We start from the raw sequence: 69,251 nt of genomic DNA, 5'->3' as shown, positions 1-69,251 counted from the left end.
CTAACCGAGTGTTAAGGCCACAACAGTTCCTTCTATGTGAGACACTGCGCCATTGCCCCAATATATATTCTGACGGTAGCACCACCCTCGTTCGTACTAAGCGAGCGTTCGTTATATCTGCGGCCGTTATAAGTGGGCTCGACTGTAATTGATTTTCTACAGGAAATCTACCGAGATAATGAATTTGAAATTACATGGGAAGGGAAAATAAGTACCACAACTGTGGGGGTGCACAAAGGATTAGAGCAAGGTTGTCCTCTATCACCGCTGCTCTTCATGCTTTACGTGATGAATATGAAAAAAAGGCTACAAGAAAGTAATCTAGGCTATAATCTGTCGTACAGATTAGGCGAAAATGTAGTTGAGCAGAGACTCCCGGGTTTAATGTATGCGGATGATATTGTACTGTTAGCAGATAGCCAGGAAGATTTACAAACTTTGGTTAATTGCTGTGGAGACGAAGGAGACGCTCTAGGATTCAATTTTAGCGCAACTAAATCAGGTCTGATGATTTTTAACAATACAACTGACCAGGTGCTTACAATACTAGGCCACGAAATAACCAAAGTTGCCGAATGCAAATACCTCGGGATATGGCTAAACGAAGGGCAGATATACACGGAAAAGCACGAACAGGCTCTTAGGGCAAAAGGACGAAGAGACGCCGTGATAATGAAACATAGGACATTATGGGGGTACAACAAATATGAAGTACTAGGAGGTATTTGGAAAGGAATAATGGTGCCAGGACTTACTTTCGGCAATGCGGTTCTGTGCTTAAGGGCAGAAGTTCAGTCGAGATTAGACGTAAATCAGAGAGCTGTCGGAAGATTAGCACTAGGTGCCTACGGCAAAACGACAAACGAGGTAGTAAAAGGGGATATGGGCTGGGCATCGTTCGAAGCACGGGAAGCTAAGAGTAAAATAGTATATGAAGAACGCCTGAGGAAATTGGACGATAACAGGTGGGCAGCCAAGGCATTTAAATATTTATACAGAAAGATCGTTGACTCACAGTGGCAGGAAAGAACTAGAAAACTAACCAGTAAGTATGCAGGCCGTGAGGACGGAGAAAGAAAGAGCATTAAACGACAGGTTAAAAACGCGGAAGTTAAAAATTGGATGAATTCAATGGAAAAGATACATAGCGTAGAACTATATCGATACTGGAAAAGGCAGATCAGGAAAGAATTTTTCTATGATAACTCAAGACGCAGTGCCCTACTTTTTGAAGCTAGGTCAGGGTGTCTTAGAACGCGCAGCTACAAAAAGAAATTTAACGAAGAAGATGACACATGTGCCGTGTGTGGTAGATCTGTAGAAACAATTGAACACTTCATAATCAAATGTTATGGTAACCATCCGGATGTCGATGCAGGCGCAGTCACTCTTCCTGAGGCTCTAGAGTTTAAAGATAACAATGGTCATGTAAATAAATTTGCAGTGGAAGTTAGGAAAAAGCGATTGGAGGATTGGTGGCTGAAAAGCAGGGATGTGGCATAAGGTTAGAATTGTAGGAAACTGTAGGTAAAGATGATGGCGATTCTTAATGAGAATTGCCAACACAGTTAACAAAAAAATAATAAAGAAAGAAAAGCTGAGCATGCTGGCAATTGCCACCACCCCGTTTCCAAGAGCCGCTGCTATCTATTCATCCATCGATCCATCCTAAACGGAACCGGAAACCGCCAGGTCGAACCATGAAGCGCTTAAAAGCGACCTTCGTCGGGTGCCAGCCCTCATTGCTGGGGACGGTCCGGGCACGCACGGATCGGCAGCACCTGATAACTACTTGCAACTTTCAGAATCCCTGGACTGGCATCAACCCACACATGCTGCTGTCATCGAAAGCCAGGGAGCGTTGACGAACCGGTTCTAACCGGAACCGGAAACCGCGAGTTCGAACCACGAAGCGCTTAAAAGCGACCTTTGTCGGGTGTCAGCGCTCATTGCTGAGAACGGTCCGGACACGCACGGATCGGCAGCACCTGATAACTACTTGCAACTTTCAGAATCCCTGGACTGGCATCAACCCACACGTGCTGCTGTCATCGCAAGCCAGGGGGCGTTGACGAACCGGTTCTAAACGGAACCGGAAACCGCCAGGTCGAACCACGAATCGCTTAAAAGCGACCTTCGTCGGGTGCCAGCCCTCATTGCTGGGGACGGTCCGGGCACGCAGGGATCGGCAGCACCTGATAACTACTTGCAACTTTCAGAATCCTTGGACAGGCATCAACCCACAAGTGCTGCTGTCATCGCAATCCAGGGGCGTTGACGAACCGGTTCTAAACGGAACCCGCAACCGCCAGGTCGAACAACGAAGCGCTTAAAAGCGACCTCCGTCGGGTGCCAGCCCTCATTGCTGGGGACGGTCCGGGCACGCACGGATCGGCAGCACCTGATAACTACTTGCAACTTTCAGGTGTGTAATTCATCTATTCCTTAATTAGTGCTTCCGCAACTGGTGCCTGGCCCGTCCTGCAGCAATGTCGTGTAGCGATAGCCAATCAGAGTGTGACCAAAGAGATGCTGAAGAACAGTTCACGAAAGTTCCATCCACAATGAAGGAAGTGGCTGCTCGTCTTGTAAAGGTTTACAGCAAGGTCTTAACAATGGACAAAACTGTAAGAAAGAAAGAAACTACGCTCAGCGAATCTGTTAGTTTCATGAGCAATCGATTTGACGAATTCAAAAACACGCTGAAAAGAATCAAAGAATTTCAAGCGCTACAGGCCAACCAAAATAGTCGGAAAATTGAGAGCAAAGCTCTTAAAACTGATCTGAAAATTGTGCGGTCCGAGCTAACCGAATTGCAACTGTACAGCCACAGCATGAATTTTGAGCTGAAAGGTGTCCCTGAATCACGTGATGAATCTTTGATCAAGATTGTCCTTGATATCGGCGCAAAGGTGGGCGTCTCAGTGGCGGAAACGAATATTGATGCAGTTCATAGTGTCCCTTCGAAAGATTAGTCGCCACGTGTCGTTTTGAATTTTACTTTTTGCAGCATTCAGGACAGCATGCCGGCATCTGCTAAAAAGAAGCGTATCGTGGCCTCTGATCTTGGACTGCCTGGTAAAACGCCCTTATATGTTAATTAACATTTGCGCCGAGTAAACAGGTTACTTCTGGCTAGGGCCATTGCAACAAGAAGGAGGTACAACTGGCAATTTTCATGGGTGTCACAAGGAAGGATTATGATGAAGAAAAATGAAGGCTCAGATGGGATCCGAATTACGTGTGAGGATGATCTTGAACAGATAACCTAGTCTTTGTTGAATGCAGACAACGCGCAATGTCGATAGCTTTTTTTAGCGCCATAACCCTCGGTCTTTTTTGATCTGCAATGTAAGAAGCTGGTTGGTTGGTTTATGGGGTTTAACGTCCCAAAGCGACTAAGGCTATGAGAGACGCCGTAGTGGAGGGCTCCGGAAATTTCGACCACCTGGGGTTCTTTAACGTGCACTGACATCGTACAGTACACGGGCCTCGAATTTCTCCTCCAAAGAAATTCAACCGCCGCGGCCGGGATCGAACCCGCGTCTTGCGGGCCAGCAGCCGAGCACCATAGCCACTGAGCCACCGCGGCGGCATCACAATGTAAGAAGCATCCACAAAAACTTTGATGCATTACGCTCTTTTTTTGCTCAACACCACTGTCATTACGATGTTATGGTTGTAACAGAAACATGTTTACTGACTAATGAATCTTATAACATAGCTGATTACACTTTGCTGTCTCACTCTCACTGTACTAACACAAGAGGAGGTGGCGTTGGTTTGAACATACGGAGTGCGATTCCATACAAACAATTTACTGGAATCATAAATTCACTATTTCTGTTCGCTGATCTTCGTGAGGTTATTATAGGGGTTATTTACCGTGCCCCTCATGGTGAGTGTAGCGTTTTTCTACATGGACTAGAGACAACACTTCTTCCCTTTTCTATTACTTCTAAACATGCTATAGTAACTGGAGACATGAATATCGATATGTTAGGTAGTACCCATAGTGAGTATTCTGATCCTATCTCCTCATACGGCTTCAAAAATTACGTTTCATGTCCTACACATGTCACAAGTACTACCGCAACCTGTCTTGATCTTGTAGTATGTAATTTTGAGCCTTTTAATTATATAGTTAGTGTCTTTGAGAGCTTTTGCTGACCACTATCGTATTGCTTTATTCTATTCTCTTGAGGCTAAACCGAGGGACTCAGACTTCAAATGTAAATGAAGAAAAAAAATTCACTATACGACGCTTTCAAGACTAATTACTGAAATAAATTTCACCCAATTCGGATCCTTGGATGCAAATGCGCACTGTAATCTCTTAATTGGAAAGTTACAGTTGTTGATCAAAGAATGTAGCGGAACTGCAAGAAAAAAAAGAGTACTATATGAAGCCTATTTGTCCTTTGATGACACCTGCTATACTAATTGTCATAGAGCAACGTGATCATTGGTTCCTAAACTGAAGCAGAATAGGGGTAATGAATATTAGAGCATGCAGTACCGCACAAAGAGAGATAAAGCTGTGAGCATGATGAGGTTGCAGAAGAAGCTGTATCAATGTGGTGAAATAAATAAGTGGGCTAATAACTCTAAAAAGATCTGCAATATTATCAATTCAGTTATTCAGCTGTCCGTCAGTAAAAGACTACTGCGTTGTATTGTGTTTTATGGCACATAGCCGACTAAGGCCATCATGCGCCAAACGCAAGTAAAAGAGTACTGCCCACATACGACGACTCTCCACAAACAATTACCATTGTGTCGTGTCCGGTCGCTGTGTTGAATGCAGCGAAAGACGCACACGGTACTTTAAGACTTCGTTTATTTAAAGCTGATGAGGGTGCGACCAGCGTCGACCGAGGCAGGAGCCGAACTGGTCGCCCGAAGAAAGGAGGGAGCGGAGAAGCGTCCACGGGAGGGAGTGGCTTCCCAAAACAGGAGGAGGATGCGGGGCCGCACCATGGGGGGCATCTGGCGACAGCGTGCGACGAGGGGCAAGTGGTCGTTAGGACGGAGCACTGCACTGGTAACACACAAGAGGGGGGTGCGACGAGGGGCAAGTGGTCGTTCGGACGGGACACTGCAGGGGTAACACACACACAAAAGCAATAAGGGGACACAACACTTCCTTCCCCCTTAGAAACTTGCCTGGTATCGTGCAGGGGGTCGGCGCTCACGCGTGGAGGCGCGCTGGCTTTGTGCGCTCGGGGGAGAAACACTTGTAGGCTGGCTGTTGTTCGCTGTGTCTCCTAGGTCTGTCCTGGGCGAAGTCTCTTCTTCCGGGGAGAGGTGCCAGGCTATGTGGGAAGATGGTGCACGTGTTCGCTCCGCTGGCGGACAGCTCTCAGACGGCGTCGTAAATCTACGCAGCTGGTTGAGATGTCGGCGTGCTACTGTGCCATGTATGTTGACGAGCCAAGAGCGCAGGCCTATGCGTCTGACAATTGTAGCTTCCTCCCAGCGTTGCTTTTTCAGAAACTGTCGGGCGAGGACGCGCTGCCCCTCATTAAGCGTGCCGCAGCGCGGAATTGCTTTTTCTTTCCGGAACGTCTCTGCCTTTGGCTCGGGGAGGATGGCTGTGAGCTGGGTTCACATTTCACGCTCGAACATCATTTTCGAGGGGGTCTCGCCTGTTGTGCTCTGAACCGTCGTGTGCTGCTTGAAGAGAAAGCGCGCAAGGCGGCGCTGCAGCGAGCCTGTCTGATCTCTTTCAAGGGCGCGTTTTAGCTCGGCTACGTAGCGCTCGGCTTGTCCGTTTGTCGCTGGGTGGTAGGGGGCCGATGTAACTGAGGAGATCCCGTTGTCGCGATAAAACTTGAGAATCTCCGCAGACACAAACGGTGTTCCGTTGTCCGCTACTACCTTGCGTGGCAGGCCGAACGTTGGAAACAGTGATCGGAAGTTGTCAATGACTGCTGCCGAAGTCGTCTGTCCCATTTGCCTTATCTCAAGCCACTTTGTGTAGGCGTCTACGACCACAAGGAAAGTGCAGCCCTCAATTGGTCCTGCAAAATCAATGTGCAATGTGTGCCAGGGTGTGTCTGGCTTTTCCCATTCTGGGACAGGAGCTTTCGGCGGGGCGCTCCGGCTGCTCTGGCAAGGCTTGTATTCTCGCACCACTGTTTCGATGTCGTTGTCAATGCCAGGCCACCACTTGTAGCTTCTGGCACACTTTTTCATTGCAACGATGCCCCGATGTCCGGCGTGGATGAGAGACATAGCTTGTGCGCGTAGTTCTCTCGGAATCACAACCCGGTACCCAAATATGATACAGCCGCGATGGGTGCTCAACTCTGTAGCTCGCCTGCGGTAAGCGTCGAAGTTGTCCCCTTTGAGTTTGTGCGCGTTGCCTTGTTGAACAGCTGTGTAAACTAGCCGGAGGGCTGCGCACTTCTGCGTAGATGCTGCAACTGTGCCTGCTGTAAGCGGAGGTTCTGGCAGTGCTTCGAACATCAGAACGTCTCCTGGTGGAAATGGTTCGTCAACAGTTGCGTCTAGTGGCAGACGGCTTAGCGCATCGGCGTTTTGATGTTTACTCCCATTGCGGTAGACCAGAGCGTAGTCGTACGCTGAGAGTTTGATGCACCAACGTGTCATTCGCGGAGACAAAGTTGGTGGCATAGGCCTTTGTGGTCCCAAAATGCCCAATAGCGGTCGGTGATCGGTTATAAAGGTCACCTTTCGGCCGACAATGTACTGGTGAAAATGTATCGCCGCGTAGACGATGGCTAGCCCTTCTTTGTTAAGTTGCGCGTAGTTGCGTTCTGCTTGCGACAACGTACGTGAGGCGAAGGCGATGGGAGCTTCCCTTCCTTGCTCGTCAGTTTGCGATAGAACCGCGCCGACTCCGTACGGTGATGCGTCGCAAGCCAAAAGCAGAGGCTTCCTTTCGTCGTAGTGGCGGAGGACTGTACATCTTCGAATCAGGTCTTTCAGGGCATCGAATGACTGCTGATGGCGTGGCGACCATGTCCATGTCACATCTTTCCGAAGGAGTTGGTATAAGTCGTTGGCCACGGTAGCTCTTTGTTCCAAGAACCGGTCGTAGAACGTCAAGAGTCCGAGAAAAGCCTGTAGCTCCTGCTTGTTTGTTGGAGCTCGTGCTTCTGTGATCGCTCGCACTTTGTCCTCGGTAGGGTGAATGCCTTCTGCATCAATTCTGTGTACCAGAAATTGCACCTCTGGCACCGCAAAACAGCATTTCGCTTTGCTTATGCGCAAATTTGCGTTTGATAGCCTTTCGAGAACGAGCTCTAGGCGCACTGTATGCTCTTCAGTGGAAGTGCCACTGATGATGACATCATCAAGGTAGACACAAACTCCTGGGAGGCCCTGAAGAACTGTCTCCATGAATTTTTGAAATATGGCTGGGGCTGCAGCTACGCCAAAAGGCAGTCGCTTGACTTTGTACAAGCCCTTCAGTGTGTTGATTGCCAATAATTCAGCAGTTGACTCGCTCACCTTGAGCTGCTGATACGCCTGGGTGAGGTCCAATGTGCTGAAGACTATTTCGCCACGTAGCACACTGAATACTTCTTCAGGTGTCGGTAGCGGGTACGAAGACGCTTTAGTCGCAAGATTGACGGTGCTCCGGTAGTCTCCGCAGAGGCGTATGGTTCCGTTCTTCTTGCGAACTACGACAAGTGGTGTGGCCTATTCTGAATGTTGCGTCGGCTCGATGACACCTTGCTGCTCCATTTTGTCCAACTCCTTTTCAACTGAAGCTCGGAGAGCAAACGGCACCGGCCTGGCCTTCAGAAATTCGGGGTTGCGCGTTGTCCAACAACTCCAGTGTGACGGGGGGCCCTTCGTTTCCTGGAATCTCTTCCGAGAATACTCTTTCGTATTTCTCCTGCAGTTGCTCAACCATGTTGTGGCTAGGCGTCTGGTGTATGCCGCATATCATCACGCCTAGTGGAGAAAACCAATTTCTCCCTAGAAGGCTTGATCCTGTGCCCTTCACAACAAGCAGAGGTAGCGTATGGGTCTGGCCGTTGTAGCTTACCTGCACGTTGGCAGAGCCCAATAGTGGCAGATTCTGTCCTGACCACGTTCGCAGGTGCGTGTCGTCTTCTTGCAGGGCTGGTGCGTCAGATGGCCATGACGTTCGGAACGTGTCCTCGCTGATCAGAGTGCAGGCCGCGCCGGAGTCCCCCTCGAACTGAATCAGCTGGTGATGTACGCTTACTTCTGTAAAAATCTTCGGTCGCGTGCCGAGATTCATGGTGTTCAGGTCGTACAACACAGATGGTGCTGCTGATGTTGTTCCATGGAGATCAGATCGCGGCGTATTCTCTGAGGCGTCGACGCTGTGATTAGGCTGGGAAGGTGACTTTATCTTGGCAAGTCTCCGCTTCGTAATGCATGCTCTTTCGATATGCCCTCGCTTGTGGCAAAAATTACACGTGGCTGACTGGAATCGACATCCCTGGGGGTTGTGTTCGTCGTCACACCGCCAGCAGCGTTGTGCCTGTTTGACCGATTTTACAACAACAGAAGGCTTGCGCACCTGGTTGCTTGTCTGGTGTACCGGCTCGGCGTTCCGGCGAATCCCTCTCTGCTGGTGACCGGCGCTCTCCGCTCGAACGGCGATGTCGTAAGCTTTGCTGAATGTGAGGTCCTTCTCAGTGAACAGGCGCTGCTGCAGTGACTCGTCACTCAGTCCACACACAAACCTGTCGCGTAACATCACGTCCAAGGGAAGCATGGTGGTGTTAGCAGAAGAAGCTGCGTCTCCCTCCTGCCCGGTAGCTGTTGTCGACAGCGTTCCAAAATTGCAGTCGGCAGCGAGCTTCTTGAGCGCGGCTACGTAGGCGCTCACAGTTTCTCCTCCCAGTCGATCTCGTCGTTGGAAGCGAGCCCGGCTGTAGACCTCGGATGCCCTTGGGTCGTAGTGCTTTTGCAGTGCTGATACGATGTCGTCGTAAGACACTGCCGCTGGTGTGCTTGGCTGAATAAGGGCGCAGACAGTATCGTAGGTCTGCTCCCCGCACAGCGTCAGCAGGTTGGCCCTCTTCAAGGCTGGGTCTGTGATGTTGTTAGCTTCAAAGTAGAACTGAAGGCGTCCAACCCACGATGACCACGATGAGCCGTTGAATTCTGGTATCTGATTGGGAAACCCTCGCGTAGCCATGGCTTGTCAATAGCGTTGCGTAGCGCGGGTCGAATCCACTTTCTCGTCGCCACTGTCGTGTCCGGTCGCTGTGTTGAATGCAGCGAAAGACGCACACGGTACTTTAAGACTTTGTTTATTTAAAGCTGATGAGGGTGCGACCAGCGTCGACCGAGGCAGGAGCCGAACTGGCCGCCCGAAGAAAGGAGGGAGCGGAGAAGCGCCCACGGGAGGGAGTGGCTTCCCAAAACAGGAGGAGGAGAATGCGGGGGCGCACCATGGGGGGCATCTGGCGACAGCGTGCGACGAGGGGCAAGTGGTCGTTAGGACGGAGCACTGCACTGGTAACACACAAGAGGGGGGTGCGACGAGGGGCAAGTGGTCGTTCGGACGGGACACTGCAGGGGTAACACACACACAAAAGCAATAAGGGGACACAACACATTGTTGATCGCTTTAATGATCACTTCTGCTCAGTAGGCAATGATCTACAGTCCACTATACCCGTAAATACTAAGGTTATTATGCCAACGCGGAAAGAATCCTGTTTCGTCTACGAAGACGTAACTGTTGATGACATCATAAGTAGTGTTAAATTAATTAAGCCCGGAAAGGCGATGGGCATCGATGAAATTTCTTTATCACTTATTAAGGGCAACATCAATACACTTGGGCAACTTTGGGCTCACTAATTAATAAAGCATTTTATTCCGCTAGCTACCCTGATGCGTTGAAGGTTGCCAAAGTTATACTGATTTTTAAACATGGTGATCCTAATGAGCTCAGAAATTACAGACCAATTTCTATTCTTAGTTGCGTTAATCCACTGTTTGAGAAATTACTAGCCCGTCGTATAAATCTTTTCTTTGAGAAGCAGAACCTGCTTTGCCCTAACAAGCATGGTTTTCGAGCTAATAGGTCAACGACGACTGCTATATTACCTCTGTCTGAAAGTAATAATGAAGCTCTTGATAACAACAACTTTGCAATAGGAATAGTTTTAGATATTAAAAAAAGTATTTGATACTGCAGATCATAATTTATTGTGTCAGAAGCTTGAAAGATATAGATAAAAGGTACAGTTCTCGATTTATTTAAAAGCTACTTCTGCGATCGTAAACACAGCGTAATTGTTGACGGAGAAGCTTCTAGCCTTCTGCCGATTCGTATGGAGGTGCCACAAGGCTCAGTTCTGGAACCTTTGCTTTTTGCGCTCTGTGTAAATGATTTGCCAGATTGTTTAACTCGTGGTTTCGCAGTAATTTATGCCGATAATACAGCTATTTTAGTGGCCTCTAAATGGTTTCTAATATGGTTTCTATCAAATAAAGTACCTTTGAATGCTGCCAATACTAAATACATGATCTTTAAATGAGGTTATAGGCTGAGCAATATGCTCCCTTGCCATATATAGCTAGGCAGCAAAGAACTGCAACAAGCCTTAACAGTTCCGTATCTAGGCATTACACTGGACTCTGAATTAAACTGAAACCAGAATTTGGACACCCTCCGTAAGAAGCTGTCATATTCGTGCTTTGTTCTGTCAAAAGGACGTAAGTATTTTGATATGGCAACTTTAAGGACAATTTATTTTTGTATCTTTCACTCACATATCGCTTACTGCATTGAGGCTTGGGGATTTACACATCGTACTTATCTTGAACCTTGCATAATATTACAGAAGATAGCGTTACGCTTTTTGTTAACTCGGCAGCACCTGGTGCCCCGTCGGGACCGCTGTTTAGGGACTCCAAAGGAATGCCCTTACTTAAACAGCGTGATTACCGCACAACTTTACCGGTATACAGGATAATACACAACCAGACTCCCTTTCCGTCAACTATATTTTCTTCACCTCATAGAAATTCACGCGCTGCGTCCGAAGGCAAATTTTTAATACCTTCCTCTCATAACATCTATGTGCACCGGCGCCTGAGGTACACATATGTGAAAGCTTGGAATGATCTTCTCCTAGGCATTCTTCCTGCTTTCCATAGTTGTAACACAGTAACCCTGAAGAAACACTTTTTGGCGTTGGATTTTTAATTACGTCATTTGCACACTATAAGTAAATGGCATTTGTTCATGGATGTGTACTTTAGCCGTAAGGCTTAGCATGTGTGCAATGTGGATTATGCAGTGTATTTTGTTTGTGGTGTAAGAAGTGTGTAGTATTTACTTTTTGACCTTGTATCTGTTTGCCTCCGTCGCAGTGTTAGTTGTACAATGTTGATGTGAATAAGTCTTTGGTTTATTTTTTAGCTCGAAGAGACGTGCGATCATTTGTTTTTATGATTAGTATGTTTAGTTTGTGGTCATGAGTTCGTGCATGCCGTCTTCCATATACTTGTGTATGGATCCGGTACTAGCCTTTGGCTATGGATTTACTCAGCTTTGTGTATTGAAGATGTACCTGTTATGACAATAAATAAATAAAATAAATAAATATCCAGAGCAACACAGCTACTCAAAATTATTCAAGACTTTACAGCAATTCTGGACAGTCAGGGCCATATTTACACAATATTCCTACATTTAGAAAAGGCATATGACCGAATTTTCCACTCTCACCTACCATTACAACTACAAAAATAGAAAAAAGACAATACTTCCATTCATTTCTACACATGCTTTATTACGATGACAAAGTCAGGTTATTTATGGTGTCCGTTCAAGCTCAGCATCGGTTCAGTTTGTTATTCCACAAGGGTTCAACCTAGGGCCTCTTTTCCCATTTTTTTATCAGTGACCAAATGAAAGAGTTCAATGACAAGCGAAAATTACTTGCTGATGATTCGCTTCAATATCACCATTTTAATATTTCAATGACCAGGTGGATCTGAATTCAATAGGCAAGGCAGAAGCGTAGTGCACTTTCTTTTGCCCGAACAGTGCTCGTGCCGGTATATTAGGAATTAATAGCAGCATGCGAGTAATTTTAAATATTGATACAAATCGGCTGGCGAGGCGAACCGAATAAACTAACACAGAATTCACGGGCCAGCGAGAAACAAGATGGGAAGGCGCGCTTACAAATGAAACAACTACAGTAAGGTTATTTTCGCTGTATTACCGAGGAAACAATCTCGTAGCCGTGAGAAATTATTTCTCATAGGTCGAACCAGGCGCTTTCCTGATCAGCGTCGCTAGTGGATTGAATAACCCAAGATCTGAGCACTGCAGCACTCAGAGTTTATTCCGGTAAACATGTCTCGTTTGGTTTAGTTTATGGGGTTTAACGTCCTAAAGCGACTAAGGCTATGAGAGACGCCGTAGTGGAGGACTCCGGAAATTTCGACCACCTGGGGTTCTTTAACGTGCACTGACATCGCACAGTACACGGGCCTCTAGAATTTCTCTTCCAAAGAAATTCAACCGCCGCGGCCGGGATCGCATCCGCGTCTTTCGGGTCAGCAGTCGAGCACCATAATCACTGGGCCACCGCAACGGCTGGTAAACATGTGTACAGAATGCGTCAAGTCTAATTCAATTCAATTTTTCAATTCACTTCTTTATTTACCAGAATTCTGGACAGTCTCCAGGGCTAACAGTGGCAGCCTACAACTTGACTTGACCCTGGAGCCATTTTGGACGACGATGAACACGCGTTAGCTGGGAAACCGCGCCTTAAAAGCTAGCTCTTTATAACAAAAAAGAAACCATTTCATGCGGCAGTACTGACTTTGCCTTCTGTCTACATGTCTCATTCTCTAGCCCATGAAACATTTTAATGGAGTGGACACGGGAACAGCTCTTTCGACCAGACTCTCAAACGTTTTCGCTTTACAATGCAGCCATGGCTTGTATTCCTCGTGCCTTGGTTATCGGCCGCCTCCTGTGATGCGGCTTCGTCATCCCTGGCATCAGATTTCTCTCGCGCCTGCGCAAGTGATGGGATGCTTCCTTCGCTCCCAGCCTTCAAGCCCCCCCCTGTGTGCGCCGCGACTACTTGAACTCATCTTCAAGGAACCTGCCGGATCGACAACGGCATCATCAGAAATGAAGTATTTAAGAAGCCAGGTCAGCCCCTACGGAAACGGGAACAACTCTTTCGACCAGACGATCAGACGTTTTTCCTTTAGAATGCAGGTAGGTAAAAACCTTCCTTTGTACGCGAAGAGAATAACGTCTCCTTGTTGCTGTTCCCGTGTTCACGGGTATTGAGCGAAGTTTTCTGTAAGTGCTTTTCTATGGCTCTGCTGTTGCTACGCGCCGGTGACATTGGGTGCAACCTCGGGCCCCAAACCCTGCGCACTGATTTGCCTCTTGACATCAAATCTTTGCCCTCTGATCCTGGGGATCAAATGAAAATTATTTTTAAATTGCTTAAGGATGTTCATACGCGGTTTGTGCAAAGTTCTAATACCCAGAAAAAACTTGCAGCCGATGTTAAAGCTATTAAAACGGGACAAAAGAACATCGAAACCAAAATAGCGGCTACACAGAATCGACTAAAAGTACTAGAAGAGAATTGCAAAAAGCTAGAAGAAGTCAGCGAAGAAGTTTCCAGCGCACAAACTGAAAATGAAGAACTTTCCGAGATAGTCAGCACTTTGCAAACACGAATAGAGGAACATGATGAGAGGTCACGATGTAAAAGCTTAATATTCTACGGCATTCCAGATTCTGACGAGACATGGCACGAGACAGAAGAAAAACTAACTTCTGCTTTTAACAGTTGTCTAGTTGATCCCGTTCTTCCTTATGCACTCGAACGCGTGCATCGCTTGGGAGCTTTGAGGCCGAATAAATGTCGCCCCTTCATTGGTAAATTTTTAAATTGGAAAACAAAAGATTCCATTCTCGCTACATGTAATAGTTTGAGGGACACGAAAATTACTCTTACTGAAGACTTTTCAGCTGCACCAAGAGTCGCTCGTAAAATGCTTCATGAATTTGCTAAAAGCTAACCTGGTGCCCCAAAACACAAACTGCGCTACAACAAGTTGCATATTAGTGGTAACTGCTACATGTATGCCTGGCCACGGACCCTATCGTCGACATTCCGACACGCAGGGCAGGCTCTGGTTCCACCGCAGCCGATTGCGAACCCAGCACATCCTAGGCACACGTGAGGGGTAGTGGTCGGGTACCTACAGCCTTTGTATCGGTTCTTTTCACTAACATCGGAATTCTTAACAAATATACCTTGTTATCATCTGCTATCGACACGTGTTCTGCAAACATTGTTCCATTATCAGAAACCTAGCTAACCGCGCATGTCCGTGATTCTGATATCTTTCTTAACGCTCATCGTTTTGCCGTCTTTCGTTGCGATCCTGGAAAACAGAGAGGTGGAGGCGTGCTGTTGGCGGTTTCAAACGATATCACTTCATCATGTGTACATGTTCGGACTGACTTAGAAATGGTATGGGCAGCAATAACACTTAATCACCAGAAAGCCATAATAGGAGCTTGCTACCGCCCATCATCTTCCTCCCCTACCTTCTGCAATGAGCTTCACGATGTCATAGTAATTCTGTTATACACGATTTTTCGCATCTCCGATATTTCTACTCGGTGATTTTAGTTTTCCCATCACATGGAGCTCCGAGATTCCCATTTTGTCACCCTACTCGCCTATAGCCAGTGAATTTTTGGATGTATGCTCAGAAATAATAATAATCATTCATAAAGATTCATCTTTTCTGATTATTCTCGTCATACTAGCGTCACCGCACTAAAGGCTCGCGCCGAACTTGATACGTTATCACATCGCCGCAAACTATCACGCTTGACCCTTTTCCATAAACTTTACCATCATGTTCTGCTCCATGATTTTTTTCAATCACCTGAATCTTTTTTCCACGTCGCGACCACGCGCTGAAAGTTAAACGCATATCATGCCACACTTCTTCGTTTGCTAACTCTTTCATACCACGTACTATAGTCGACTGGAATAATCTTCCATCACACATCGCTTCTGAACGGGATCTTAATAAGTTTCAGGACCTTCTTACCCAAATTTCTGTTTAGCTTCACTAATTGATTGTACCACATGCTGCATTCAGCTTTTTTGTTATTTTGTTTTGTTCCTGCGGTTGTTATGCCTCTAAATACTATCTGTTCTTTTTTTCGTGTAAATTACAATGTATACTACAGGTTTTTGTTTATTTCTTTTGTTTTCTACATGTGCTTTCTGTTCTTATGTATTGCACATTGGCGCTTGCTCAATATTATTTTGCGTTGTGTGTCATTGCTCCCCCCTATGTAATACCCTCGATTGAGGGCCTTTAGAGGTTTATTGAATAAATAAATAAATAAATTTTTTATTTATTCATTCCAATATACATGCGGGCCTGCCAAAGGCTTAGAAGGCTTGAGTGGCAGCGCCCGGCAGCAGACGGCACACAACTCATGCACCGAACACACAAAGTACCAAAAAACAGAAAAAAAAGTGGGGGATAAGGGGGGGGGGGGGGGGTATTCTCATTACAGCAAATGTGCACGCAAGCAACGAGACTAACAGCTTAATTCTGCTCCAGGTTTTGATCTAATTAATGCTAAGTTTTTGAAAAGCACTTCAGCCTATGTTTCCATTCTGCTAACGAAAGTTTTCCAACAATCTCATGACCAATTTATCCTACCGAAAGATTGAAAAATTGGGGAGGTGATTCCAGTGTTCAAGTCGGGCAGCAAATCATCTCCCTTACACTATCGTCCATCTCCCTAACTAGTACATGCTACAAAATGTTCGAACATATCATTTTCACGAATCTTGTTAATTTTCTGGAATCAAACGCCTTCTTCTCATCAGCACAACATGGTTTTCGGAAATTTTATTCATGCGAGACTCAACTAATATGTTTTACACATGCATTACACCGTATCGTTAACCAATCATCACTAGCTTACTGTATATTCGTAGGTTTCAGTAAAGCTTTCGACAAGGGATGTCACAGACTCCTTTTATTCAAATTAAATAACCTTAATATTGACCCTAATCTACTGAAATGGATTGAGTGTTTTCTTCTTAATCGCTCACAGTTTGTAACCGCAAATTGCTTTAATTCCGGTTCTACAGAAGTGCATTCAGGCGTTTCCCAAGGCTCAGTGCTTGGGCCTCTTTTATTCTTAATCTAAATCAACCATCTCCCGTCTCATCTTACCTTTAATATCCTCCTTTTCGCGGATGATTGCGTTATTTTTAGAGAAATAACCGATACCAACGACAGCTGCCTACTTCAGACTCACCTTACCACTGTAGCTAGCTGGTGCAATAAATGGTAAATGAAACTAAACATTAAGAAATGCAAAGTCATGCGTGGTTAAAAAAAACCCAGTGTCTCGCTTTCGTATTATATTGATAACTAGTCTTTAGAGTCTGTAACATCATATATATACCTTGGCGTTCGTATCACTTCTAACCTAAATGGTCTCTCCATGTCGGGCACATAATCAACAACGCTAATCGCATGCTAGTTTACTTATGTCGCCGTTTTTTCAGCGTTCCTTCGTCTGTGAAACTTTTGCTATATAAAACACTAATTCGTTAAAACTGCAGCATGCATGATCAGTCTGGACCCTCCAAATGACAGTCAAATTACTGCTCTTGATATGATTCAGAATAACTCTGCATGTTTCATCCTCACTAATTACAATCGCACTGCAGGCATAAGTACTATGAAGTCTAGCCTTTCTCTTCCATCGCTCTCACTTCGTCGAAAAGTGTCTTTTATCGCATTATTTCACAAGTTGTACCATCATCCTGTACTTGGCGATCGCCTTATCCCACAGCCATTTTATGTATCCCATCGTACTGACCAGAATCTTAAAGTCGGTTTAGTTTCTTCTAAAACCAAATATTTTTCTCAGTCACTTTTGCTGCGTACCTCGCGTGACTGGAATCACCTTTCTATAGATATTGCCGACATCAATAATTATCAGACGATCCGCGAATCTATACCTAGCTCTGTATACTCATGTGTTATTTATTTTGTCCCTTTCCTGTATTTTCTAATCTTATTATTGTGTCTTGCCACTCCCCCTCTGTAATGCCTCTGGCCTTGAGGGGTACGATAAATAAATAAAAATAACTCTAGGTTCCTCCCTCTATGTGAATCTGCAGTGTAACGAAGTTGATGCAAATTGTAATTTTTCAGAATGTTTAATATGGGTTTTGCAGGCCGCGAAAATTCCGCCAGCCCAATCTTTTATGTCTACTTCATTACTAGTTATGTCCCAAGAAGCAGTTGTCAGAAATGAGTTACCTACATCATTACTTGCGAAGTCAAACAAAACGGTAGTTAGAAATTAAGTACTTTATTCGCCGACCAGCAGCCAGTAGCCGCCAGTGACAAACGCTACTTTCAGAATAGGTACATTCGATCTAAATAGAATGCAGCTGAAAGAAAAAAGGCGCATTCCTAGCCGGCCCACGGTCCACCAGCAGCTGCACCCGGGGCTGTGGCTGGCGCCGCAACAGGATTGGCGTTGAAGACTGCGTCAGCGCTGGTACCCGGGGCAGTCCCCGGCTCGTTGGTGTCCACCGTGGCACGGAATCCGACGGCGTCGGCCACGTAGCTCACGGTGCGGAACAGTCCGTTGGCGTCCCGGTAGCCGTAGGAGCCGATCTTGGCGTTGCTGGCGTCTCCCTGCTCCTTTTGAAACAGCCGCGTCCCGAACTCGTCCGTGTTGTCGTACCCGAAGCTGTACGGCTGGGGAGACTGTGAATGCAAAAAAAAAAAATGATCTAGATGACAAGAACTCGAATCAGAGTAAGCTTTGAAGGGAATGCTAAGGATCAGGTTAGAAAGCGTGTGTATTTTACCGCTTATGTCGTGGCTAGAAACGGTTCACAGGCTAAATATCAGATAGAAAGCAAGAATTCGCAACCTAGCCCTGTAAGCTTCGTTCATGGAAATAGTTGACAGTGCACCGCACATGCGCGAAAAATGTTGCAACTTGGTACTGTTTAATACAGTTGCGAAAAAATCAGGGGATTTCGGATATTGGTCAAGAACTGCAAGTACTATAATATCAATAATAAGGAGGGCCGCTCGTCTAGCTCTTCCAAAGCACCCGAAGTGGCGGTGACATTATAGTAGTGCAGACATATTCCTTCTTTTCTTTCTTCTTTTCTTTTCTTCTTTTTCTTTTTTTTTGAACCCGGTGATTTCACTAGTGAGAAATCACTAGAAAACGCCTTCTACTATGGTGTCTACGTGCACTTAGCGTCCATTGTTGATTACATACCTCGGCAGCTGCAAAATATGAAATTGGAATTTAATAAAACCGCCTTATTTGATTTTCGGCAGTACTAGAAATGTCAACTTCATACACACTTACTTTTCCCGCTATAATTATGCAAAAGTTAGATTAAAATTTACAGAATAGTAGCACCAGTTTAATTTTTTACCTGGACAACCGCATTAGACCCGGTGCTTCGAAAAGTGATTTTACTGTTTCATAAGTATTTCGCAAATTAAATGATGATCTAAACGCCAGTGTACAGAAAGCGCGACAAACGTTTGAAGGCAAACAAGGTTTTGTATCTGTATCAGCCATACGTTGGAGATTTTCCTTCATCAAAAATAATGAGCGCAGTTTGTCGTTTGCGACCAGAGGAGTTCACTCACAAAAGAGGGTTCCGCAGCTGAGAATCCTGGAGTAGCGGCAGCAGCAAAAAGGGGGCCACGAAACCCTGCTCCTTGGAACCCACGGTGGTGACCGCCGCCAAAGACGTTTCCAGCCTCGATGAACGCGACCGCGGAGAAGAAGATGATAGCCTAGAGGAGGAGAATCACTTGCCGTCACTTACCCGAACAGTCTGAATAGAATGGCGGGGTTTTGAATATTAAAGTCGAGTTCATTTTTGCCTTCCATCTTCCGGCACCCGTGATACAAGGGGCCATATTTAGCTAACGTTTTACTGACTGGGTAAAATACTCTTTCTTGGGAGTGTTTTTTGGCTCTGTGCGCATTCTGTGAAAGCACTGTACACACAATCTCAAACTCCAGGTTTTTATAAAGACTGGCATCAAGCTGTTGTTGCAAGTTGTCTTGTTTCTATGAGGAAAAAAAACAATGCTCCCTAACTATGCAGCTACTCTGTTGAAATTGGAAGGAGTCAACCCGTTTATTGAAAAGTACTTATTAGAGTCAGTGCCCAGCAGCTCATAGACTGGGATTAAGGAACTGAAGACCATCTATCAACTTCAAAGTGACTGTGAAGGTGAAATGCTGAATGGCTTCTTCTCTCGCAAAGCTCTCCTGAAGAGTGTTACGCTCTAGAAGACATTGCTTTTGGGTAGCATGTTACCTTTGGGACGCATTCAAGAAACCCATTGAAGAAAATGAAAACATTTTCGGGAAAACTACCAGAGCTTAGGACTCCAGTGGTGTTCGATGCATCAAGTACTAACTTGGAGCCATGACAACTGAAATAAAATGTTATGGCACCACAGTGAGCAATACTTTTTAAGAACAAGGATTGTCCTTATTCCGTAATGCTAGTTGTTTGCTTTGCTTTTTCTTGCTAGTGGAGAGCATAAAATTTACGAGACAAAAATTGCAACAATAGAACATGAAAACGCCATCAAACTAAAGGTAGCCAGTTGCGGGCACCCCTTACCTTGGGAAACATTTTGAGTTTGTGTGTTTAGGGGCGCGCTTCTGCGTTCACCTCTGGAAACAGGGAGTCTTATGAAGCTGAGAGCGGCGGTGTGGCTTTTATACAGCTCACCGGACTTGACGCAACCACCTGGATCCTCGTGACGGGGATGGAGGCTGAGGGGAGCTCCTCTCCCTTTTTTCTTCTTGCATGGTCACGAAGAAAGAGCGCCAGTTGCGCTTTTCGTCTCTTTTGCACGATTTGAGATTTCGCTTTTGCTAAGCGGTAACCTCACCCTCGGTGCAATCATTCGTCACGCTTAGAAACGAGAGCTACTACGGCAGCGAGAACATACCTAGTATTCCATGCGAACGGACACGCAGAAACACCTTCCGACGTCTGGACCAATATGCGCACTTGGAATTGCCACCCTGGCTTGAAAAAACGGCGAGGACGGTGTTTTATGCCAGGATAAAAATTAGTTGACTTGGAACCCAACTGTTCAGAAGATAAGAGATCTATTTATTAACACTTCGTTTTTTCACCATTCCGGAAAGGATGACTGCGATGCAGAAAACGTATGTGCCCATCATACTTCTCGATCATAAGGGGCCATAAAAAGAAATCGATATGTGGTATCTCAAAAAGCTCAGCACTATTAACAATTTTCGATGGTGAATATTCCTTTAAATGATGCGTAAGAGATCAGGAAATATGCAGCACTAGGAACAATTGACCTCCGCTCATACATATTTTATACCTGAATTTCAGATACCATGTAGGCTAGACCCGAACGAAAAGAGAACGGACCTCTCTCCCCGTGCCGTCTCATTGCGCGAGGTAGTCCGGCGAGTAAACGCTTGCTCCCCCTTCCCCCCCACCCCTCTGAAAGTCTGAAGCTTCGGTCGCCGACACCATGCATTAAGGACGAGTTTCTTCTATGGAGCCGAATGATATGTTTGCGGTGTCGTTCTCGTGTTCAGCGCAAAAGAGGGGTTTTTATATAAACTTGTTGGCTTTGTCACGATAGCCGTCTGAAATATACTCTTCCGTGGAACGACACTTCCGTTCGTAGTGGTATTTTAATAATAAGCATAATGAGTGCACTCGTGTGGCACTTATGGAAGGGAAGTTGCTACTGTAGCAGCAAACTGTCACATTTCTCTAGTAACAGCCCACTCGCAGGGATAAATATTAAGAAGTATGAAGGAATAAACCGTATAAACTAGCCGCAGAATTGTTGTAATAAATATATGAATAATTATTCAACCTCATTATAAGAGACATCGTCCCTCCGAGAGCTAATCTTGGAACAAGATATTCGCCTACCCAGCGGCTCGAACATTATGCATGTAGATGCCACCATCCAGAGCTTTGAAACAACATCTACAGTTCACTGTCCCCGCAAGAATTCCCTTAACAAGACCCTCAGGTTTTAATTCATGGAACCTCCTTCGTTCTGTGCTGAGCTGGTCCTTATCCAAGACGCGCGCTTCACTCTGTAGCCGCCGCTACCTTGCTTCCTACAGCTCACATTCACATCCGCAGCGGTGCCCATCAAGCAACATGTTTACTCCGACGCGGCAGTCGCAGTAAAGAAATCTGTCAGAATATGCACTGTCTGGCGACTCGCATCCCGCAAGACAATCGAATTGAGTGGGTCCCACGTGACCAGCTGAGTTCAGAAAGCTCTGAAGATTCTGTTACCCGCTTGGCGACCCAAGCCTCATCATTGACTCGATTCTTCTGCATGGCTGATGTTAGCCTCCTTCTTACAAGAAAAGGAACACCTCTGGCGGCGCTCATGTGCTCTCTTCCCTCCGTGTGTGATAACCCTCTCCCGCGGTCTTATCCGTGCCGATGAGGTTGTGCTTCAGAGGATCCAGGTCGAGGTTGCCCTCACTCCTGCCGTTACTCGGACTTGGCCTTACTTTGGCCTCTTATATATCCTCCCAGGGTGTTCTGTCTCCAATTCGCAATATGCTGAGGCCGATATGCACCACTTGTTTTGGGTGTGCCCGACGCTGAAGCCAATCAGAAATCGGCCTGGCGGCAGGAGGTCGCCCGCTGAACAATCCGTCCTCATATATTGCTTGGACGCAAGGGGGCCACATCACACTTCCCTCCTTGCCTTCATTAGGTCGTCCCACCTTTTCTCATATAATTAACACCCCCTCCTTGTTTTCTTTCTACCTTCCTTGCTCATGCTATGCCCTGACGCAATAAACAATGTTATAAAAAATTATCCTGAGCGAAAATGCCTATCAAGAGTGATTTACTTTTTTCCTTTTCAAAATAGCAGTGTATTACCGTCTGGAAAACAGGCAAAATTTGTAATGGCGATGCAACAGCGCATACACACACAGACCAAGAAAGAGACAAGACACACAAATCTAGTCCAATCTGCCGTTTTCCTAGAGACAAAATTTAGCCCCTCGCACAGGCAGTTTTCCATAACTGTCAAACGCGCTCTGATCCACAAGTGTTTTTATCACAGAGCTGAAATTGGTCACTTTTCTGAGATAAGTGTGTATTATGCAAATCCGGTAAACTTTTCTTGTAGGCGCTTTCGCTCCCATTTTGTTATTATGTTTGCCCCTTCCCACTCAGTTAGGGGCCCTGTAGCCGTCCCTGCGGATAGATGGCGCATATCGTATATGTCCTGATACGCTAGACATGTGTAAGGTTAGGGGCTGAAGTTCTATAGGCGGGTTGCAGAAAACCGAACCGGCGTCGCAAAGACGGCGCGCCATTCTGGCAACAGTGTGCCGCCGCCATGGTGAAGGAGCTGCAGAACAGCAGAAGTAAGTGCGACGCCGGCTGCACCAGGCTGCACTCTGTTCTACTCCTGTTTTATCTGTTTGTAATGGCCGGCCCAGCGCAGAATGTTGTGTTTCCCATAACGGGCTGGGACAACAACTTGAGCGTGCTACCGCCTCTCACAGAAAGTAATGTGTTGGACTTTTATTACGATCGGTCTGGCACTGAACGCTGCCTCGATCGAAGCTACAACTTCAGTGTCGAGTCCTACCTTGTGCCATCGTCCATCAAGACCAACAGCAGCCAGCGAAGGTAAGATTTCTCTCTGACACTCGCGAATTAGGTGAACTAGGTGTTCTGGTTATTGGAATGCAGTGCGGGTTTTAAAGCGCCGCTTCGATAATTACATGTGGGTGAAAGCAACTGATGCGCTTCGCTGATGTCTCTGTTGGGTTGCAAAAGACCGCGTGGTTGCAGATGCTGCTTGCATCGAGTTTCGTACCGTCATATGCAGCATAGCGTGGTACTTTGAAAAAAAATTTTCCCTGCTCCCCGTCGGGACTGCTGTTGAACGTGGCATGGTGCCAGCGTACCATCGCTTGACAGATGACGCTTCGCGGGGAGATCTCGTTTTCTGCAGTCATGTACAGGTGTCTCACACTTTTTTTCTTAATGGACGCGTCACGTAAATGAACGAATGCATGTTTTCATTGCCGAACTGTGCATTACTGCAATATGAACTAATCTGTGCATGGTCATGTTGGGGGCCTTCCTCCGAGTCTTGTCTCGCGCATCACCTTCGTGTGTAAGACTTGGCATGTGTGCCGAGTGGCGAAGTTATGAAAAGCTGCTTCTCTGCTGCTACGGCAAAAAATGGATTTCCTCTGCAAGTGTTGCATAAGTGCCTGAAAACTAGAGTATGTTCAGTGTTGTGGTATGTGTATTCCTTTAAATGATCACTATTTATCACTTGTGTGCTGATGTGTATTGCCTTCTGCTGACATAAAAACCTTCATTTTCCAGCTCAGGACTCCTCTTCGTCAAGGGAGCCTGCTACCGCAGCAAAAAAAAAAAAATCTTCACCGTATACGGTAATCGCAGCTGTCGACATAGAGGGAAAGCTGATGGACGGCAGTTGAGATTGCCCAGCTGGCAAACTAGCCTGCAATCACTTGATGGCCATGCTGCGGACCGTTACACTCTTTCAGTCAAAGGGATTTAAGGAAGTGCCTGGTGAGGTTTCTTGTACAGATGTGCCACAACAATGGAGGGTGCCCCGTGGTACAAGCATCAGGGGGACCTCCATACAGTTGGTAGATTGGAGGAGTGTCAGAGAAGGCGGCTCATGCATGCCAAAGTTTGCCAGGCCAAAGGAGCGCAGGCACTGCCCTCGAAGTGACGAGGAACAAGGACAAGCAAAAATAGCACTGGCAAAGAAGCTGCTGTCTGCAAATCCAAAAAATGCATTTGCAGAAGCATTGCTCATGACACCTGAGCAACCATGCAAAAAGACAAAATATGGCTCTGCGCCCGTGTCTGCACCGCTCAGTTACCAGCAGGCGATTCTGCCGCATGGTTTCAGCGTGCATCTGGCTGGAATATTTCCAACTGCTTCAACCTCCACAGAGCGTATACCACCTATAAAATTATTTGAGGACACCACAACATGGGTTCCACCAGCTCACTTGCAAGGAAGGAGAATTTTGCAGGTGGGTGACATTTTCTTGCATAAAAAGTGCAATCAAGAACTTAAAATTGCTATTGAAACACAGAATTGACTGAAAGCAGTTGTCTGTAGGCTATTTTAAAGTTGTGAAACTTGAAGGTCCACAGATGTTACATTTTATTGGGTTAAGCAAGGTTTCAATGATAGCATACACAGAAACTAAAGTGTTAGGAATTTTATGCACGTTCATTGCATTGTCCTATGCATTATCAAAGAGAACATGACGGTATAAATTGACACTCTTGGTATGTTTACATTTGCGCATATTTCTTTACTTGTTTTTGAAGATGAATGCCTTTAGCTGAGTAAAACTTTTACTTCTACAGACATACAAAAAAGGTTTAATTTTATCCTCCCTGCATATCTGGTTAAAAATTCAGGAATGAGGGCTATGCTTTCTTTCTTTCGCAGGAAGTGTGCCTGACACCAGAGGCATCGTTGGCACTTGAGCGTGACACACGGCAGCAGGCCAACAGTACTCTCTGGAAAAAGGAGCGCAGTATCCGGTTGACGTCATCAAACTTCGGTGTGGCAGTAACCAGGCAGCAGTGGACTTTGAAAGGCCTACAAGCCATCACGAGCAGCAAGGACCTTTCAAGGGTTCCTGCTATTAAGTATGGCAATTGTTGAATAGTTTTTCTTCAAGCCCTAGTGACGTGTATTTTTCGCACATTTGGTCAACCCCAGTTGCTTACTTTATGTTTTTTTTACTATAAGAGGATGTGCAAAATTTATCCTAGGCAATTTTTGCTTGCAGAAATGCGAACCATTATTGAAAATTATGAATGTTAAAGTTTTGTGTGTGTGTGTGTGTGTGAGAGAGATAGAGGGAGAGGGGCAAGTTATGAGACAAAAAGCAAAAGCACAATTTTTGACGCGACTACAATGTTTGCAAACCAAGTATACTACATGATGATGTACTGGCGAGGCTGATCAAGGTGCATGTTTGATGCAGAGGTGCTAATGCCACTGTAACACAAAAGGTGCCTAAGGTACCTTTTGCAGGAATGCAAATGGTAACATTTTCTGTGCGTCAATGTACAGTCCCAGCCATAATATTTGGAGCACCTAACACAAATTAGGAGGTACTTCTTACACAGCTTAGCATACATCACTGGCCCTTTTGCGTATGAACAGAAGACACACTCATATCTCCTCTACAGAACACGTGAATGTTACTCTGCTCATACTGGCCATGTATGGTTGTTGGGATAAAAGGGGTCAACAGAATAGTGCGTCAAGTTTGTTTTTGTTTTTTCAGAAGAAAGCATAATAGTGTAGCCACTATACCAAGTGCAACCTCAGAGGCAATTAACTTAGTCTATTTCACTTGTAGTTTTGCTGGACACGTCTAAGTTGTTAATATTGTCCGTAAGTATTGAGCACCTGTATAGCACAGAAGGGCAGGCTCTTGAGAGAAACTTTCATTCACCAGTGTGTCGCTGCTTTTGTGGCCCCTTAGGCATCTAAATATCCTTGGTGATTATCATAATCAGAGATGCTCCCAAAGTATCGAATTTACATATCCAGCAAATTCAGTAGAGCCATTGTAGAATTGGAGCAAGTACGAGTATCCAGTTTTGTAAACAACATTATGAGAAATAACATTATGCTACTGTGTATGTATGCATAGTTTTCTTGAGTGCAACATTGTAACTGGTGTTTGTATTTTGTATGCAGGTATGGGATTTCCAATGAGCCGCTGGCTGCTCAGCGCTACCAGGAGGTGCTCCGAAATGTTGGACACGATGTCACCATCGCTGGCTGTGGCCTAATTGTGAACCCAGCATTTCCTTGGCTCGGTGCCTCTCCAGACCGACTAGCATTTGATCCTGTAGAATCATCCTACGGGGTAGTAGAGATCAAGTGTCCATACACAGTAAGGGAAAAGAAGGGTAGCGAGCTTACTGCATTAGACTTTTGCAGTGAAGTGAGCGAAAATGGCCCAAAACTGAAGAGGGACCATTTTTATTATGCACAGCTCCTTGGACAGATGGGTGTTTCTGGGTAAAGTTGGGGGGATTTTGTTGTTTTCAGTAAAGAATTCATTCTAATTGAGAGAGTTAGAATGAGTGAGAGTGAGTGGGAAGTCATGAAGGCAAAACTTAATGATTTTTATTTCAACACACTCGTGTCATATTTGGAGAATGAATAAATGTCCACTGCTGTGCACTGCTGCAATGCAGGATGACTTCCTCAGACTTTTGCAATTGACCATTTGCGGAAAAGTTTCTGCGCATGCGCAGTGAAGGCGCAGCCAGCGCCCTCTATAGACGATTTGGTTTTGGTTGGAAAACATTAGCGGGCCGAGCATTCCCTCGCTGTAGTGCGGCGAATGATGTGAGCTCCTTTCCTCGCTTTTGCAGCGTGATTGAAAATGCCAGCTCATTGCTTCGCCTAAGGCTGCACGAATTACTTCATCAGAAAGGAAGCACAGAGTTCAGTTTCCCGCCAAGCTCGTTTCGAAACGGATGTTCCTGCTGTATTTCGCGCTTGCTGCCAAGTGGACGCAGCTCGGTCGTTCTAGAAGAGTTTTGCCATCAACGCACGTGCGTATTCGGTGGAAACCGAATTATATATATACTAGTATGAACACTCACCATAAATGCAACAATGTTAAGCCGTGCTATCTGAACAGCGGGAGCCCGGCAGAGCGCAACCTCGCGTATGACCGTTCATTCTAACGCTCCTGCGGCCCGTGCAAAGCAGCGCTCTGCCGTATCAGCACGAGCCACGATTGAGATGGTACTACGGGTCGGTTACGAATCAGTTAAGTGTGCCCAGCAGCAAAATGTGCTGTACGAAGTTATCAAAAAATCCTGCCCTATCAAGAAAGCTTACCAATGACGAGAAAAGGAAGGCCTGTACTAACGACGGACCATGCCGTTGTCACATAAACACCGGTATTCACCGTCTACGCGCACGCGCCGCTCTCACGAAATTTAGTTCATCGTTAGTTGTTTGAAGATTCATCAGCAAGTTTCTGATGTAACCTTCCTCCTTGAAGGACCAGCCGCGATGAGCCTGGCGAACAGCTGAGGTAGTGGAGTGGAAGTTTTGCCACACATTTCAGGCTACCACGCGAAAAATCTTCGCTCCACCCCGTTTCTAAAAACGCACATGGGAAGTTCTCCTCCTCTATCATCCTCTCTCGTTAGCAAACACCCGTTTCCGGCAAAGAAACAACACTAAAACAACAAAACGAGCGCACATGAACTGCTGAACGCTGCCTTGCACATGTCTGCTCGGGAACAACTTTCCAACCAAAATTTGCGGTGGAGCTTCGCTCGTTGCATGACAGGTGGCGCTCGCTTTTCCGCAAGTGGTCAATTCTAAGTGTCATCACTTTCCGCTATAAGAGCTCCCTGAAAGTTTGTCAGTATTGCACAAATTGTCCACATTTGGTTCGCTAATGGAACCAGCGAAATAGGAAGGGAACGATCAAAGATGTGATACCCTCTGATGCGCTGAATCCTCCTTTCAACATGAATTCGAAGCGCTGCAATTGCTTGAGTTTTTTGAACTTCCTCTGCAGTGAACTGCCGAGATCTAAGGAAAGGTGGGATGTTCACTGCCACACCTTTCCCATGCATAAGGTCTTCTATCAGGAAGCCCTTGTCAGGCATAATTGAGTCTCCTTCATCAAACTGGAGGTCCAGGAACCCACTTTTGATGACGCACTCCCTGTCGGATGTACCACCCGTGAACAGTTCGGACACAAATGTTAACACTCCACTTGGTGCCACACCAACAAGTCCTTTCACCGTGTGGGTTGACTTGTAATGCGAGTGGAGCTCGGACTGTGTGACAAATGAGGTGGGGACATCGCATCTGATCTCAGTGGCATCGAGTATGACTCTTGTTGATGAATACCTCTCAAGGAAGGCGTCCGGCATTGTTGCATTAATGGCATTTCTGGACTGCCACAGCGGCAGCCGTGCCAGCTGCAAGTACATGTAGTCTGTCCATGCAGAAAATATTCTGGACACTGTGCTCTTCGACACAGAAAATAGGTGTCCAAGACGCCGGTGAAAGAAACACAGCCGGAGTTTCATGAGCACAAGAAATAGTTCATTTGATGAGCTGATCTTACGTCGCTGGCCTCTGCGTGTGAGGTTCCCGCAGTTGCCCTGGTGACGCTTTACATTTGCTCCATCCTCTCCTGGGTCCAGATACTCATACAGGGCTACAAATGAGGTATAGTCTGGAAGCCCAGTGTAGAACTGAATGTCCTCATCACTTTCTTGGAATTTTTCGATTCCAAATGGAGTTAAATCTTCCTCCCATTTCTGCAGTGTGCGCTGGGCGGCAACGAGTTGATCTCGAAGCAAATGGAGCTCTTTTTTCTGTGCTTCAAGTTTCTCGTTGGCATGCTGCAGCTCTTCTTGTGAGTTCTGAATGTCCTGCTTGCTTGAATCAAGTTTTTCTTGTAATTGTACTTCACACTGTTTGCTTTCAGCGAGCTGCTCTTGCAGCTTCACTTCATTTTTTTTGCTAGCAGCTAGCGGTGCTTGCAGAACAGAAACAATGTGATAACAGTTGCATTTATGGAAGTTTTGTGGGGGTTCTTGAAGTGATGGCACATTTTCAGAAAAAATTTCCTGCAGTGGAGACTTTTGTGGAGAAATGCTCATTACAGGTTCGGTATCCGGAGGAAAGTTACCCCATAAAGAGTCTGTGTCTGCAGGGGACTCTAGCCGTGGAGATCCACTGTGCGGAAGACATTCTTGTACTGTCGTTCCAACTGCTGCTTCAGCCTGCCTGCCTTCATTCTTTTTTGAGCGCTTGTGCCCCTTTTTGCTGGTAGGAGCACTCCTCTCATGAGGTGGCTTTCTTGAGGGCTTGAAAGTCCGAAAAGGAAAAATTGAGGGTACAGCTTCCTGACGTAAAACCCGAAGGCCACTTGCAACGTTTGACCAGTAGTCTGAGTTTGCGAAATGGCGAGAACAGACTTTTGTTGCCGCTGAAATTTTGAAATATGGTCCCTCGTCCCTCTTTATGGCTGCAATCCACTTTTTCTTCATGGTGTGGTCTCTCGGAAATCGGTGATACGACACCTGGACAAAAAAGATATTGAGTAAGAGTATGTTATTTCTAATAAAGCATATACAGTGTTCTTCACTGACTAGATGAAACTTGAAATCCACTGTGGAAGAATAAATCTGCACACGAGCGCCTTGGTATTACAGCCATTCAGCACATGACCTGACTGCTCATTGTAACTGTAGATTAGTTGTCAGTCACTCCTGCAATGTTGCAAGCTCAATGTCTTTAGGGGCATGTAAAGGCGCAACAGCTCGAATTGTATATTCTAAACGCTGTATGCATTGGTGAGTGACAATAAAAATTTTACTTGCAGTTGTGAATTACTTTTGAGAAACAGCTTGCCACACACAACCATCACAGCCGACGACATGGTTGGATATGCATCTGCAGTGCCCAGCAGATGAAACAAACATTAATATGGAGCAGTGCGTTGGTAAACAGCGTAGACTGTTGCAATGCTAAGCGTGCACCGTAAATGCTTCTCTTGGTTAAACCGCTCATTAATTTGTGCTGGAATTTGACAAAGAGGTGGCATACGACAGGCTTGCTTTTTCAATGCCAAGTTTGTATGATGTACTTATTTGGTTTGGTTTTGGTTACTGAGGTTAAATATCCCAAAGCAACTCGAACTATGGGGGACGCCGAAGTGAAAGGCTCCGGAAATTTCGACCACCTGGGGTTCTTTAACGTGCACTGACATAGCACAGAACACGGGCCTCTAGAATTCCGCCTCCATCGAAATTCAGCCGCCGCGGCCGGGATCGAACCCGCATCTTTCGGGCCTGCAGCCGATAACCACTGAGGCACCGCGGCGGGGTCCTTACTTGATCAGAATTACAAATCCGCGTCGTCTTCAGCACTAGCAACCCCCATGATAAGGAGCTTTCGCATAGTGCGCGTTTAGCGTTGCAACAGTCAGCATACAAAGAAACCGCGCAACACAGCACGAATACGCGATCCGCGCGTGCTGTGTGTGTCTACCGTCTCCGTTCCATGATGAGGCGCCGACAAGCCGGCTGGCGAGTCAATGATCGCACGAACTGGCCGGGGTTACCCCGTGCTGCGAGTCTATCGGGTCAAGTTCGTTTCTCTGCATGTTAGCTTTAACACGCCAACTAGGGAATCGCTATGTGGCAATATAGTTCATCGCAGTCGGCTAAACGAATTCAGTGCCCTGATAAACATTCTTGCCATGTACAGTGTGCACAGCACTGTTTGACGTCCGCACTTCTGACACATATGAATGGCACCATCCACACAAACAAGCGCTACTGCTTCTAACATCGCCCGCTAGGAATGCAGTAATGCGTGCGTACCTTTTGTCCGGATTGGTCTGTGTATCCGCACTGTTTGCACAGTGGGACGCAGCAGTGCGATGGCATGATGTCGTCCGTCGAACAACTGCATTAAGGGTTCTGCTGATGCTGTTAAACGTCGCCGTTGCCGGTGGGCGGACACAGCGCAAGAACGCACCTCGGCATGTATCGCGAGTGAATTTCTCCTTCACCATGGCGGCACTCACAGTGTTGCCAGAGTCGAAACTGTGCACGGCCCAGCGTTCCTTGAGTTTCTGCAACCTGCCTATCGAAAATAAAATGTGTATGAAAGACAACCCTATTGAAAAATCCGGTATCGCGGCAAACCGGATTTTACCGGAACATATCGGTTTCATACCGGTCCGGTATCACTCTCATACCGGCGAGACCCGTCCGGTTTGATGGCTATACCGGTTCATACCGGTCCGGTATCGATCCCAAACCGGACAGACCGCTCCGGTACGGGGCTCATACCGGGCAGTCCATTCCCGGTTCGAAGCTCAAATCGGACAGACCAGCCCGGTACGGAGCTCAAACCGGACAGAGGAGTCCGGTACGTAGCTCAAACCGGACATACCAGCCTGTATTCAAAGCGATATGTGCTGCGGTTCTGGTGCTTGGTTTGCAGATTGACTGTTGTACGCCAGCAGATATTTTTTAGGGGAAGGAGGGGGGGGGGCAGCGTGCGCATAAGTGCGATAATCAATACATACATGGTTTTGTTGAAAGGTCTAGAAAAAGAAAAGGGCTAAGCGTGAGCTTCGCAGTGGCAAAACATGCAGTTTGTGCATGAAAGGCGGGGGCTGCTTCCCGTGCAGCACCCTGACAAAGCCAGGGCGGCTGTGTGCGGGCAACCGGCTAGTATATATCCGCCAGCAGCCTTCGTAAGTCCTTCGAAGATTACTCTGGATTTCACAGTGCAGAACTTCAAGACTGGCTGATAAACATGGCGAGCCTCCGGTGACTGCGCCAGAGGCTCAAAAAGGTTTGTTACTGTCGCGTTCATTGTAGCAGCTTTCTTAATGTTCGCTAGCGGCAGCCTCTAGCGACGCATCGATGAAGAAAGCAAATTCTTGGTTTCGTGCAGGAATTCTTTGCACTTCTTCTTCAAGTGATCGCCCATTGATAACGCAACTTGTCCAAGCGTCATCGCGAGCGGCCCCACCTTTCACTCTATCAGGAACACATACTAATCACAAATCGCCCAGAACATTTCTATCTACAAACAAGAAAAGGTTAATTCAACGGAGCCGGAAGCTTGGGGTGTTCCCTTAAGGGCGACGCTTCGTGCTAGCTAAAAGATACAGCGCTCGAGAGAACAAAATAAAAACAAAAACCACCTGTAGAAACCTTACACGAGTAACCCGTCTTTGCGCAATTTTTTTTTTAAAGCTTTTTTCTTTTCTCTCCTCACCGCCTTTGCTTTTCCTGGGTCCAGTCGCAAAAAAAAAAACCTGCGCATTCCTGGCTTTTCTGTCCTGTCCCTTCCAGTGCCGTTCCCCGAAGCGGCGCGGAGGCGCTCACTCTACAACCCACGACCGAGCCGCCCTCCCGACCACGCTACCCGCGAGGCTTCCATGAAGTGGCGAGGAGGTTCCGATTCTGCTTGTTCACTGTGCCCGGTCGCAGCGCGGTGACTTTATGCAGAAGTCCTCCCCCGCCTTTCCTGCGCTTGTTTGGAACAGGTTTTAGTTCTCTCCTGCGGCTGGGTTGAGTGTCAAGCTATGAAGGTAGCTGCGAAAACACGCTGGCACTCGCTCGTTGGCGTTGAATTTGTGTTATACAATTTTTTGCGCCTTTCTTCGTGTTGCCTTGATCAATCCATGATCAAAGATGACATTGCCTTTCATGCGTACGTCCAGTGCAAATATGGTGGAACCCTATCATCCTTGTCTCAGTGATGAATGACTTCGCTCCGAAAGACGTGAGTGGTGAACATTTGACCGGTGGAGGCCACGGCGGTGAAGGCGGATTTTATGACGGCGACGTCGTGCTGCTAGGACGTAAGTACGCATTTTAAATCACTCTGTTCTTTAAGTACTGCCTCCGTCTCGGGGATATGCTCGGCGTCAACAGAAACGTTCTAACTGTCCAGTGTCTTTTTAACAAACTTTGTAGATTGCAGAGCGTAGAGGGACGGAATAGCGCAAAATTTTATTTCAGTTACATACTGAAATTGCTTGTCCTTCATGATAACACGACTAAAATTAGTTTTATAGTTTGTATTCTTTCTTTGCACAGGCATGTGGTGTACACGTGCGAGAGCAATCATCGATAAGCGTCCTGAGGGGGAGCGGCTCAAGCCCTTGAACAAACGTCAAGCATCGCATCGATGCTGCGGTATGTGCCGTAAATAATGGAGGATGACCACGCAAGCATCGGAATCGTCCGAACAACCTGTTTACACACCAACAATGTTACGACGCAGATTTTCAACACATTATTGATTCAAATATGGAAGGCGTGAGGTGCATTCACGATACTGAGCATTGCCAATGCTCAGGGCCTGGCGTCTTCAGACGCCTTGCTTGTCTGTGGCTTGTCTGGGCCGACGAGGGCCCGCAATTCACAGCCCCGTTTGTGCTACTGGGGTATGCATTTGTAATTATTGCATACAGGTCCACCTCGGGAATGGAATTTTTATTCCTTCGGCTACGTGGGCAGCAGTTATGGTGGCACCCAAAGATTCGCGTTTCTGCAAGGACGCAGCCTTTGGACGACTCCACAACTCCTGGAAAGGAGCGTTACAGGGCAAGCTTGCCATCGGAACCTGAAGTCAGAAGCCTCGACAGTGGGCAGGAAGCCAATGACCCCTGAAAAGCTACAAGCCATTGGCCGTAAGTTGCATGTCACAGTGCTCAATGCATTATGTTGTGTGTCAGTGCCCAATAAAATGATAAGGTGGGGGCATTATGTACTACCAATCATATTTTCTTTTCTGCAGGTGCTTTTCACTACTTCATTGGCCAGCACCCTGTAGAGACCCCAGCGCCGGTAGATCGTCGCAAAGAGTTCAATTATTACCTTAGTGAGCTGGTTCACGACATGCGAAAAAAATAAACATCTTTTGGAGTTTTTGATGCATTACAATACTCACCAAGCAACCAATACTTGGTAAAAGCTGGGAGCAAATAACACAATTGCACATCACTGCAATACGAGTCGCTGATAATCGCAGATTACCAGTTTCTGAGGCTCTGTATATTGCAGCATTTGGCATGTGCACTTATGGCCCCAGTTTTTGGGCAGATTTAATCCAAGTGGAATATATTTGAAGCATTTTATTCCTGCCTTTGTCCTGTGATACAGGGCCCTCCTGTATAATACGGGCCTAGCCTGTAGAATACAGGACTGTCCTGAAATCCGGTATGAATTTTAAACCTGAACCGCATACCGGGTTATTGTACAGGATTTGCGATACCGGATTACCGGAGTATCCTGTACAAAACAGGAGAGTCCTGTATTATACAGGACTGTCCTGTTTTATACAGGATATTCCGGTAATCCGGTATCGCAAATCCTGTACAATAACCCGGTATGCGGTTCCGGTTTAAAATTCATACCGGATTTTTCAGTAGGGAAGGGTTGCATCTTACGTAAAGCACAGGCTATAGACTTTTTCGACGCCTTGGTCAAGGAGAGTTGATTTATTATAAACCTACAGCCCTACCAAAAGAAAAATTCAGAGGGGCGCTTTGTTGACCTAAAATGCGGTGAGGCGAAAGCCTTAATCGCGGTGTTGCTGCTTGTTTCACTGATGTGTGGTTAAGAGGTTAGGCTTCGTCTCTAAGAGTGGAACGCGACAGCGTCTAGGAACGCTGCCTGGGAGTCCACAGAAGGCCATCGCTCGTTCGGCTCTACGCCTTGCTCGTCGGTAAATTGGTTTTTGAGGAAAGGAATTGTACCTATCTCGCATATCTCGGTGGACACTTGAACCTCACCGTAAGGGAAGCGGCGAAGATGGGAGTGAACGAAGACACCGTATTCACTAGACGCCCCTTTGTTCATTCCAAACCATCGAGCTGGCATGGCGGAGTGGTTAGCGTGCTCATCTTGAACTCCGGAGACCCTGGTTCAAACCCCAACTTTACCAATTTCCTACTCGGTTTTATTTATTTACCTGATTTGACTATAAATGTTAATTAGGCTAATTAGTTAATTAACTAATTAACTAAACACAGTCCCGCTTAGAGCATCAGTATATCATCCGTTTAATTGGTTGCATGTTTACTAGCCAAAGTACAATTGGCCCCGTTTCAAATTCGCACACTGGCGCCACGGCCATTTCGACCAACTGAGAAGCGTGATATTTCTGTCGACAACTCCTGCTTACAACGAGGAGGCATTAAAGGCTACCGCCTTAAAAAAAAATGCCACAAGTGGCCGACAGTGGATGTGTTGAAAATGTGATGCCTGGCGCTACGCTATCGCGAAAAAAACTGGTGACGAGCCTCGCCGGGTCATTCCCTCTATTCTGTTGCTGTGGGGGAAGCTGTGACGGACGGCTACCATTTGGAAAAACTACTGTGAGGAGCGGTCCGCTTCACAGGCTGTGAAGTTCTTTTTCAGATAACGCTACACTGGTGTTCGAATGCGCAAGCGTTCGCGGTGATTAGAACACAATGGCATTCTCATGCTGCATTATAAACGTACTGCATGTCAATGCAACCTCTTGTGAACTGTCACCGACGGGAACACATTCCTGGAGAAATGAAGTCCAGCTGCTGCCTACTGTCACGCAAGATTTGAATGCATGTACGCAGCCAGGCTTGCCCATGCAACAATCATGTGGTCTAGAGCAACGGCCATAGTAGGAGCGATAACGAGCAGATGTTTTCTACCAACTAACTCTGCTAGAATAAACGGAACATAGGGCAATTTCCCCACCGGTTCGAATGTATCACAACAGCGTATCGGGTAGCCCTGCTGCAGTGCCGCCGGAGCTTCACTTATGGCAATCCTTTTCGTGCGCACTGTATACGTACTTGCGCAATGAAGGCAATGGCGAGCGAGGCACACGAATTACATATAGAGTGCGCATCCTTGTTTAAAAGTTCAGTTCGCAAAAGTTAGTTGCTGGCTTTTGCCAGCAATAATTCATTTTTCGTAATTAAATTTCTTTTTGTTACTCAGAATAGGAAAACCACAACGTTATTCAAAATATAAGGAGATAAACCAAAACTTCTATCTGAAACTTCTGCGCAGAACACTGCAGTGACGTGCAAAATTTTGGGTTGTTATGCAAGAGGCTACCTTTCGAAGCGAAGAAATTGTAAATGGCAAGGATATGAGGTGGCCTACTTCTGCCCTGGAGGCTTTAAAAACCGCACTAAGCGGGCCAATTTACGCCTCTACCTTGAAACCTTCGAGCTCCTTCCAGCCGTGGTTGCCCTCCAGGAGCCAGGCCTGGGACCCACACTTTCAAATTACACGACGTTCCAACAGGATCACGCGTCTTGTCTTCTCGTTCACAAAGCCTGCACAGCCAACTTAGTGGATCTCGATCTCCAGCTAGAGTATTCCTATGTAATGGTGACTATCCTACCACTCCGCCGCAGGGACCCGCCGTTGCATATACTCAACTTATACTGCGCTCCAAAACTCAAGCGAGTTACTTTTGTGGACCTCTTTAGCCGCGCAGTAAGAGTAGCGGGTCGCGATCCCCTGCTGATTGCGGGCGACTTTAACGCTAGAGATAGAGGAATATGCGCTCAAACTTTCTAGGCAAAACTGGGAATCGCTATGCGACAAAATGGACGGGAATATAAGTCTGGCTCGCACATGGAGTTTACTCAGATACCTCCTAGACCCTGACGGATGTAAAACGGCCCAGAGGCAAAACCTCCAAAAGATCCAGCATAAACATGAGGGTACAGAGCAAGAGCTGCTCGATGAGATTCGATCTAAGCACATAGGGGACACCGAGAAGGTACCTCTGCATGGTTACTGTGGGATACCCAACGATCGCTTGGACGAACCCATTACTGAATCCGAAGTGCGAGCAGAGCTTGCTAGATTAAATACTAATTCAGCGCCCGGACCGGATGGGGTAAGCAACAAATTGCTCAGAAATCTCGACGACAACTCTATAACAGCACTCATTGCCTACATGCAGAAATGTTGGGAGGCGGGTGAGATTCCTAAGCAGTGGAAGTCGGCTAAGGTGGTACTTATTCCTAAACCGGGGAAACCTTTGTCGATCGAGAACCTAAGGCCTATATCCCTAACTTCCTGTGCAGGGAAATTGATGGAGCATGTAGTGCAGACACGTCTCAACAACTACATGGAAGACCACCATCTTTATCCTATCTCCATGGTGGGATTCAGGTCTCATCTCTCAACGCAGGACGTGATGCTGCAACTAAAACATGAAATTCTGGACTCACAAACGTGGGACGCGAAGGTCATTCTGAGTCTTGACCTGGCGAAGGCTTTCGATAACGTCACGCACAAGGCGATCCTGGATAATCTCAGCCTCCTGGGAGTAGGCCCGAAAACCTACAACTATGTTAAAAATTTCCTTTCCGACAGAGTGGCCCAAATTAACTTCGGGGAAAGTAAATCAGACTACATAGAGCTAGGTAGCAAGGGGACCCCGCAGGGATCTGTACTGTCCCCGCTTCTTTTCAACGTGGCCATGATCGGGCTTCCTAGCAAACTAGCAGCGATTGAAGGTCTCAGTCATTGCATGTATGCGGATGACATTACTATGTGGATTGGCAAAGGAACTGACGGTCAAATAGAGGAGACTCTCCAAATGGCCATAGGAGAAGTTGAAAAGTATGTAAATGATAGGGGGCTTAGGTGCTCCCCGCAAAAATCGGAAATGCTTTTTTACCAACCAAAGAGGAAATCACGGTCGGATCCCCCGCGGATATCTCTTAAGGCTCAGGGACTCGATATCCCGACAGTGGACAGGATTAGAGTCTTAGGGCTGTACATTCAAAACAACGGTTTCAATGGAGAAGCAATAAAGAAGTTGGAGATATGCGCGCAACAGACTATGCGGCTCATCCGCAGAATCGCAAATAGGCGCTATGGCATGAAAGAAACGAATCTAATCAGATTAGTTCAAGCCTTTGTAATAAGTAAGATTGCTTACGTAGCTCCTTTCCTTAATCTCAAGGCAGCGGAGAAGTCCAAGCTGGAAGGGATCATTCGCAGAAGTGTCAAGCAGGCGCTGGGTTTACCAATTCGGACCCCCACCGCAAAACTTTTAGAACTAGGTCTTCACAACACATTGGATGAAATTGTGGAAGGCGTGACAGTCTCGCAGTACGAAAGGCTGTCGGGAAGCGTTACAGGCAGGCAAATCCTCGCGAAACTAGGAATAAATTACGAGAGTCAGCGAGGTCCGAAAGTGGACATGCTTAAGAGCGTGCGCGATAGGCTGATGATCCCACCACTACCGAAAAACATGCATCCCGTCCACCACAAGGATCGCAGAGAGAAACGGGCTGAAGCCCTCGGCAAATGTTTCAAAAACTATCCGATAGAACACGTGGCCTACGTGGACGCAGCTAATTGCGGGAGGGGGAGAATGGTGATAGCGGTAGCTAGCGCCGAGACATATCTCCGAGCCGGCGCTTCGATCACGACGGACAGTCCCGAAATTGCAGAAGAAGCCGCCATCGCACTTGCAATAGTGGGCACGGATGCGTCAATGATAGTCAGTGACTCAAAGGTAGCAGTGATGAATTTTGCCAAGGGGAGGGTCTCCCCTCTGACGAACGGAATCCTGCGGACTGCAAGGGACGACCGCAAAATTCGCGTAGTCTGGACACCTGCACACGCATCCCTGGCTGGAAATGAAGCAGCTCACGAACTGGCTCGAGGTCTTGCTTTCCGAGCCAGTGGCCATACCGAGGGCTTCGCAGACAGGGATCGTCTTGTAGGTTACAGAGAAATCACACAACATTATAGGCTCAATCGAACAAAGTACCCCGCTGCTGATAAATCATTGACAAAGAGTCAGGCCACCTCTTGGCGCCGTCTCCAAACTTATACGTTTCCGAACCCGGTTATGTGTAGTCGTTATTATCCGGGACAATATTCAAACGAGTGTAAGCAATGTAAGGCCAAAGCGGATCTCAACCATATTCTCTGGAAATGCCCTTTTGCCCCCCTGGAGGGACAAAAAATAAAGTCACTTGAACAATGGGAGGCTCTCCTACTCAGCTCCGATCCGGAGACTCAAACAAAAGTCGTCCAACTGGCCGAAGACGCCGCCAGGAGCCAAGACCTTCTGGCCGTCGTTTAGGCGGGGGGCCTATATGCCCTTCAGACTGTTGGCAATAAACGTTTTACAATCCAATTTAACGCTCCCAGTCAGCTGTGGGGGTACCGCAAGGAGGAGTCGCGCGGACGTAGGCTGGCGGAGCTTGCGTCCACGTTGGGCCTCACCCTCCACACGGACCCCGTCCACCCAACACGGCTAGGAAACTCCGTGACACCGGATACGTGCCCGGACTTAACCTTCACTCGCAACATACGACACGCAGACTGGCTCAACACCGAGGAGACCCTCGGTAGCGACCACTGCATCCTTAACACTACACTACGCACACGCCCCCTCAAGCGTCCCAGAACACAAGCCCGTATCCCAGATTGGACGAAATTCAAGCAAAATTTTAACTCACTTGATAATACACCCATTTTCGCGCAAGGCTACCCAGCATGGTCCCAACAGCTGCTGACCCACCTTTCCTCGCATAAAACACACATCCAGCTCTCAGAGTCGGTCACGGACGTGGATAACCACCTTCTGCACCTCTGGGAAGCCCGTCGCAGCCTCGTCCGCCGTTGGCGACGCCAGAAACACAATAGAAAGCTTAAAGCTCGAATTGCCAAGCTTACCCAGAAAGCGGCAGAGTACGCGGCCCAACTCGCCGACTCCAACTGGGTGGATAGATGCAAGACGGCCGCGCGACAAATGTCCAGCCGAAACACGTGGCGTCTCTTTCGAGCCCTAATCGACCCAACCCAAACACGAACTGAAACACAAAAACATTTGCAGCGAGCCATGCATGCTTTTCCTGGCAACACAACTCAACTGCCGCAGAAACTTCGGGACCAGTATCTGTGTACAGCCCAAGACCCCCGTGGACCTGCGTACTCTTATGCACGCAGAGAGAACACGGAGCTGGATAAACCTTGCCAGCTCCATGATCTGCGGGCGACTCTCGCCAAAATGAAACGGGGCACTGCGCCAGGATGGGATAAGGTCACAGCGCGGGGACACCCCTCTGCCAATCGAATTGAAAACGGCTTTGGTCACTTTTATTCCTAAAGCTGGCAAACCAATTGACACAGATAACCTCTGCCCCATCTCTCTCACCTCATGTGTGGGCAAACTAATGAAGACGATCTTGCGGGATCGGTTATCTACATATCTTGAACACAAACATGTCTTTGCGAGCACCATGTTTGGATTCCGCCCGCACAGATCCGCACAGGATGTCCTCCTGCAACTCAATCGGGAAGTCCTTGACCCCCTCGAATGCCCCCATAATGACCGGGTAGTACTCGCCTTGGATCTTAAAGGGGCTTTGACAATGTAACATATGAGATCATACTCACTAACCTAAACCACACCGACTGTGGCCTCAACACATTCCGATACATATGCCAATTTTTAATGGATCGTCAATCCTACATTCGAATTCAAGATAGAGGGCATGGTCCTTACCTACAGGGCACGCGGGGAACCCCGCAAGGCGCTGTACTTTCCCCGTTGCCCTTCAATTTGGCCATGATGCACCTACCGGCCCAGCTGAGTGGTGTCGCCGGCGTGCAGCACGCTATGTACGCCGATGACATCACTGTGTGGGCCACACAGAGTAGCACAGGGGACATTGAAACCAGCCTGCAAACAGCGGCGACGATAGTAGACCGCTACGCCCGCCGCTGCGGTCTTCAATTTTCCCCTCAAAAATCGGAATTTGTGCACCTCCGCCCCTCACAGAAGTGCACAACTAAAATATCTCTTTCTCTTCAGAATGGTCCCATACGCGACAGTGATGAGATACGGGTACTCGGACTCTACATCCACAAACACAGGCGGCCAGACACTTCATTGGCCAAACTCTGTAATGTGGGGGACCAGGTGGGCCGCATGGTCCGCCGGGTTTCCAACAAACAGGGATGGTTACGAAGTAAGGATGCCTTGCGGCTGGCAAACGCCTTCGTAACTAGTCGAATTCTCAATTCGACTCCTTATCTCCACCTACGGAAACAAGAGGAGGACGCTCTTGAGGTCATCCTTCGCCAAATTGTTAAACGTGCCCTTGACCTCCCCATCACTACTTCAAACAGCCAGCTTATGGCCCTTGTGGTGTTGAATACTTTCCGGGAGCTCCGGGAGGCGCACCTTGCAAACCAGTACACGCGCTTGTCGCTAACGGAGTCGGGTCGCCGCCTTCTTCCTCGACTCCATATCCAACATTCCCCTCCAATGGAAGACAGGTTTCACATCCCGGAAGTGTCGAAACGTGCCCTCCAAGTGCGGCCTCTTCCAACAAACACGTCACATGAAGACCATAATGGTCGGCGCCTGGCACGAGCGGAAGCGCTAGCCCGATATTATGGCAACAAAAATTAAGGGGGCACTTTGACTGTCTAAACTGCGTAAAGGGCGAAAGCATTTTCCGCACCACTTTCGCTGTTTCTGTTGCACTGGTGGCGTCACATATAATTGAGTACTAATTACTAAGTGATGACAAATCGCTAATTAATGGTTAATTACTGATTAATGCCTGAATACTAATTAACTGCTAAATAATGACGGTTAAGCTTCGACTTTAGGAGTGGAACGCGACAGCATGTTGTAGCGCTGCCAGGCAGTCCATGGAACGCCACCACCCGTTCGGCGCGATGCCTTGACCTTTGAACGCAACGCTTTTTGAGGAAAAGAAATGGCGCAGTAATTCTGTCATCTCGGTGGACACCTGAACCGCACCGTCGAGAAAGGGAGGCGGTGGGAGTGAAAGAAGACAAAGAGGGCCCGTAATGAAGAAAATGAAAATTGTATTTGAGGAAAGGAAATTACGCAGTAACTGTCTCACATACCTCGGTGGACACCCGTCAAAATTCAGGGGGCCACTTTTTTGACCTAAAGTGTGGTCACTGATGTGTGGTTAAGATGTTAAGCTTCCCCTCTAAGAGTGGAACGCGACAGCGTCTTGCAACTTTCCCAGGGAGTCCATAGAACGCCATCGCCCATTCGATCTATGCCTCGCTCGTCGGTAAATTGGTTGTTGAGGAAAGGGAATGTGTCTGTCTCGCATAATTCGGTGGACATCTAAAACTCGCCGGAAGGGAAGGAAGGAGGATGAAAGTGAGCGGAGACACCGCATTCAGTAGACGCACCTTTGTTCATTCCAAACCATTGAGCTGGCATGGCGGAGTGGATAGCATGCTCGTCTCGCACTCCGAAGACCGGGGTTCGATTCCCGAGCTCGACCAAATTGCTACTCGGTTTTATTTATTTATATGACCTGACTAGAAAAGTTAATTAGGCCAATTGGGAAATTAAGCAATTAACTAAGCTCAGTCCCAATTACTTGGAGCATCACTATACGATCCCTTCAAATGGTTGCATGATTACTAGGCAAAGTACAATTGGCCCCGTTTGAAATTCGCGCACTGTGACGTCACGACCATTTCGACCAATTGAAAAGCGTGACATTTCTGTGGACAACTGCTGCTTACAACGATGAGACATTAAAGGCTTCCGCCTTAAAACAGGTGTATACTACGTGGACGCTTCCGGCCCTCACCACGGGGGATGGTACACGGCCGCGGTAGTTCACAACAACAACACAGTTAAAGGTCTCACTTTCAGAGCCCGCCGTGCAACACAAGCAGAAGAGGTCGCGATTGCTCTCGCGGCCTCACATTCCAATTCAAAATACATAATCACCGACTCGTGAGGGGCCTGTCGTAACGTCGAACAAGGCTGCACTCCGTTCCTAGCCTATCGAATATACCAAAATTGCATACGGGATACGGACGCCACACACCGTTACCTTATATGGGCCCTGCTCATCAGGGGTTGGCAGGAAACGAGGCAGCAGACGCAGCCGCCCGCGCGCTCTCTCACCGGGCTGTTTTCTCCTCCGCATCCGATCAGGAACCCAATTTTAATCCGGTTTATACGTTCAAAGATGTCACAACCTACTATCAAGATAGCCATCGCCTTTACCCTAGCCCATGTAAAGGCCTCAAGAAGGCGGATGAGCGGCTCCTTCTCCGCCTCCTCACCAATACATTGCTGTGCCCGGCAGCCCTAAAACATTTTGACCCCTCCTTTAGCGGCAACTGCCCGCACTGTAGTGCGATATCTTCGGACACCTATCACATTGCGTGGGCCGGCCCCTCCAACCCGGCCATTCCCCCCATCCCCAACCCAACCCGGGAGGACTGGGAGGCGACCCTGCTCAGCTGCCACGACTTGCAGGCCCAACAAGCCTTAGTCGGGCGCGCCCGGGCGGCAGCTACCGCCCCTGGGGTCCCAAACTAGGGACCTCCACCTAGTGTTTGTAAGGATCGGTCCCTTACGGGCTGATCCAAACACCTCCTGTCCGTTCTGAATAAATGTTTTCACCACCACCACCCCCTGGAAACACTGACAACGATATTGAATATAGCTAGGAGGATGAGAATAACGTCGAGTGCACTTCACAGGTATTTGGTTACCAGTATTCTTCAAGAATAAGGGATGTAATAGCTGCGCCTTGCCAGAACTGATATGTGTAGCGGAAACCTGTCACTAATGAAAAGTGTGCAGTGTGATTTGAGGACCGTGTAGCGATCGGTGGGGAGGCAAATGATAGATATAATGTTAAAAAGCAGGAGGAGTGTTGATTCGTTCAAGGATGAAACACAGGTAAGTAATATCTTAGCTGACATAAAGAATAGGAAATAGGCGTGGGCAGCGCAAGTAATGCAAAGGGTATATAAGCCATGGTTCTTTGGTTTGACGGAGAGGATTCTAGGAGATAGTAAGCGTGACTATAGAAGGCAGAGGAAGGTGTGCTGATGAGTTTATGAAGCCTGCGGGCACAAAGCGCCCGCAAGTTGGGCAGGGTGTACACTGGGTGTCCCTGGTATCCTTAGCCTGGGCTTAAAAGTAGTCCACGGCACAATCAGACGACGCGACCAAATGCATGTTGCTGGCTATTGTTTTTAGCAACTCAGAATATTTTTCGTATTGGACTTAATTGCTTAATTAGTCAATATTAAATAACCACCTTCACAAGCAACAAAAGTAGACGAAAAATTTCAACGAGAAAGTTGCAGAACGGTCCGAAAAACTGCTGACTGGACAGTTTCTTTCCATTTATTGCTTATTAGGCTTCTTTTGTTCACTGCAGATGCCTTCGAAATGCAAAACAAAATTACAACCTGACATGTGCGTATACGCGCCGCGATTTCAGTGCCTCAGAACGTCCAGCCGAAACAAAAGAACATCTCATCCACCCGGGTGTGCTGCCGCATGAGAGGTTACAGGGCTGCGGCGCAAGCGCTGGCTGTGCGATTTATGCGAGCAGAAGCAATAAGATATGTGACAGCTTATCGCTATCATGAATCGCCGGAAACAAAGCATATCGCCGGAGTAAATCGTACAGCTAGCTGCTGCGTTTCTGCCCTGTCGCCTTTCAAGCGGCAGCACACCGGTCTAACTGATCTGCTCGTTCTTATATGGAACGTCTGAGAGCACTGAAATGGCAGCGCGCAAGTGGTAATGTCACGCGGTATATTTCTGCATTTCGTTGGCATTTGCAGTGAGCGGAAGAAAGCTTATAGGTGATAGAAGATTTGAAACTGTTCACTCAGGTGTTTTGCTTATCATTCTATGACTTTCTCATTAGAATCTTTCGCCTATCTTCGTTGCTAGCAAAGTTGTTTAGTTAATCTTCAGCATTCAGCATTCTTCGAGCAGTGCCTGAACAACCTGTGATAAACACATGCGGCCTCAGTCGCTCAGAAACTGACCAGGGGCGGCGTGGCGGAGAATGAGCTTGCGGAGAATAAAGAAAGCCACGTCTCTGGCTCTAGCCGCCTGAAGAACTGCCGTTTCGGCATAGCGTGGGATATGGTTAACCCAGCGGTGACCAGAAGGGGAAGACGGCAGAGGCCTGTAAAGGTCGATGCCTATGGGATCAAAGGCACCGGCATTGCAAGGCAATGGCTGCGAGGGGGCAGAAAGGCACTGTTGGTGGGACTTGAGGCATTGTCAATCAAGGCATGAATCAATGTACTCGCGTAAAAGGTGTACATTCCACGCCAGTAGCACCGGTGCCGAATTCGAGTGGATGTTTTCAAAACAGAGGCATGAGTAGTGTGGGGTACGGCGCAGTGGCTAGGAATAACGAGAAGACATTTTCGGCTGTAATTACGAAGATAGAACAGGGCTTCCAGCGCAGTAAAGTGGCGGGCTTGGCGCCGAAGCTGTCGAGGGGCTGCTGCCGTACTGTGGCCGGACAGCTGGTGCACGAGAGAAGTAATCCGTGTGTCCTCAAGCTGTTCCACAATCATGTTTGGTGGACACAACGAGGAGAGCACGAGGTGAGTGCTGGAGAAAGTCGCAGCGTCGTAAGGCGGTGGCTAACGGGAGAGGGCGTCTGCACCAGAGTGCTTCAGTTTAGAGTGGTAGACGACTGAAATGTTATACTTTGTAAGGCTGAAGGTCCAACGCTCAAGACGACCCGATGGATCCTTCAAGGATGACAACCAAAATGAAGCGTGATTATCGGTGACGACGTCGAATCAGTGACCGTAGTCCTATGGTTGAAATTTGATTGTTGCCCACGGAATGGCCAAACATTCTTTTTCTGTGAGGAGTAATTGACCTCGGCTAGGGATGTGACAACGTGCGGCCCTCATAGGCGACAACGTATTCGTGTAAGACAGGTTTTCGCTGGGCGAGCACAGCACCAATGCCTACGCCACTTCCGTCCGTGTGTGTTTTGTTCGGTGCGTTAGGGCAGTAATGACGAAGGATGGAGGGTGAAGTAACCACCCGATGTAGGGTAACAAAACCGTTATCACATTGAGAGGACCGTAACCAGAAAGAGCTATAAGCTTGGAGCCGCTTCAAAGGTAAAATGATGGTAGCAAAATTTCGTCTGTAGCGCCGAAAATACGAAGCTATGCCAATAAAACTCCGCAGTTTTTGAGCGTAGATGGCTTCCGAAAGTGGGCGACCGCGTGGAGTTTTGCCGGATCTGGAAGGATGCCGGCTTTGGATACGACATCGCTGTGTGCGGTCCGATGGCGAGCTCTGAAGTGGAATTCCTTGAAATATAAGTGCAGTCGTGTAGTGGCAAGTCAGGCAGACACTTCGCGCTGGCAAGAGTGATGTGTGCAGTAGGCAGAGAATACGACGACTTTATTGAGGCAGAAAACACAATACTTTATCTTATAATGCTTTCGAAAATTGTGGGAGCGTTGGAAAGCCCAAACGGCATGACGTTATATGCGTATAAGCGATCAGGCAGATGAAAGCGTTTTTTCACGGTGGCCATTCGGCCATGGAGATTTGTCATATCAATAACACATATCAAGCGGCGAAAAGAATTCTGCACCTTGTAGGCCATCGAAGGCGTCATCATGCGTTGCAAAGGATAGGCGTGTTCCTGTGTTATTTTGTTCAGGCGTCTATAATCCACGCAAAATCTGAAGGAGCTATCTTTCTTTCGAACCAGCTCGAGCGGGGATTACCAGGGGCTGTTCGACGGTTGCATTTTTGCGGGCTCTAACATGTTGTCCACTTGCTTCGTAATTGCGGGACGCTCGGTTGCTGAGTGCGATATGGGCGCTGTGCAGGGGAGGATGCTTACAATACAAGGCCACGAAATGCCCAAAGTGGCCGAATACAAATACGTCGGGATATGGCTACACGAAGGGCAGATATACACGGAAAAGCATGAACAGTCTCTTAGGGCAAAAGGACGAAGCGATGCCGGAATAATGAAACATAGGGCGTTATGGTGGTACAACAAATATGAAGTACTAAGTCGTATTTGGAAAGGAATAATGGTGCCGCGGCTTACTTTCGGCAATGCGGTTCTGTGCTTAAGGGCAGAAGTTCAGTCGAGATTAGACGTAAATTAGAGAGCTCTTGGAAGATTAGCACTAGGTGCGCACGGCAAAACCACAAACGAGCCAATACAAGGAGATATGGGCTGGGCATCGTTCGAAGCACGGGAAGCTAAGAGTAAAATATTATATGAAGAACGACTGAGGAAATTGTACGATAACAGGTGGGCAGCTAAGGTATTCAAATATTTATACAGGAAGAGCGTTGACTCACGGTGGCGGAAGAGAACTAAAAAACTAACCAGTAAGTATGCCGGTCATGAGGACGGAGAAAGAAAGAGCATTAAACGGCAGGTTAAAAACGCGGAAGTTAAAAATTGGATTAATTCAATGGAAAAGAAACATAGTGTAGAACTATATCATTACTGGAAAAGGGAGATCAGGAAAGAATTTTTCTATGATAACTCAAGAGGCAGTGCCCTACTTTTTGAAGCTGGGTCAGGGTGTCTTAGAACGTGCAGCTGCAAAAAGAAATTTAACGAAGAAGATGAGACATGCGCAGTGTGTGGTAGATCTGTGGAAACAATTGAACACATAATCAAATGTGATGGTATCGAGCCGGATGTCGATGCAGGCACAGTCACTCTTCCGGACGCCCTAGGGTTTAAAGATAACAATGGTCAAGTAAGTAAATCTGCAGTAGAAGTTAGCAAACAACGATTGGAGGATCGGTGGCTGAAAAGCAGAGATGTGGCATAAGGTTAGAAGTGTAGGAAACCGCAGATAAAGAAGATGGCGAATCTTAATGAGAATTGACAACACAGTTGAACAAAAAGAAAGAAAAGCTGAGCATGGTGGCAACTGCCACCACCCCGTTTCAAGGGGGGCGTTCCCATCCATCCGTCCGTCCGTCCGTCCGTCCGTCCGTCCATCCATCCATCCATCCATCCATCCATCCATGGAGCAAGTTCCGACCAAGAGGCGCCCGTCGACGAAGAGCGGAGCGGCGCGCGGAAACGTCCGCTTGCGATCCCGAACCCAAGGAGAAGAGAGCCAGCTATCCCTCGCGCGCGCGCAGCAAAACGCCATCCGTGGCGCTGGTGTCGCTGCGACGCGAGCGCCCTCCCCTGTTAGTTAAAAGTAACCGAACCGAGAGGAGTGCTTTTCGGGGGGAGCCAACAACAGTGGGGTATGCAATGCGGGAAAGCGTCCATCCATCCATCCATCCATCCATCCATCCATCCATCCATCCATCCATCCATCCATCCATCCATCCATCCATCCATCCATCCATCCATCCATCCATCCATCCATCCATCCATCCATCCATCCATCCATCCATCCATCCATCCATCCATCCATCCATCCATCCATCCATCGATCCATCCATTCATCCATCCATCCATCCATCCATCCGTCCATCCATCCGTCCATCCGTCCGTCCGTCCGTCCGTCCGTCCGTCCGTCCGTCCGTCCGTCCGTCCGTCCGTCCGTCCGTCCGTCCGTCCGTCCGTCCGTCCGTCCATCCATCCATCCATCCATCCATCCATCCATCCATCCATCCGTCCATCCATCCATCCATCCGTCCGTCCGTCCGTCCGTCCGTCCATGGGCGCCAATATCAATGCTATGGTTGCCGTCTGAAGAACGACCGAGCGGAGACTGGCATGCGTCGGATGACGAATGAAATTGCTGCGAAAGGACGAAAACTGGTCCCGGTACGTTTAATGGAGACCTTGCTGGATTGCATGGTACAAGATGTATGACAGTGGCGTGGGGACAGGACGACAGGATTAAGGGAGTCGAGCGCAGTACGGCGCTCGTCGACGACTTTCAGAAGTTCAGCCTGTTAGATGCACCTAAGGTATTCACCATGAACTAGGCTCACAGGAGGTTAGAGGGGGTGGCTGACGAGCCTGACTATCGCTCAGGAGGTCAGTGTGAGGAGTGCGAAGGAAGCGGCAGGTTCTTGCGGCGAAGAAATAACACCGAGGGAGCAGACAATGCAGGTGTGTCGGGTTTTTCTCGTGGTGAGGCACATGAGAGGGATACAAGAACTAAGATGTTTGAAGAGAGTTGGACACAGTGAGAAAGATCTACTTTGACTTCGTACACAGAAGAAGGTTCGGCAGATTAGGCGTTGTGCAGGACAGTGAAGGAAACATTGGCTCGGACGCGATGGACGTCGTTGGAGTGTTCAAACAGAAAGTCCCATCACAAAATGCCGCCATATGATGAAGTGAATTGGAACAGAAAATGAAATGCATACAAGACGTCTTGTATAGCGACTCGTGCTATACGTGCTCCGAGCGGCTCGACTTGCTGGGTGTTAGCAGTCCAAGTAAAACTATCGAACACGATGTCATAACTTTTGGCTCATGAGAACTTCGGTACATAATTGACACAGCATCCCCGGTGTTGCCGAGATCACACGTCATCACACCTTCTGCGAAAACATCAATGACGTTTGTGGGTGATATTGGAAGCATTACAGATTTTGTGGATGGTGTAGCCCTTGCGTCAAGAACTGCGTGCACTAGTTTTTCGCTTCGCGAGAGCTGTTGCGATGGTGCATGGGGGAGTATAAGCGGCTCGTGGAGAAGGTTAGCAGCGGGAGGTGGCAGCCTGGAGGCCGGTTGATAAGGCAGGAGGCAGTGGGTCAGCTTGTACTCGGTGTTGCTGCGCGTATAATCCGTACGCAAATGGCGGGAAGACGTCAGCAGACGAAGAACAACAACTGCAACATTGGCGGGACACATGTCCGGCGATGCTGCAAGCAAAGCAGGTAGATCTGTTGCCGCGTTGCGAAGAGAGGCCACGGTTCTTTCACGCGAACAATATACAAAAAACATGCCGGGGCGGTGAAGGCGGCTGAGCATGAGTTGCATCTTGGAAAGGGCCCAAGGGATGGGACAGTGCCCTGGCCAGAATCGCGCTGTACGTAAGAGGGGCAGCCACAGCTTGCGGAGGCAGGCATGGCAGGTCCTCTGCGACTTATGCTTGGATTGTCTGCTAAAGGATAGGAGTCAGCGCCTGTGTTGAGAACTACACTATATTTACAGGCACCAGTTTACGTGCGATCGCTTCTCGGATAACTAGATTAGTATCTTGCATTAGCTGCTGCCTTCCTGCGATCACAGCATCAGCGGGCGGGACCTGGAAGTGCAGTACGGTGCCCGGCCGCTTGGTTAGAACTTTTTACAAGAAGTCCTTATTGATCCCTATCATGATATTCTTTATCGTATCAACCTCTGGCTTCTTAGCGTTCACGCGCTTTGAGAGATCCACCCGGTGATCAATGTAGCTGATGACTGCCTAGCACGGCACCTAGGCCTCTACTCGCAAGCGCTGTTTGGCGGGTAGCTCACAGAGCCCAAGAAGGACAAAAAATTAAGAGGACCTTAAGTTTCTTAAGAGAAGGCTCGGTTTTTTTTTAATTACCATAGCCCAGTACACATCCCAACACACTTTACTATACTATCGTTGGGCTAAAAAGAAAATTGGAAAAGAAGGTCGAACACACTTTACTGTCATACACACCCCAATGCGTTCACTTGATGGCCCTGTAACACGCTACAACTACCGAACCTTTCTGGCATATGCGTTGCGTGCCCGCATGGCACACAGAGGGCCTGGGTTTCGACCCCAAGGCCGGCAGACTGCTTTTTCATTTCAAACTTCTGGTAATAGTTTCGTTACTTTTCTGAAGCCTTCCTCACAATCATAGTTCACGGCGTCGGCATTTCGACCAAACGAGCTGTACATGCTATCGCGTAATACCTCGGTGAAGCTAGTCATGAACTCCGTTCACGTGGCGATTTCCTTTTCCTGGTTGCATCGCCAGAGGTTTGCGAAATCAGCGAGGTAAAAGAGGACGTTGTTTATTTTCATGGTGTCGCCCCAGTGGTCGTTGTGCGCGCTGGCGCGCTCGTACGAAGTCAGCCAGTCCTGCATGTCAAGTCGCTGGTCCCGCTGAAGGCAGCCGGGTCCCGTTGTCGAGTGGTGCCGGCGCAGACAAGCGGCACATTCGGCGGTTGGGACGCCAGGGGAGCGTTATTTGGCATTTCTCATGTTAGAACGCCGCATCGAAACTCCACAACGACATCAGATGCAATCTCAACTGCTTGAAGATGGGTTTAATGGCCCTAAAACACCTGGAACTGAACGGTGATTGTCTGCTCGTCGCGTGTCGTTCAGGAGAAAGCAAGCAGCGCGTGCTCGGCGACAGCGCTGCCGCTGCCGCGTGTACACATTTTCATCATTAAAGTGTGCCTTTCCGCGATTTTTGTTTCACAGCTGTGACACAATCATTTGTCGTAAAACATTCCAGGAGGTCTCACAAAATCTCTCGCTACGCATAACATACAGCTGCTAGTCAAGTTGGAGGCTAGCTGCGACAGGGATTCCAATCGACGACATATAAGCTGACCATGACACATTCAGAATGTGCCCTCCGTCTTTTTTTTATTTACCGAGTACATCAAATGCCCTATGGGAAAACAAACTACAATATTCATAATGAATCAATCTAAAGAGACCTGAGGCGAATTATAATATTTTCAGTTATATTTTCAAAATCATCAGTGCTGGTGTACAGTGTTGCATCGCCAGGCAAGACATTCGAGTCGGCGGCTATTTAGCCAAATAAAATGCAGGTGTGCAGTGCTAGGTGGGCGCAGATAATGAGCGGCTGTAGCATGACGGGTGCGATGGGAAACGTTGTGACCTGGTTTTAAGTCTACAAGCAATAGTAAGACAATTTTTGAAAGACGACCAGGCTGTGGATTTTGGGCCATGTCGTAAGGTCAGGGACATTAGCAGAAGATATAGCGCAGCCCAACGGGGCAGAGAAAAGGAGCAGCAGGACGAGCGCTGACAACAAAAGGCTTATTTCAAGAAACCACTGGAAGAAAATAGCAAAGCGCGTGCCCAACCACACGAGAAAAACATAACCAGACATTTTTTGGCAACACAACAAGCAAAACAGCAGTACTGCTACAGTCGTAGAAAACAACCAAAGAAACCGCCGCACGAAGATAAAACCCAAAGGCGTACAACACAGCATATGGTAAATCAGACCATGATATCTTGAATTGACCCACTGAATTTCTGCCAGAGAGCGAGAAATGTATCACTGAAGAACGTGTCCTTACCAAAACTTATGTCAAAGACGCCTCAAGAATTTCTCTTGATGCCTTACCTTTGGACCGAATGACCACCTTGGCATGCGACAGCAGAGGATGACAGCCGCAGTCCCTGCAGTGCTTTGGCGTGTGCCTGCCACTGGAACAGTGAAGGCAACTAGAATGTTCTCTTAATCGGTCGTTTGGGCACCCGGTAAGTTTTTCCGATATATACGCGCCCGCAACTCAGAGGCATTTTGTAAACAGTGTTCACTCTATGCTCAGCGAATTTGGTGACGTGCTTGATGTTGCAAACGCGCTTTTTTGCCGAGACTCTTTTGCCCAGAGCGCAAAAAAAGTGACAGCTTCCGGAGTGTAGTGAAGACAACATCTACCTCAAACTTTCTCGAAACTCATTTTAAACTTTTAGGTTTGAGAGGAAACTGAACTACCTTCAGCATTCTGAGATCTGAAAATAATAAATGTGCTCGTCAGTATATTCTATCTTCCTCCAATGGATCCCTGTGCATCAGGATCCCTGTGCATCAGGGCTAACCAGCTCTTCCATGAAACTCTTATCTGGGTACTGTTAATCTCATGGCCAAAACTCTCGAAGGGCGGATCGAGGCGGTCTCTTCGCGCCATCTTGTATTACGACGCACTCCGCCTCCACCGTAAACTCTAATGTGACCCTCATCCTACTCTTTCGGTGCGGGAGGCCCACATCCTTCGACAGATACAACTTAGCACACATTTCACACTTGTGTGGCTTTCTGTCGCCACTCTTAATGTCCCAACAGCTCTGTCCCTTACGCCAGCTTCTCCGACTGCTTGTTCTGCTGCTCGGCTGCTTCGAAATCGGGTTTCTTTCCCACCCCCACCCACACTGTAGGAAGCTGGTTGGACTGGCTTGGAGCTGAAGGTGAAGACTAACAGCGTCTGCTCGTGCAGCAGGCTATTGGCATCTTAGGCGCCTAAGTGTTGTGCCTCAGTAAAGCCTCGTACTACTATTGCTACTATCTCCGCCAAGTTTCCAGTGTTCCAACACGAAGAGTGCGGATAGTCTTTTCTTCTTGCCGGGAAGATGCTTATTAATTTATTTTTTCTTCAATGTAGCTACAGGGCCGGAAGGCACCGTTCTGGGGGATTAAGTACATCAAGAGCACAGCAATTATTCATGAGCACAAGAAAACAGATAACAGCGAAAAACAAGCATTAACAGCCCTAGTTGCACATATAGATAAATCTGAACAAATTTTCAAGTTAAGCTACTCTTTTTTATGTATAACTAGTCTACGCAACTAACTACAACAAGAAATAACAAACGGGATCGACGCTTTCTAAGGCACCTTGAAGTTTCGGCTTGTAAAAACTGAAATCGCAAAATATTCCAATATTTATTAAGTTGGCAAAAATATCCGATGGTTTAGCTTAATCAAACCTATAGTGTGTACGTGAACGGGTTGTCTGTGAATTTCTAGTGAAACTGCCTCGTTGCAGTCCCAAATTCACTGGCGACGAATCCCGTGCTTAGTTCGCATGTCTGACTCGGTTTGGATCGGCTGTTGTTGAGCAGACGCCGAGGCGGCGGCTTCGTTTGCGGCTTGTTGTCGTCACTTCTCCGCTTCTTGTCGTTTAGTGAGCCGTCCTTCGGGCGTCTCAGCCGTACGCTCGGCCTTCCGTGCTTCCTTGTCGCGTTGTCGGCCGGCCTTTACCATGCCACAACTTTGGGATCCGTCGATGTAGCTTCTCGAAGCCTTTGCTGATGCTGTACTGAGTACCTACGCTTCCAATCGGCCTCATCATCCATTGCGCATCTGAGAAGTGAGCGCACGCTCACGCTGACAAGACAACGCAGCTGCGCACACTGAGGCGGAGAGCATGGCGCATGCGCAGTGAGGCCCATAGCTGAGAGATGACGTCATGCGCGGCGACGTGGAGGAGACCGGCACAGCGGCCCCGGCTTAGCGCAACCAGTTTTCATGGAAACGCCGCAGGCGCACATGAGGCCTTGCGCACGACCCGGCAAAATGTTCGGCAGCTAGCAAGTGAAGCTTTCGCATCAAAAACGAATATTTTGTGACATTAATCTGGCTATTACAACTTCTACTTTTCATGGGACTGTCCTTCTTCCTGAGTTTCCTTTAGCAGACGGCTTTATCTGTTCTGGTTTTTTGTTGTAGATATGCAACAACTTTAATCTCAATGCTTTTATTCTCTGTGATAATAGTTTCCATCCCAGCGATGCTCAAAGTTCGAAGCTCTTAGCATGCAATTTATTGTCATCCTCTTCATCAGTCTGGCTGCGCCCACCGCAGGGCCATGCCTCTCTCACGCCTCTCCAATTAACCCTATCCTTTGCCAGCTGCGGCCAACATATCCATGCATACTTAATCTCATACGCCCACCTAACTTTCTGCCGCCCCGTGCTACGATTCCCTTCTCTTGGAACCCACTCCGTTACCCTTAAGGACCAGCCGTTATCTTGGCTTCGCATTACATACCCTGATCAAGCCCATTTCTTCCCCTTGATTTCGAATAGGATATCATGAACCCGCGTTTGCTCCCTCACCCACTCCGCCCGCTCCCAATCTCTTAACGTTACACCTATCATTTTGCTTTCCATGGCTCGCTGCGTTGCCCTGAACCTATGCTGAACACTTTCCGTTAGCGTCCACGTTTCTGCCCCGTTGGTGAGTACTGGTAAGATACAGCTGTTGTATACTTTTCTCTCGAGGGATATTGGTAAATTGCCATTCATGACCTGAGAGAACCTGCCATATGCACTCCACCCCATTCTTATTCTTCTGGTATTCCTCTCTCATTATCAGGATCAGCGGCGACTACCTGCCCTAAGTAGACGTATTCCCTTACAACTTCCAGCAGTTCGCTACCAATTTTAAACTGCTGCTCTCTTGCTAGACTGTTGAACATTACTTTGGTTTTCTGCATGTTTCTGCATTTTAAGCATTTCCATTTTTCTGCATTTTAAGACCTCCAATTCTGCTCAGCCTGTCTAACACATTGATCATGCTTTGCATCTAATCTCCTGAGTGACTAAGGAAGGCAATGTCATCGGCAAATCACAAATTACTTAGCTATTCTCCATTTACTCTTATCAGCAACTGTTCCCAATCCCAAGGCTCTTCTACACACTCATTCCGCAACGCCTGCATGACTGCTGAGGTTTAAACTGAATCAAATGCTTTCTCGTAATCAATAATGCTATAAACAGAGGTTGCTTATGTTCTGCGCATTTTTCTACAGCCTGATTGATAGTGCGATATGGTCTATTGTCGAGTATCCTTTACAAAAGCCTTCCTGATCATTTGGCTGACTGAAGACTACGGTTGTCTTGATTCTATTAGCGATTACCTTAGCGGATACCTTGTAGGAAACCGAAAGTAAGCTGACCAGTCTGTAATTTTTAAAGTCCTTGACGTCAAATTCTTTATGAATTAAGGTAACGTCAGCATTCTCCAAGCTTCTGATACGCTCGAGGTGAAAAGTCATAGCGCATACACGGTGGCTCGTTTTTATACTACAATCTCCTCTCCTTCCTTCAAGAGACATGTTACCTGATCCTCACCAGCTGCTCTCCCCCTTTGCATTGCTCCTAAGGCTTCCTTTACTTCCTCTTCGGTTACTGGCGGGATGTCCCATTGCTCTGCTCTGCTGCCTCGCTCATTAACGTTCCGATGACATTGTGTACTGTATAGATTTGCGTAGATCTCTTCGGCTACTTTTACTGTTTGTAAATATTTTTACGGGTTAGAATAAATATGCATCTCACATATCTTATTGGTCGGTCCTTCATTGTCAGCAACATGGCAGTTACAAAGCGCGAATGAAGTTTACACTAATTTTTGTTTATTTTACGGTTCATAGATTGTTTATTATGCGAGATAAGCGTGGCTCCATAGAGAAAGAAATATGTTGATTACAAAACACAAATAAAGTTTGCAAAAAAAATTTTGTTTAATGTACGCTTGAGGGAGAGTTTCTTTATGTGACATCAGCGCGGCTAGATAGAAAAAGCAATATGTTGATAGCATGGCGCACTCCGTGCGAATATTAGTCCCGTATTTGTAGCCTAGAAGGCCTGGGTGGCACTAAAATGCGGGCGTCCGCGCGGTACGACGATGCTTCAGAGCTCAGTAGAAGAATACTGATGTCAAATATATGTCAGGTATGACTGTTACCTAACCAGATTCAAATCGCGAAAATTTTATTTTCGCAGAAAGAAACTACTCACGTAACCTTGCAATTTTTACCAACCAACCGTCCTACTCCAAAATATAACTGGTAACTGCCGGTTACATTTTTCTTTGGCAGGAAACTGAAAGGGAGCCATAATGCTTCCAATTAGTAATACAAAAGCATTAGATGTCTCATCAACAAGAAAGCGGCATTCCTCGAAAAGTGGGTTGCAAAACTAGCGATTGCTCGAAACGCTTTGAGGTTCCGTAATTCGGAGGTCATGGGTTCGGTTGCCACCGGCGACACGTGGTTGTTTTTTCTTCTGCTTTTCTAATCAATTACTTTGAGCAATAACAGAATTTGGTAATATTCTTCAGTGATCAACAGCACAAAATAAATAAAACACCCTGCTGAAAAATGTTCTGTGATGCAATAACCTCATAGAGGCATCATCATAGAATATCATTCATTTTTTATGACATATCATACAATTTGTGTGTGCCGCCGCGGTGGCTCAGTGGCTATGGTGCTCAGCTGCTGGCCCAAAGACGCGGGTTCGATCCCGGCCGCGGCGGCTAGAATTTCTTTGGAGGAGAAATTCTAGAGGCCCGTGTGCTGTGCGATGTCAGTGCACGTTAAAGAACCCCAGGTGGTCGAAATTTCCGGAGCCCTTCACTACGGCGTCTCTCATAGCCTTAGTCCCTTTGGGACGTTAAACCCCACAAAAACAAAACAAAACATACAATTTGTATGATATTTTATGTCCGCTCTATGATTACTGTATGACTAAAAAGTAATGTGTGAAATTTGTATGACAATTTCCTATTATTTGTATTATAGGTCTATGATATTTGCATCAAAAACTGTGTGAGTTTATTCCATTATAAAACATTTTCAGCACGGCAAAATCCCCTGTGTTCCTTGGTTTCTGTGGCTATTGGCTTCTCTCATATATATAACTAGCCCCTGATTCCCTTTCCCTTGTCTGCTTAATTGCTTAACGAGGGCCTCGGTTCTGGCAGCCTTGGTGTTATAGGAAGCATAAGAGGGTTCTCACACACCTTCCACTCTGGCCGTCCGATGACGTTCCACGTCACACCAGCGGTAACTCAGGGCGTACTACGTCCGCCGCTTATGAATGTGGGTGGCGCTGATGCACACTATCAAGGTTGGATCAGTGTAAACATAAATAACCCCGAAAGCAGAAGATCTGACACCCGTTATGGTAGCTCAGTTGGTAGAGCACCGGACGCGTAATTCGGAGGTCTTGGGATTGGTTCCCACCGGCGGCATGTGGTTGGTTTTTGTCCTGCTTTTCTAATCAATTATCTTTAAGCAATAACATATCTAGTAATATTCTCCAGTGATAAACAGCACAAAATATGTAAATAAATAAAACAAAATCGCCTGTGTTCGTTGGTTTCTCTGGCTGTTGGCTGCTTACACACACACACACACACACACACACACACACACACACACACACACACACACACACACACACACACACACACACACACACACACACACACACGCGCGCGCGCGCGCGCGCGCGCACGCGCGCACACGCACACGCACACGCCCACACACACATGCACACGCACACACACACACATAGAATGACGCAAAAGCTTGACCAGGGATGCGAGCACGGGCCAAGGACTAAAAGCAAAATAGACTAGGCGAATGAAGGACATCCAACACCGTCATTAATATTGAAGCGGGTAGACGACGACGACAAAGAGCGATGGCACGAGTGGGAAGAGCAGACGACAACGAAGTTCGGGCTGTGTTCTCGGTGCCGCTCGCAGCTCTTCTTTTCTATTTGTAAATATTTGTAAATATATTCTTTCCCGCAACAATATGAACAGTATCAATCGTAATGGGGAAATATTTATCCTTTGAGGCCTATATTTATTCGACGTAAAGGAATATTTTTCTGCTAATAAATGTCAACAGTCTTGCAAAGCTCGGCTATGGAATTTCGCCAAGATTAAAAGGCTTCAACTTCAACTAAAACTTCAACTAAACACCGTTTTATTAGGCTTTCTGAATGTCCTTTTCAAGTTAACGTTGCATTTAAACATGGATTTTTATTTCTGTGCAGTCGAAAAGCTTAATTTCAGAAAGCCCAGTTGACACCTAACACAGCCCACCACAAGCGTTTGAACAACGACTAGCAAAGTTTGCCCGGCCAAAATATTTCCTATTGCATGAGCTATTTTATTTTTCAACAAATGCGTATGTTTGAAGATAATCGTGGCACGCATACATAAGCAGTGGCGGAGCAAATTTACAGTAATAGCATGCGACTGCGTGTTTGGTAGTAGAGTTAGTGTTATGAGGAGCATTACAGCCGACAACATTTTGGAAGGATTTCGCTTGTTTGCATTATTACTACTGGCCTCATCGCTAGCCGTCACAGCCCTCGGCGATTCTGTTAAGAACGAATTATAGAGAGTAAATGTTGGAGTCATAAGTGTGGTTTCTAATAGGAGGGATAAATGATTTTTCCGCGCCTAACCGTGGCCTACACAGTTCAAAACCACAGGACCCCACCCCGTGATAGCGTACACTATCGAGCCCAGGCCGACCGCAGTGGTCCTTGCTCTATGGGAACAAAAGGAACGAATCTCTGGCTAGCGTAAACAAGCATTTATTGATACAATAACAATAGCGCCAGCTGGTAATAAAATATGCTAAGGAATCGTGGACGTCGGACTCACCACCAAAGGTTTCGAGCGAATGCTCGCCCACGCTAGGGCGAGGGGGAAACTCCGAAGCCTGACGGCACGAGTTGGCGCGAGAATGTTCCCACCACGAGGCCTCGCGCCCGCTAGCGAGAAGCCGAGCTAGCGCCGACTGGTCCGTTAGCGGGGAGTGAGTGAGTGAGTAGAAACTTTATTGATTTATAAGATTTAGCCTGCGGTGGAGGTCTTCTTCAAGTCTTCTCTTCAAGTCTTGAGGTTGCCTCCTTAGCCTTGGGTGGTCCCCTAGTCCAGGGCTCCACTGAGTCTGGCCACCTCGCTTGCGTGTGCTATGAGTGCCCTTTGGGCCTCTAGCTCGCAGCTGGTGAGCCGGCTCTCCCATTGCTCCGCACTTGGTGTGTCGTGTTTGTGGAACGATATGTTTCTGTCGCATTCCCATGTTATGTGGTATAGTGTTGGCCTCGCTTCGCACCAAGGGCATGTGGCGCGGTATTGTGTCGGGAACATCTTGCTTAGTATATATAAGTTGGGGAAGGAGCCTGTCTGTAGCTTCCGCCATTTTGCGGCTTCTTCCTTGCTTAGCTCTTTGTGTGGTGGGGGGTATTTGTATCTTAGCCCCCTGTATAAACTTAGTGTTGCAGAGTGCCCAGCCCCTAGGCTAGTCCAGAGCTCCTCCGGGGCTTGTGACCCCCCAGCTCGGATAGTAAGCCCTCGAGCTAGTTCGTCCGCCCTTTCGTTGCCCCAGACCCCCGCGTGGCCTGGTATCCAAATTATGTTATGTTTCTCTCTCCTCCCCGAGGGTGTCCCCTCGCTGAGGATCCTGAGTGTCGTTTTGCCTACCCTTCCTTTTGTGTAGTTTCGACACGCTTCTTGTGAGTCTGTTAAAATATTCAAGGGTCTCCCCTTTCTATCCCCCTCCCTCATTGCTAGGGCTATCGCTATCTCCTCCGCCTCTGCTACATTTGATGCCCTGGCCGTGAGGCTCGTTATGTGTTCTCCCTGGTGGTTGAAATCCCGAGCCAAAAAGGGCCGTCTCCCGCGCGCGCAGCAATCACGCCATCCGTGGTGCTCGTGCCTCTGCGACGCCGGCGCCCTCCCTTGTTAAGTAAGGTATCCAACCAAGCTAAGCAGGGCCCATCGCGGGAAGCCAACCAGAGGGGAAGAGCCGGAACAATGTTCCCACATCCGCAACCTTAAACAGACCCACACGCATAAAAGTACATGCTATGGAGGAGTCTCCTGGTCGCCATGCACTTGAGGCAGGTCTTGCAGCGGAGGTCGCGCCAAGAGCGTACACGCAAACTTCCGCATTGTTTCGAAGGCGGCGTGAAGATCTCCGCTGAGAGGACTCGCATGTCCAGTTGACTATGTGTCCGCAGGTCCGTGAAGAGCCGGCCGTTTAAAAACTGCAGGCTAGGGTTCTGCAGTCGTCGGCAGGGTAACAGCAGCCGAAGGTGACTGATTATTGGTCTCGACATGGCTGTGCCGCAAGGATGCGCCAAACAGGATACAGGCAGCTCCGTCGCAGCAGGCGACAGCAAGACGATGCGCACAAGACAGCAAGCGTGGGCAGCTCCACTGGATCTAATAGATTTCCGAAACACACTCTGCATTCGTAAGTGACGGGAAGCGAAATGGCGTCCGCAAGGGCCTCGTGGCTCAATGCTTACCTTGCTAGCAAACTATGTTGGGCGACTGTGCAAACAAAAAATCTGAGTGAACAATGCCTTTTTTTGAGTTGAACCAGGCTCCCCATTGTGCCAAAATGGATGGGCAGCAAAGTGCGCCCCCTCTCAGCACCATGGTCGGGTGGTCGTGTCTCTTCCGACATGGTGCAGGCCGCTCCGAAAAGCTTTATGCCTAACTAAACTTGTCACAACAACCATGAACAAAACAGAGAGAAGACCCGAAAAGCGTTACACGCGTGCAGCCGCGAGGAGACATCAGCTGTGTGGGGTGGTCCTACCCCGCTTACTGCACGAAGCTGAGCGGTCGGTGCCCACCTTATCGGACGGTGTCACAGCGCACGGTGCCGAGCTGCAATACCAGCGAGCTCGAAGCGGCACTCGTGGCCCCAGGCCACCCGGCTCCCGAAGCAGCGACTCCCAGAGTCGAAAGAGTGAGAGTCAAGAAAACATTTAAAGAAAACTCGGGCCATCCACGCGGCTTCCGTACTGACTCGCTTCGGGCGCGGCAACTCTGCCGGCAGTAGACCTCACGCTCCTTCAATGCGGACCAAGTGAAGAAACTCCAGAGAAGAAAACTTGAAGAAAAAATGTGCTGAGTGTGTCGAAAACTTCAAGCATGCCACAGCGGAATAAACCTCCCATTCAAGAAAGAATGCCGCCTGTCCCAGCAATCAGAATTCACGCTAGGCCTAACACTTCTCAAGTCCGGTCAAAGAGCGTCCCTCGAACAGAACAGACAGTCGTCTAAAGTTTCATGAGCAGGCCCACGTTGGGCTGTCGGATTTGGGTGTTTAACTGGGAGGAGAGATACATTTTCCTCGTTTACCCGCGGCTGATTTAGTTCAAAACCGCCGGACCCCGACCCCATGGAGGCCGCCGACCACGGCGGGCCTTGCTCTGAGGGAGCAAAGGAACGACACTCCAACTGACACAAACATGGCATTTATTGCTGCAACAACAATAGCACCAGCTAGCAACAATAACGCTAAGGAATCGAAAACGTCCGACTCCCTAGCACGGTTATGAGCGTAATGTTCGTCCATGCTGGGGCAAAAGGGAAGCTCTGAAGCCAAACGGGATAAGCAGGCGGGAGAATGTTCCCACCACGAGACCTCGCGTCCTCTGGCGTCCGTACGTGGCGAAATCCCGAGCCGAAAAGGGCCGTCTCCCCCGTGTGCGCGTTCAGCACTCAAGCCATCCGTAGCGCTCGTTTCGCTGCGATACCGGTGCCCTCCCTTGTTAGTTAGAGTAACTAACCAAACTAGGGAGGGTGCATCTCAGCGAAGCCAACCAAAGGGGAAGAGGTGGAGCAAAGTCCCCACAAAAGATTACAAGTTAAAACAGACTCTGTAGACAAAACTTCATGCATTGCTAAACGACTTGATAAACCACAAACGACAGTCAGGTGATAATAATTACTACAGATTGAACCCCCATGAATTTCATTTCTTGTCCTAAACCAATTGATGTCACTCTACAATCACCAGTCTTTCCGGAGCAGAAGGTGTTTCTTGCAGAGGAACTGGCGCAAAAATATAGATTACTGGATTACAGTAAAAGTAAAATAGTGCTCGGCTCCAAGTGTGACGTGTTATTAATGGTACTGGTGCGTCATTATTCTTTCGCGAAGTCTGGCTTCACAACCCCAGTTCTTTTTTCTTTGTATTATTGGTTGTTCTCCATATAGAGAGGGACTTGGGTGCGAACAACCAATGAGGTTTTCCAGCTGAGGTATAATACCTGTGCTGTTATTTGCGTCGCATTCACAAAATTTATTCCGGGTGCGTCTGTATTTTCAATAAGCCTGGTCGTTTGACGTTGCATCCCCTAATCATGCAACTTTGTTCACAACACTGATCATTGACACTGTCGACAGCATTGCTCAACAGAGATCAATTCCTGTGCATCGTAATTAAATGAAGAAGCTTTACAGCAAGAGGGACAAAAATTCACTGAAGGAAAGCTATATATCATGTTCAACACCATGAAAATTAAGCTGAGTTTTTTTTAAAGAAAACGACATACCGTAATCTTAAAAACCGGCTGCACAGCGATAGTTGCAGTAAATTGCAGCTAGGGCGGGCACGCCAGCACTGCGGACACTTGAGTGATTAGAGCCGGTCAGAGCTATCGCCTTTAACCAGGTGCCGTTTGCCAGGAAGGCACATAATTTTCCCCGGCCGTGAACAACTTATTCCAATGCGCTACATATATAAGGTACACTCTCTTGCTATAAGATCTGTCTTTTTGTGGTGAAAAATGTTTGCGATAGCGTATCCACCAATTTCAATGTAAAAAAAAATCAGCTGTAGCTGGCGTCCGATATCAATTGCGAACAAAAATATAGTGCAGCAATTAAATCCAACTGCCATGAAATAAGCCTGCCGGGGTGCCAATGCGGTTATCGAATATGCGACTATGCAGCTAGCGACGATGATGCTACGTTTTTTCACTTTTATCAGCTCAGGCCACACGCCTAAACGCAGCATCCTTGGCCGTAACTTATACCCGGTGTTGGTCGTCCATGCGAATAACGTGGAGACTTCACGGATTGGGGGCCACACCGAGACAGGCTGCCGAAGTCAAATATATCCGCGTTTACGGTGAGGCATAGGGGTACCCTGCAGCCTGTGCTCACTCCGTGGCCACTATTGCGTTGCGCTCAGCCCCTTTCTTATTACTCACGCTCTTTTCATTTCCTTGTCCGGTTGCGTCGCAAACGCCTTGGGGACGACGACGAACACACGTTAGCTGGGAAACTGCGCCTTAAAACCATGAACTTTAAACCAAAAAGAACACATTTCATGCTGCATTTCCGACTTTGCCTTCTCTCTACATGTCTCCTGCTGTAGCTTTTGAGCCACTTTAATATCTCTAGCTTGCTCCCTGTTACCGGATCTGCAGTGTACTTAACTTGATGTGAATTGTAATTTCTCCTTAATGTTAAATGTGGGTCCTGTAGGCTGCGAAAATTCCGGCAGCCCCATCTTATATGCTACATCATTACTAGTTATTTCAGAAGAAGCAGTTGTCAGAAATGAGTTACCTATATCATTACTTGCGAAGTCAGACAAAACGGTAGTTAGAAATTAAGTACTTTATTCGCCGACCAGTAGCCAGTAGCCGCCATCCACAAACGCTACTTTCAAAATGCTGTCGACCTAAATAGGATGCAGCTGAAAGAATAAAAAGGCGCATAACTATCCGGCCCATGGTCCACCAGCAGCTGCACCCGGGGCTGTGGCTGGCGCCGCAACAGGATTGGCGTTAAACACGGCGTCGGCGCTGGCGCCAGGAGCAGTGCCGGGCTCGTTGGTGTCTACGGTGGCACGGAATCCGCCGGCGTCGGCCACGTAGCTCACGGTGCGGAACAGTCCGTTGGCGTCCCGGTAGCCGTAGGAGCCGGTCTTGGCGTTGCTGGCGTCGCCCTGCTCCTTTTGGAACAGCCGCGTCCCGAACTCGTCTGTGTTGTCGTAGCCGAAGCTGTACGGTTGGGGAGGCTGTAAATGCAAAAAATGAGCTAGATGCCGAGAACTCTGATGAAAATAAGCTTTAAGGGGAATTCTAAGAATCAGGTTACAAAGGTGTGTATTTTGCCTTTGCGTGGCGGCTAGACACTGCTGCGAGGCCAAATATGAGATAAAAAGCAAGCATCCGCAACATAGCGCTGTAAGCTTCGGTCATCGAAACAGTTAGCAGTACAGGAATATGCGCGAAAAATATTGAGAATTCTCAACTATTTAGTGTAGTTGCAAAAAAATCAGAGGGTTTCGGATTTTGGTCAGGAACTTGAGGTAGTATGTAAGAATACTGAAGTTTGTTGTTTTCGCCCAGAGAAGTTCACTCACAAAAGAGGGTTCCGCAGCTGAGAATCCTGGAGTAGCGGCAGCAGCAAAAAGGGGGCCGCCAAACCCTGCTCCTTGGAACCCACGGTGGTGACCGCCGCCAAAGACGTTCCCAGCCTCGATGAAGGCGACAGCGGAGAAGAAGATGATAGCCTAGAGGAGGAGAATCACTTGCCGTCACTTACCGCAGCACTCTGAATAGAATGGCTGGGTTTAGAATATCAAAGTCAACTACATTTTTGCCTTCCTTTTTCCAGCACCCATCAAAGAACGGCAATAATCGGTTAAAATTTTACTAACCGGGTCACATACTCTTTATTGGGAGTGTTTTTAGGTGTTTGTGCGCATTCTATGAAAGGACGGTACACAAAATCTAAAACTTCTGGTTTTTATAAACACTGACATGAACCTGTTGCTATATGTGGTCTTGTTTCCATGAGGAAAACAAACAACACTCCTACCTATTCAGCAACTCTCTTGAAATTCGTGATGTCAAAAGAATATTGGAAAGAGTTAACCCTTTTATCTAAGAGTACTTATTACAGCCAGTGTCCAGCAGTTCTTAGACTCGCATTAGGGAACTGAAGACCATCTATCAACTTGAAAGTGACTCTGAAGGTGAAATGCTGAATTGCTTCTTCTCTTGCACAGCTCTCCTGAAGAGTGTGTTGCTTTAGAACACATTGGTTTTGGGCTGCATTTCACACTAGCGGATTTTATGGGACGCATTCAGGAAACTCATGCAAGAAAATGAAAACATCTGCGGGAAAATTAGCATAGCTTAGGACTCCAGTGGTATTGGATGCATGAAGTACTAACCCTGAGCCATGACACGTGAAATTAATATTAGGGTACCACAGTAAGCAATCTCTTTTAAGAACAAGCATCGTCCTTATTCCACAGTGCTATTTGTGTGCTGTGCTTTTTCTTAGTATTGGGGAGCATAAAATTTACGAGACAAAAATTGCAATGATAGAACATGAAAACGCCAACAAACTAAAGGTAGCCAGTAGCGGGCACCCCTTACCTTGGGAAGCATTTTGAGTTTGTTTAGCGGCGCGCTTCTGCTTTCACCTCGGGAACCAGAGAGCCTTATGAAGCTGAGAGCGACGGTGCGGCTTTTATACAGCTCACCGGACTTGACGCAACCACCTAAATCCTCGTGACGGTGGTGGAGGCTGAGGGGCAGCTCCTCTCCCTTTTTTGTTTCTTGCATGGTCACGAAGAATGAACGCCAGTTGCGCTGGCGACAAAAACCTCGATCTTCCTTTTTGCACGATTTGACATTTCGCTATTGCAGAGCGTTGACTTCTCCCTCGGTGCAATCATTCGTCACGCCTACAAACAAGCGCTTCTGCGGCAGCGAGAACATACCTAGTATTCCATGCGAACGGACACGCAGAAACACCTTCCGACGTCTGGACCAATATGCGCACTTGGAATTGCCACCCTGGCTTGAAAAAACGGCGAGGACGGTGTTTTATGCCAGGATAAAAATTTGTTGACTTGGAACCCAACTGTTCAGAAGATAAGAGATCTATTTATTAACAGAAGGGTATATGCTTGGGCTTGTTGGTTCATAACTGCAAGGTGAAAAACGTAGCGCAAAGAGACGAGGACACAGAAAGACGAACAACACACGGCGCTAACCTATACAGATGCCATCTTTCTGAAGATAAGGTTTTTCATCCCATACTATGAACGTTGACTTGAGATATAATTTCAAAAGTTCTATAAATCCATTCACCGAGATGCCAGAAGCATTTTGAAAAGCAATCGGCCCTTGCTGGTCTATACATTCTTCAATACAGGATAACAAAGCATCATGCGGAATGGAATAATACAGATCTTTTATGTCGACAGAGAAAGCGCATGTTCCTTTCCGAGTTATTGTATCCGAGAATGGTACTTGGCAAAAATCGGTTGCCATGTGCCTACAAGAAAAACTAAAGCTGCTTTCTATTCAGGATCCCTTTCTTGTCCGTAATTCTGAGCAGGTTCTAGATTTTTTCAAGTCACATGAGAAACAAGGCCTATGCGCTTTCTCTGTCGACATAAAAGATCTGTATTATTCCATTCCGCATGATGCTTTGTTATCCTGTATTGAAGAATGTATAGACCAGCAAGGGCCGATTGCTTTTCAAAATGCTTCTGGCATCTCGGTGAATGGATTTATAGAACTTTTGAAATTATATCTCAAGTCAACGTTCATAGTATGGGATGAAAAACCTTATCTTCAGAAAGATGGCATCTGTATAGGTTAGCGCCGTGTGTTGTTCGTCTTTCTGTGTCCTCGTCTCTTTGCGCTACGTTTTTCACCTTGCATTTATTAACACTTCGTTTTTTTTTTCATCCTCCCGAAAAGAGATACTGTTATTCAGAAAAAGTATGAGCACATTCTACTTCTCAATCATAGGGGGCCATAAAAAGAAATCGATACCCAATATCTCAAATAGCTGAACGCTGTGAACAATTTTCGAGGGCGATGATTTATTAAATAGCGTGCATATTAATTCGCGTTAAGTAAACATAGTTTCAGAAGGTATAGCTGTAGAGGAACATGTGTGGATGAAAAGTTATACCTCACAATTTGTTATAAAATATTTATCTGCAGCTACAGCTTAAGTTGGACAATTGCAGATAAGGCCTGTCGGCAGTTGAAATATTTTTAAAAGCAAGTGCTGCACATAAGAGAGTCTCTATCAAAAAATAAAATACCAAAAAGAACTGAACAGGCGATATCCTTCATTGTCCTTTTTACAGACAGAAAAAATTGAGTTTATGCACTAGACGTCTGCACTCAAACAGTGAAGACAAAGTTCGTGACATTCTGAAATAAGTTACTAATGTCAAAGATGTCGAGGACCAAATATCCTTGCTTGTAGCACTGTGCCGATAATAATTATTGCTCTTATTTTTGAGCTTTAGTAGGCATACTAAACTGCATCATGTAACAGAAACACGCTTAAATGGCTTTTTAAGCAAACCGGAAAGTAGCTAATAAGCTACAAACCAAATCCGTCTTAAATTTTTCAGCGCACACGGGACGGAGACATCATCGCTCCTTAACACTTCTCACACTTTTTGGTGAATAACATACTGGAATAATATTCAAGGTTTATGAGATGGTGAAACTGAACAAGCCTGTATTTTCCGAGTCACCTGCTGCCTAGCTGAGAAATACATTTCCGCGCCGGTCACTGAATAAGAAGCACGGTTAAACTGCGCATCCGATGGGGACTTGAAACTCTTGATTATACATCTTACTTTAGGTTTACACCTTCGCAGTGGCCTAAGCTTAAAAACTATCATCTGCCATTTGGCATAACCTCCAACTTTGTCAAGCATTAGAACCATTCCTGGTAGCTGATTAAAAACAATAGCACAACCCTAAGAAGAGCCATTATTTTAATCCTGAATCTGCAGCGGAGCTTGCAGAATACTCTGAAGCTTGGTTAAAATGCCAAGAACTATGCCGCATTAGGCAGATTCATAATGCCCCGGGCTTAAAAAAAAATCAAGGAGAATGCGTAACACATGCACAAGAGGCCGTCGTTGCTATCTGTGCTAATAGTTTCCTTGTCGTTTTGTTAACCCTTAGGCGTCACAAATTTGAATACCATTTAGAACTGTCTCGAACTTGCTCTATATTAAAGAGATCAAAGCCTAACAGAAAGTGCGGGAAAGCTTGGTCTGTAAATGCGTTTTTTCTGATGGGGTATCGGACACAATGATTCTCAATAACAACGTCAGAACATTATGCAAGGAAACTACAAGCATCTGATTCTTTATCCTGTATTTGTTAGGTCACGAAAGCTTTGCTGCTGCCCTTGTCGTAGGTCCGGAATTGAATTCAGGGATGAGAAATCTAAGCGCAATTTCACGATTTGATTAATACGTCACATGACTTGGGCTTCTGGTCTGAAAGCAATTGTACACAATGTTGCTAAAATGGCAATATGCAGAGAGCTCCTAGGCTTATCGGGTATATCAATATAGAATTTTCACAAACTCTATATAAATAAGACAACCTATTGGAACAGCAACCTGTGCTTCAAAAGATAATTCAAAAGTTCGCCAATATATGCATGTTCCCTGCAATCTGAACGTCATTATGGGTTTCGTGAGAACGTAGTGATGACTGTTCCGCAGACGAACACATCAAGAGCGCAGAATCTCTGATGGAAGCAGTGGACCCTTCGAATGGCAAAAAAAAATATATATTTTCTAGAGGCTAACAAAGACTTGAGGGGCGCTGCCCTAGCTGGCATGTAATCCGGATGGGCCTGGCGGTTGGTAGTTGGCGATGATGGTTGTGTGGAGAACTATGAACGTTGTTTGCTAGCCCCACGGAACAGTGAACAGTCTTGAACTTTATTTAGAACTTCCACTAGCGGGTGCTCCATAAAGAAGTTGTTAGAAATAAACTGCTGTAACTTACTACGACATCTGCTTTTGAGCACAATATATTTTCCTGCGAGCATCGAACCAACATGTTTCAGTGATCCTGGTGATAATGAGGAGAGGCGTGTGATGTTCCGGTGTTGTGTTTGAACAAAATAATAAAAAACCACGTGCACGCTCAAAAAGCACGCCCAAGGTGCATTACAGTGTTCGTTCAGTATGTCTCTCTTCAGTCTTTCATTGAGAATGACTACTTGGTGGCTTTCACCTCATATTTATTTATTTAAAATGCACTGCTAGCCTCGTTTAAAAATCTATTGCACGGTTGGAATATAACCAAAGGAAATACACTATGTGCATAAGTAACGTTTTATCAACGCTTGTACGGCAGTCAAACGTGAAATCTTTATACCATTAACTGCGAGAAAAGGTATCAAATTATTGAAATAACTACGAGTAAGCAAGCCAAAAGAACCCTGTCAGTTAGTCTAGATTGGATGACTTCAAGACTGACCTGTTCAGAAATGAGCACTTAACATAGTCACTCAAGAAATTCCGCTCTCGGACAACTTACGGCAAAAAACAGAAACGAAATGCATTGTATGACCTGTACTGTATTGAGTACTTCTAATATTTTGTCCTGGTAATACCTCATATAAATTGTGGTAAGTATTCACCTATAAAAGCTCCAGTAGAAAAACGTAGACTTGTG

General features: G+C 47.1%; 3 protein-coding genes and 1 pseudogene across 3 annotated transcripts; 1 reads left to right on the top strand and 3 right to left on the bottom strand.

Moving 5' to 3' along the window:
* Nucleotides 1–17,496: 17,496 nt before the first annotated feature.
* On the bottom strand, nt 17,497–19,715 carry LOC149344978 (cuticle protein 10.9-like). The gene is made up of 3 exons (XM_089542702.1): nt 19,704–19,715; nt 18,709–18,858; nt 17,497–17,796 (listed from the first exon to the last, which is right to left on the bottom strand). The coding sequence occupies exons 1-3, from the start codon at nt 19,713–19,715 to the stop codon at nt 17,497–17,499; spliced, it is 462 nt and encodes a 153-aa protein (XP_089398828.1).
* Nucleotides 19,716–22,462: 2,747 nt separating this feature from the next.
* On the top strand, nt 22,463–26,543 carry LOC149344977 (uncharacterized). Its single transcript, XM_089547336.1, has 5 exons — nt 22,463–22,754; nt 23,466–24,151; nt 24,580–24,782; nt 25,849–26,047; nt 26,535–26,543. The coding sequence occupies exons 2-5, from the start codon at nt 23,618–23,620 to the stop codon at nt 26,541–26,543; spliced, it is 945 nt and encodes a 314-aa protein (XP_089403462.1). The 5' UTR covers nt 22,463–22,754; nt 23,466–23,617.
* Nucleotides 26,544–27,394: 851 nt separating this feature from the next.
* On the bottom strand, nt 27,395–28,655 carry LOC149344976 (uncharacterized). The gene has a single exon (XM_089546420.1). The coding sequence runs from the start codon at nt 28,221–28,223 to the stop codon at nt 27,501–27,503; it is 723 nt and encodes a 240-aa protein (XP_089402546.1). The 5' UTR covers nt 28,224–28,655; the 3' UTR covers nt 27,395–27,500.
* Nucleotides 28,656–63,490: 34,835 nt separating this feature from the next.
* Nucleotides 63,491–65,174, bottom strand: LOC149344975 (cuticle protein 10.9 pseudogene; annotated as a pseudogene).
* Nucleotides 65,175–69,251: the final 4,077 nt, after the last annotated feature.

This window comes from Amblyomma mixtum, chromosome 5 (genome assembly GCF_055824585.1).
Source record: "Amblyomma mixtum isolate Tamu chromosome 5, ASM5582458v1, whole genome shotgun sequence".
NCBI lineage: Eukaryota > Metazoa > Arthropoda > Arachnida > Ixodida > Ixodidae > Amblyomma > Amblyomma mixtum.
Note: the sequence above shows the minus strand (reverse complement) of the source record. Positions and strands in the feature narration are given on the sequence as shown.

Excerpts from the sequence above, each read along its gene's own strand:
- LOC149344978 (XM_089542702.1), bottom strand. Across the intron at positions 17,797-18,708 it reads CAGCTGCGGAACCCTCTTTT|TCTCCCCAGCCGTACAGCTT; the intron begins GTGAGTGAACTC and ends TTGCATTCACAG.
- LOC149344977 (XM_089547336.1), top strand. The coding sequence starts at position 23,618 with ATGGCCATGCTGCGGACCGTTACACTCTTTCAGTCAAAGGGATTTAAG. Across the intron at positions 24,152-24,579 it reads AAGGAAGGAGAATTTTGCAG|GAAGTGTGCCTGACACCAGA; the intron begins GTGGGTGACATT and ends TTTCTTTCGCAG. Across the intron at positions 24,783-25,848 it reads TCAAGGGTTCCTGCTATTAA|GTATGGGATTTCCAATGAGC; the intron begins GTATGGCAATTG and ends TTTTGTATGCAG.
- LOC149344976 (XM_089546420.1), bottom strand. The coding sequence starts at position 28,223 with ATGAAACTCCGGCTGTGTTTCTTTCACCGGCGTCTTGGACACCTATTT.